We start from the raw sequence: 69,183 nt of genomic DNA, 5'->3' as shown, positions 1-69,183 counted from the left end.
CGTTCAGTTACGTATTGCTAAATCACAAACTCGAAGCAGAAGCGAAAAACAACGCCCAACGAGCTTGACGGGCATTAAGTCGTTTGGCAGAACGGATGTACTCAAGGTTCTTATGGTCTGTCCAAACGACAAAAGGAACGGTCGCCCCCTCCAACCACTGTCGCCATTCGCCTAGGGCTAAGCGGATGGCGAGCAGTTCACGGTTACCCACATCATAGTTGCGCTCAGATGGCGACAGGCGATGAGAAAAATAAGCGCAAGGATGAACCTTATCGTCAGACTGGAAGCGCTGGGATAGAATGGCTCCCACGCCTACCTCTGAAGCGTCAACCTCGACAATGAATTGTCTAGTGACGTCAGGAGTAACGAGGATAGGAGCGGACGTAAAACGTTCTTTTAGAAGATCAAAAGCTCCCTGGGCGGAACCGGACCACTTAAAACACGTCTTGACAGAAGTAAGAGCTGTGAGAGGGGCAGCAACTTGACCGAAATTACGAATGAAACGCCGATAGAAATTAGCGAAACCTAAAAAGCGCTGCAACTCGACACGTGACCTTGGAGCGGGCCAATCACTGACAGCTTGGACCTTAGCGGAATCCATCTGAATGCCTTCAGCGGAAATAACGGAACCGAGAAAAGTAACGGAGGAGACATGAAAAGAGCACTTCTCAGCCTTTACGTAGAGACAATTCTCTAAAAGGCGCTGTAGAACACGTCGAACGTGCTGAACATGAATCTCGAGTGACGGAGAAAAAATCAGGATATCGTCAAGATAGACAAAAACAAAAATGTTCAGCATGTCTCTCAGAACATCATTAACTAATGCCTGAAAAACAGCTGGCGCATTGGCGAGACCGAACGGCAGAACCCGGTACTCAAAATGCCCTAACGGAGTGTTAAACGCCGTTTTCCACTCGTCCCCCTCTCTGATGCGCACGAGATGGTAAGCGTTACGAAGGTCCAACTTAGTAAAGCACCTGGCTCCCTGCAGAATCTCGAAGGCTGATGACATAAGGGGAAGCGGATAACGATTCTTAACCGTTATGTCATTCAGCCCTCGATAATCCACGCAGGGGCGCAGAGTACCGTCCTTCTTCTTAACAAAAAGAACCCCGCCCCGGCCGGAGAAGAAGAAGGCACTATGGTACCGGCGTCAAGAGACACAGACAAATAATCCTCGAGAGCCTTACGTTCGGGAGCCGACAGAGAGTATAGTCTACCTCGAGGAGGAGTGGTCCCCGGAAGGAGATCAATACTACAATCATACGACCGGTGAGGAGGAAGGGAGTTGGCTCGGGACCGACTGAAGACCGTGCGCAGATCATGATATTCCTCCGGCACTCCTGTCAAATCGCCAGGTTCCTCCTGAGAAGTAGGGACAGAAGAAACGGGAGGGATGGCAGACATTAAACACTTCACATGACAAGAAACGTTCCAGGATAGGATAGAATTACTAGACCAATTAATAGAAGGATTATGACATACTAGCCAGGGATGACCCAAAACAACAGGTGTATGACGGTGAACGGAAAATCAAAAAAAGAAATAGTCTCACTGTGGTTACCAGATACTGTGAGGAGTTAAAGGTAGTGTCTCAAATCTGATACTGGGAAGATGACTACCATCTAAGGGCGAACATGGCGTAGGCTTCTCTAACTCTCTGAAAGGAATGTCATGTTTCGAGGAACCCATGCTTCGTCCATAAACAACCCTCAGCCCCAGAGTCTATCAAGGCACTACATGCCCAGCACCCGAACCGGTCCAGCGTAGGTGGACCGACAAAGTAGTACAGGACTTTGATGGAGAGACTTGAGTAGTTGCGCTCACCTGTAGCCCTCCGCTTACAGATGAGCTCTGGCTTTTACTGGACATGAATTAACAAAATGTCCAGCAACTCCGCAATAGAGGCACAGGCGGCTGGTGATCCTCCGTTCCCTCTCCTTATTCGAGATGCGAATCCCTCCCAGCTGCATGGGCTCAGACTCTGAGCCAGAGGAGGAGATGGTTGCGATGCGGAGCAGGGAAACACCGTTGATGCGAGCTCTCTTCCACGAGCCCGGTGACGAAGATCTACCCGTCGTTCTATGCGGATGGCGAGAGCAATCAAAGAGTCCACATCTGAAGGAACCTCCCGGGAGAGAATCTCATCCTTAACCACTGCGTGGAGTCCCTCCAGAAAACGAGCGAGCAGCGCCTCGGCTCGTTCCACTCACTAGAGGCAGCAAGAGTGCGAAACTCAATAGAATAATCCGTTATGGACCGTTCACCTTGGCATAAGGAAGCCAGGGCCCTAGAAGCCTCCCCCACCAAAAACTGAACGGTCAAAACCCGAATCATCTCCTCTTTAAAGTTCTGGAATTTGTTAGAGCAATCAGCCCTTGCCTCCCAGATAGCTGTGCCCCATTCTCGAGCCCGGCCAGTAAGGAGTGAAATGACGTAAGCAACCCGAGCTCTCTCTCTAGAGTATGTGTTGGGTTGAGAGAGAACACAATCTCACACTGCGTGAGAAAGGAGCGGCACTCAGTGGGCTGCCCGGAGTAGCAAGGTGGGTTATTAACCCTAGGTTCTGGAGGCTCGGCAGGCCAGGAAGTAACAGGTGGCACGAGACGTAGACTCTGGAACTGTCCAGAGAGGTCGGAAACCTGAGCGGCCAGGTTCTCCACGGCATGGCGAGCAGCAGACAATTCCTGCTCGTGTCTGCCGAGCATGGCTCCTTGGATCTCGACGGCAGTGTAACGAGCGTCTGAAGTCGCTGGGTCCATTCCTTGGTCGGTTCCTTCTGTCATGCAGGTGAAAGAGGACCCAAAAGCGACTTAACAGAAACAGAGTTTATTTAAGTCCAAACAGGGAATAACAGAAATCCTCTAGTCTGTAGAGGGAATAACTGAGAAGCGGCCACAGACTGCAGGTCGCTTCGGGTAGGCGCAGGCCGTAGTAGACAGAGACACCTGCTCACACGCAGCATCTGATGAAGGCAAAAAACACGACAGGACAGGGCGATACACAATCACAGCAAAAACACGACAGGACAGGGCGAAACGCAATCACAGCATGGTGAATACTAAACAAGGAACCGACGGGACAGGAACGGAACACAAAGGAATAAATAGGGACTCTAATCAGGGGAAAGGATCGGGAACAGGTGTGGGAAGACTAAATGATGATTAGGGGAATAGGAACAGCTGGGAGCAGGAACGGAACGATAGAGAGAAGAGAGAGCGAGAGAGTGAGAGGGGAGGGGGAGAGAGAGGGATAGAAAGAGGGAAAGAACCCAATAAGACCAGCAGAGGGAAACGAACAGAATGGGGAGCACAGGGACAAGACATGATAATAAATGACAAACATGACAGTTTAATGGCACAGGCAGGGAGCCCAGCCAACAGCGAGTTGCAGTAATCCAGACGGGAGATGACAAGTGCCTGGATTAGGACCTGCGCCGCTTCCTGTGTGAGGCAGGGTCGTACTCTGCGGATGTTGTAGAGCATGAACCTACAGGAACGGGCCACCGCCTTGATGTTGGTTGAGAACGACAGGGTGTTGTCCAGGATCACGCCAAGGTTCTTGGCGCTCTGGGAGGAGGACACAATGGAGTTGTCAACCGTGATGGCGAGATCATGGAACGGGCAGTCCTTCCCCGGGAGGAAGAGCAGCTCCGTCTTGCCGAGGTTCAGCTTGAGGTGGTGATCCGTCATCCACACTGATATGTCTGCCAGACATGCAGAGATGCGATTCGCCACCTGGTCATCAGAAGGGGGAAAGGAGAAGATTAATTGTGTGTCGTCTGCATAGCAATGATAAGAGAGACCATGTGAGGTTATGACAGAGCCAAGTGACTTGGTGTATAGCGAGAATAGGAGAGGGCCAAGAACAGAGCCCTGGGGGACACCAGTGGTGAGAGCGCGTGGTGAGGAGACAGATTCTCGCCACGCCACCTGGTAGGAGCGACCTGTCAGGTAGGACGCAATCCAAGCGTGGGCCGCGCCGGAGATGCCCAACTCGGAGAGGGTGGAGAGGAGGATCTGATGGTTCACAGTATCGAAGGCAGCCGATAGATCTAGAAGGATGAGAGCAGAGGAGAGAGAGTTAGCTTTAGCAGTGCGGAGCGCCTCCGTGATACAGAGGAGAGCAGTCTCAGTTGAATGACTAGTCTTGAAACCTGACTGATTTGGATCAAGAAGGTCATTCAGAGAGAGATAGCGGGAGAGCTGGCCAAGGACGGCACGTTCAAGAGTTTTGGAGAGAAAAGAAAGAAGGGATACTGGTCTGTAATTGTTGACATCGGAGGGATCGAGTGTAGGTTTTTCAGAAGGGGTGCAACTCTCGCTCTCTTGAAGACGGAAGGGACGTAGCCAGCGGTCAGGGATGAGTTGATGAGCGAGGTGAGGTAAGGGAGAAGGTCTCCGGAAATGGTCTGGAGAAGAGAGGAGGGGATAGGGTCAAGCGGGCAGGTTGTTGGGCGGCCGGCCGTCACAAGACGCGAGATTTCATCTGGAGAGAGAGGGGAGAAAGAGGTCAGAGCACAGGGTAGGGCAGTGTGAGCAGAACCAGCGGTGTCGTTTGACTTAGCAAACGAGGATCGGATGTCGTCGACCTTCTTTTCAAAATGGTTGACGAAGTCATCTGCAGAGAGGGAGGAGGGGGGGGCGGAGGATTCAGGAGGGAGGAGAAGGTGGCAAAGAGCTTCCTAGGGTTAGAGGCAGATGCTTGGAATTTAGCGTGGTAGAAAGTGGCTTAAACGAATAACCCTTGCATAACACCTAATCTATCCTCCTGCCAGGTGCATATTTGCATGGCCTAGTTTATTTGCACAAACCAAAACAATGGTCCTATTCTTTTTTTTAAATAGTCAAGAGTCTCCGTTTCTTTATTGTGATCAGGCTGCGCACCACTGTGTTACATATTTCAGCACCATGTTGGGTGGAAAGCACCAGTGTTGCCAGCACCATGACCACGTTCTCTGTTGTTATCACGTGGTTGGTGTGCTGGCTGAGATACAGACCTGACCCGGAACCCGGACATTCTTCCTCGTCCAATGTCCAATGCCAACCGGAGACATTTAAATGTTTTCTGAGATTACCTTTCAAATGTATTCACTTCAATGTATTAATGTATTGAGGGGTCAGTTTAAGTGTAGGCTATAGCCTATTATATATGCTTAGGTGTGTTATACACTCCTTTGGGTAGCCTGATTCACAGGCTAGTGATTCCACTTCATAATTGTACCAATTAAATAATATGTTGAATGTCTGCCCTATTTAGTATTGCATCACATTAGCTACGTTTACACAGGAAGCCAAAATCTGATCTTTTGCCCAATTATTGGCTTTTTAACCAATCATATCAGATATGTTGCCAATAATTGGGCAAAAGATCAGAACTGGGCTGCCTGTGTAAATGCAGGTATTGTGTTCCGCATCTGGTGGGCCTGTCATATCACTATGAATGTAGGCTAGGTCATCATGACTCATATTCAGATTGTGTGTTCTGGCTGTGTTTACACAGGCAGCCCAATTCTGATATGTTTTCCGCTAATTGGTCTTTTGATCAATCACATCAGATTTTTCACATCAGCTCTTTTTCAAAGCTGACCTGAGTGGTCAAATGACCAATTAGTGAAACAAATATCAGAATTGGGTTGCCTGTCTAAATGCAAATGTGTCACCCATATTTACATTAAACAAAGAATAATGTTTCCTCTGTCCTGACTGTTATGTACTACTTGATGACAGAAAGGTTTTAGAGCAGTTTCTCAATCAGCCAAACCCTGGAATGTAGCCCTTCAATCAATCAATCAGTCAATCAATCAATCATGTATTTTATAATGCCCTTTTTTTCTTTCTTTTTTACATCAGCAGTAGTCACAAAGTACTTTACAGAAATCCATCCTAAAACCCCAAAGAGCAAGCAATGCAGATGCACAGTGGCTAGGAAAAACTCCCTAGATGGTAGGAACCTAGGAAGTAATCTAGATAGGAACCAGGCTCCAGGGGGGTAGCCAGTCCCTGGCTGTACCGGCTGGAGATTTAAGAGTACATTTAGACATTCAGATGACACTGATTCCGTCAGAGCTCAAGTGTTATCGTTTTAATAAAAGTGATCCTTGAATCATGGCTTGCTAGTCCGTTCTCTCCTTTCTGATCTGGCATTATTGAATAAGGGAACGGGTATTTGTAGTTCATATTGATTGGTATGTCTACATTGTCACCCTCAATCTCAGGCTCACATAAGAATTAGGCTTACCACTGGCACCCTCCGGTGGCTCATACATTTACAACATTCGAAAATAAAACTACTGAATCCTGTCCAGCTCAGTGATGCTGCATGAATCCCCAATGTGCTTATCACACTGACAGAATGCATTGTTTTATGTTCTGGTCTTCTTTTTTTAATATAATTTTTTTTTAAATCCCTTTTTTTCCTCCCCAATTTCATGGTATCCAATTGGTACTGTAGTTACAGTCTTGTCTCAGCGCTGCAACTCCCGTACAGACTCAGGAGAGGCAAAGGTCAACCAAGCTGCACTGCTTCTTGACACAATGCCCACTTAACCTGGCTACACCAATGTGTCAGAGGAAACACCTGGCAACTGTGTCAGCAGCCCACCACAGGAGTCAATGGTGCACGATGGGACAAGGATATCACTGCCAGGAAAACCCTCCCCTAACCTGGACGACGTTGGGCCAGTTGTGCACCGCCTCATGGGTCTCCCGTTCGGCTGTAACAGAGCATGGACTCGAACCCCGAATCTCTAGTGGCACAGCTAGCACTGCGATGCAGTGCCTTAGACCACTGCACCACTCAGGAGGCCCCATGTTCTGGTCTTCTAAAGAGACCAATGCAGGCAGTGCAGCTGCTAAGGGGAGAACGACTCATAATAATGGCTGGAACGGAGTTAATGGAATGGCATGTTTGAGATGTATTTGATGCCATTCCACCCATTCCGTTCCAGCTATTACCACGACTCCGTTCTCCCCAATTAAGGTGCCACCAACCTCCTGTGAATGTAGGGTTTTCCACATCATCAAGCACATATTGTAGGCTACCCACATTGTTTACTTGATATCATGGTGGGAAATAAATTCCCTGTCAAAGTCAATATTGTCAACATTATAACACGTTTTCCATGGAGATCCCTAGGTGGAGAGGTGTAATAATGACATTATTCACAATCAGATCAGGGAGAGATATGGGGTTCAGTGTTGATGGGAGGAAATCTACTCCCACAATGGTGAAAGGTATGAGGTTACAGGTCAATGAGAGGCAGAACTGGTTAAATGGTGGGGCATTTCCAATTGCACTACAACACATAAGTATTTTTTGTACACACATGTGCACCCACAAATGAAGAAAACACAGGCACACACAGGGCCGGCTCCAGGAATAAGTGTCGTAAATGGTCACTTAGTGACCGGTGGCTCCAGACCCAAAGGAACTCAGTCGGAGACTCAACTTACTGTTGAGAGTGAGAATAGTAGATTTTGGTTGTGTTTCGGCAGTTTTTCTCTTGTTTTGTCAGTCACTGACAGTCACCCAGCTAACAATTTTTAGATTGGTAATTTAGTCTAGCCCATTATCTAAACTTGTAGTAACATTGGCCGAATACTGACCGGACATGCAGGGCACGTGCCCGGGGGCCCTGACCTCCAGGGGGGCCCCATTGATTTTGTTAGTCACTCTCACTCAGATATCATTAACAGGGCATAAGTCATGGCAAAATGTGTAGAATTTCACGAAATTTGCTTGAAAACTGCCCAAAAATCTCTCCACCCCATGGCAAAATTGATATTTGTATATTTTTGTAATCTTTATTTAACTAGGCAAGTCAGTTAAAAAAAATTCTTATTTATAATGACGGCCTAACCCGGCCAATGCTGGGCCAATTGTGCGCCTCCCAATCACAGCCGGATGTCATACAGCCTGGATTTGAAAGAGGGACTGTTGCGACACCTCTTTGTACTGAGATGCAGTGCCTTGGACCACTGTGCCACTCAGGAGACCAAAATAATGAGGCTGCAATATAATTGCATGAAGTTAGCTTTAAAACTACAAAAATGTATCTTTGTCCATTGACAACATGAGTAGAATTGCATAAAACTTGTTATAAAATTGCTAAACTTAGATTTTTCCTTCCACAATCAAGAGAGGGGCCACAGTAATGTTTTACCAGCTTGGTGGGCCCCCCAACCAAATCTCGCTTAGGGTCCTCAAAAGGCTAGAGCTGACCTTATCCACACACACGCACACACGTGCGCGCGCACGCACACACACTAGCCCATTTGCTGAATAAAATTGACATACAGCACGTGATTGGCCTACAGAATGCGATTCAGTATTACAGTAGTGTCACTAATCCAAAGTTAACCAGTTAACAATGACATTTGACATCAAGGTGCCAACATCAGAGAGAGAATGACTCAGGCTCCTACTGGGCTAAAGGTCACCTGAGGGCTTATGGTTTAGTTTAGGGTACAGGAGGAGGACCAAGGGGCTCACACAGTAGCCTGGGGGTAGGGATGGAGGGCTATGAATGGGGGATGTAGGTAGCCATATGAGTTCACCATAGGGACAATAAACTACAAACTCACCACTGTCGCCGGTCATCATCCTTAATCATCCCGCTGCATGGCCTGAGGGCTCTGGGTTAACAAATGCCCCTCAACCCATCTCCCTCTCTTCTTCTCTTTCTCCCACTCACTTAGTCCCACATACAGTGCCTTCAGAAAGTAGTTACTCCACAATACTAACCTAATTGACAGAGTGAAAAGAAGGATAGACTAAAACTATTAAAAAACATGCATCTTGTTCTAAAGTAATACTGCAAAAAATGTGGCAAATCAATTAACTTTTTGTCCTGAATACAAAGTATTATGTTTCAGTCGAATCCAATACAACACATTACTGAGTACCACTCTCCAAATATTCAAGCATAGTAGTGGCTTTATCATGTTATGGGTATGCTTGTAATCGTTAAGAACTGGGGAGTTTTTCAGGATAAATAATGAATGGAATCGAGCTAAGCACAGTAAAAATCGTAGTGGAAAACCTGGTTCAGTCTGCTTCCACTAGACACTGGGAGATGAATTCCCCTTTCAGCACCACAATAATATAAAAGACAAGGCCAAATCTACACTGGAACTGCTTACCAAGATGACATTGAATGTTCCTGAGTGGCCTAGTTAAAGTTGGGGCTTAAATTGTCTTTAAAGTATATGGCAAGACATGAAAATGGCTGTCTAGCAATGATCAACAGCCAACTTGACAGAGCTTGAAGAATTTAAAAAAGAACGTGTGCAAATATTGTACAATCCTGGTGTTCAACGTACCTAGAGACACCCAGAAAGACTTGCTGCCTAAGGTGATTCTAACATGTATTGACTTAGGGGTGTGAATAGATATTTATGTATTTTATAAAAGTGTTAAAACGTCTAAAAACATGTTGTCGCTTTGTCATTATGTGGTATTGTGTGTAGACAGGTGAGAAAAGCATACATTTAATCCATGTTTTAATTCAGCACAACAAAATGTGGAATAAGTCAAGGGGTATGAATACTTTCTGAAGGCACTGTAGGCTCACTGATGCAAAATATCCCCAGTTTGAGCTTCGATTGTAGAACCTCAGATTGCATATAATTGACCATTTCAAAGAACCAGAGATAAATTAGCCATTGTTGAATAAGCTTACAGGCTACATGGGCAACTAATTGACAAATGACCAAATGGTTCAAATACAGTGTAACCATAATACTATTTAATCCTTAGAAACTATTCTTTGTTTGCAATCTTTTTGAAAAGATCCCACGTCTGCATATATAGCTAACGTTCTGACTGGACTATGCTGGTAGGTCTATATGCTGTCGTTTTAATAGTCGGAGGGCAAACGAGTTGGTGTAGATAAGATAATGTTATTATTTCCTGTGGGAATTCCGTCCCCTGTCACAGTGGCAAACATGTCTCTGTGGGCTAATTAATCGGTTTTACACTCAAAGTAAATGGGAAATGGCTTTACAACCATTCCAGAGTTATTTGAATGACCTGAAAACAGTTTGTAAAGCAATCACAGCAACAAGTGCCCACTGTAAACGCAGGGCATTCAGTTGTCCTCTGTCATCGTAATGTGGGAATGACAAGGTTCCCACATTGTAAATACTGACTTAGGGGGGTCATCAAAAAGAAAAACTCCAAACCTCCAATAGCGACATCTTTCTGATTTATACTGATTTAATGTTGCTATAAAAGGGTAAAATTGCACTAGACCTTTGAACAATATAATATGTATATTAGGCTACAATTGGCCATGATGTCCACAAACGAGTCAGCATTCATAATTAAAAGAACAACTCGTCAAGAAATAAATTAATCAAAATACCATTGAGATGTGGACCTATCGAAAATGACAGAATGTTTAAACCAGAACCAGACCAAATCCCGTATTCTAATGATCTTCTTTACTCCCGGCCTATAAGTGACAGAGATAAGGCCTGCTCGTCCTTATTTTGCTCTCTGATACATCCTACGGTTATTTTGGTTCTGAGGACACTGAACGCGACTGCGTTTTCTTTTCTACACAGGCATTTTGGTCTTTATTTTTCGATGCATTTTGCTCACTGATCGAGCGAGTTTCTGACTTGGATTTTCCCCTTCACTAATTGATTTGACACGGATATCCAGTATCCCTTTCATGATAATCAAAATTCGTATCATAACTTTGTTTTTGCCCCATTCCCTCTTTTATGACGATATAGAGTTTCAGCAAGTCATTTATGTCCCGTGGACGTATTTTTGTAGGAGGAAAGGGGAATGTATCCCACCTCAAACCCTGTGAAGAAAAACATTATCAGGCTGCATGATGGGGTTGTTTCTGTAAAAAGTAGCCACACCATTTCTTAAATCTGCAGAGATACAGTTGTAGTTATCTCGCTGGATGTTTACGATTATAATTCTAGTTAGGTTGTTATTTTCTTTAACATTTGTTTTGATTTACAATGTATGCTTATTCTTATTATTAGGCATATTATTAGTATTATTAGGCCTATTATTAGGTATATCATTATCATTGTATCATCCTACTTCATTAACAGTCCAAATTGTTTTGGTAAAGCAATGTCAGAAGGTCACTTTTTACAACTTCTAATTGGCGGCCTATGCCAAAATATCAATAATGTATTATCAGATATTGTGACAATTCTATATAACTTCTACCATATTAGTACATTGTAGCCTACCAACAAATGCTCTAACAATCCTCATGATCACAAATAGCCTAACGCTCTCCATTGACCTATTTGGAATAGGCCCTATGCCTGAGCAGCATGTGTCTCTGACCATCAAACATGGCTAATTGTCACAGTTCAACAAGGCTACAGTCAAATGAACTCTCGTGTCTCTGTGTCAATAATCGACCATTTGCACGCATGTGTTACACCAACGTGTGGTTGAACCGCGGGTCATGCATGGTCCTAATGTTGAATTAGGCGAACATTAGGCGACCATGGAAGAAGTTCCGCATGTAGACTTATGTGTTGGAACTGAGAGAAAGAGAGCAATTCCTCCTTTTGCATGTGAAAGGACTCCCGTGTCCAAACCATATTTTCCTCCTGCGTTCCGTTGTCCGTGCGTTCCTGTAGAAAGAAAACATTTTGGAAGAGACTTTTCGGTTACCAAAAAGCGGAATGTCAATGCAGGCCTTCATTAACTGTGGGATACCACATTTCCATCTCTAGAATGTCGTTTGGCTTACCATAATTCTTCGTCTGATAGATGTATTAGATTTCAGGTGAGAAACACGACAGCCACATGGTTAAAGATATAAGTGAAAAACGAACTTTATTATGGTCCAAATATTGACCTAATGATTTTAACGTAGTAGAGGTAATGGTTATTCAATATTAATGTTAACGATTATTATTAAGACTACTAGTTTATCTCCGTTGTTATCATTGTGAGAATAAAGTTAATAATACAAATGGTTATTATTAAATAATAATAAGGAATACAATAATAATATTAATTATAAGTATAATAACAATAACAGCCACTTTATTTATACATATATAGAAATATGAATAAGAAACAATAAGTTGCTATTTTTGAACAACTCAAGGACATTGCTAAAAACGACGCAGGACTAAATTATTTCCATTAATAAAAAGGTGACACCATTATGCAAATAGGCTTATGATTGGCTTTAGGCATAGGGCCTTCTCATCAGAAGCATTTATTATTGTTCAGCTATTCCAGCAATGTCAATTAAAATCATAACTAATGACGCTCTCCCTTGTAGAGCTTCCAGTTTGCCCGGTGGTGTGGCGGCCCTAATCTGGTTACAGAGCACCTGGGACCGAAACGCTCCATAATCACCGGTTATTAAGGGTCGCGGCGCGCACGGGTGCGCACACATAGACGTGAAGATGGCAATGATGCCATACAATATTCCAAAGGAAAACCACTCTCGAACTTTTCTGTTGTTTATACATAGAAGTATTTTTGGCAACAAAATTAAACTGTGGTTAATGTCAACCACAGTAATGTTGTAGGGCTCAATCTGTTGGGATTGACTAAATTCCTATAGGCCTATAAAATCACACAGAATAGCCTATATTCATAGTTTATATCAACTGATATGCCTTGACATGTTGCCCTTTCATGCACTTCGCCATGTGATTATGAATTGTTGATCGGTTACTATATTCCAGGCCGTAAAACAGCCACGACCTATCACAAGTAAGTAGTTTATACCTCTCTTATAAGTATCCCAATACAAAACTGTATTTTCGGTCAGTTCACTGATTGGAAATGTGACCTTAACAGTCGGTGGGTAGGCTAATATTAGGGTAAGTATCAATGTGGAATTTGGAGGGGAAAAAATCGTTGTTTTGTTAGAACTCAATGGCTTCGCTTGGAATGATCTCCATACCTTTGATTGATTGGAGTGGTGAATGGGAGAAGCTTTTTGACTGACATGACTTGTTCAATGAGCCTCCACAAAAACTTCTGAATGGGGTACAAGTCCCAGCTAGCACACATAACGTTCTGAGAACCATATGTTTCTTAGAGCTTGGTGAGAACATGGTCATCCTATGGTTATTTTTGCCTTCCCACAACGTTCTGGGAACGGTGCAGGATAGTTGCTGGCATTCTCAGCACATTTAAGGAATTAAGGAACTTGACAAAAAAAAAAAAAAAAAAATTGGGTATTTCATTACCTCAACCACTAAAAGGCTAAGTCGGGGAGGGGGATTTCGTTTTTTGGACACATATTTAACCAATTTCTTTTGTTGCTTCAAAACTACATTCATACTTCCATTTAAATCGGTACCCGGGTTACCTTCAGATGAGTCCTGTGACACTTGTGGGGTCGTAGAGCAAAACGGAGTCCCCCGTTTCCATAGTGGGGGTCATATTAGTTTGTAGCCCAAACGGTTCAGACGCTACGAACCGGAAGTTGACACATCAACCGGTACCGACTTCAGATGAGTCCTGTGGGGCTTGTGGGGGTCGCTACAAATGTCCAATTTTAGGGATGTCTCCTGGTCTGACAAACAGCGCTGTAGCCCTGCCACTTTCCACCGCAGATGCTGAAGGTCAACATAGGCAGATGTGGTGGATTGGGACACAGACCATGTAACAAAAAAACAACGTATCTCCAGTTTAAACTGGCAGATTTTGAAGGGGATTTGTTGATCATGTTAATTAGATTGACTCACAGGTGTGTCAATAGAGTCCTATGGATTTTTACAGAACGTTTCCTAAAAGTTCAAATATGGTTACATTAAATTTAAATTTTGGTAATGTTCCAGGAACATTCACCAACTGGTTTAACATTGGGAATGTTCTCCAAGGGTTCAGAGAACATTCTTCTCAACAACATTCTTCTGTGGTAATATCAGTACTTCACCATACCATTTCCTACAGTTTTCCTCATGGTTCTATTTAAAGTCATGTTCTCAAATTGTTCCAAGAAAGTTTAGAAACAATGTTCTTTTATGGGAATTTCAGTAGGCTACTTCAGCATAATGTTTACTATCAGTTTTCTCATGGTTCTATTTAAAGTCATGTTCTCAAATTATTTCGGGAACGTTTAAAGCAAACTTTCCCCCCAAAAAACACAAGAAAACTTTAGTAATGTTCGGAGAACATTCTAAGAATGTTACTTAAAAACATACATTCCGTTCTCAGAACTTGAAGACAACGTTCCATAAAAACCACAAGAAAAGTTTTCAAAGAACGTTCTACGAATGTTATTTTAAAACATGTATATTCAGTCCTCAGCATCAACGAAACTCTCTCTATCCTCTATCTTGTTAAGTGTGTTCAGGTGTGTCGGTTGCGCCCACGAATTGGCCACACCTGATCTTAATAATGAGTGCTTGTTTCCTTTGAAATGGGTTCTGTTTGAATAGACAAAAATTAACAGCATTGTATGCTTAAAAGAACATTGCATGCTAGCTCCATCTTCATAGTGCAGTGGACTAATTCCATGGATAGCGAACATAAGATCATAGGTTTGAATCTCAGTGATTCCGTTTCACAATAAAAAAGATAAGTGCTTGCATGATTGATGCCTATGGAAATGAATTTCCATGTGTCCTATCTGTGCTTGGAGTTTCAAAAAAAAGTTCATCCAAAATAAGATAGCAGCGTTATTAAAAGTCGTATTGAAACATTCAGTGAAAGTATTAAGGAAGTTATTCAAAAACCGTTCTCAGAGCGTTAATAAAACCTCCCAGGAAAACGTTCTCAGAACCAGAGTAAAACGTTCTCAGAACCTCCCTGCAACCTAAAAATTTACTTACGCAGAACAGGCAACATTTTCACTTCTGTTCTCAGAATGTTTAAAAAACGTTCAGTTTTACCAGTTCCCACAACCAATGTAAAATCAAAACAGAAGTTCCCACAACTTTAAACAAAAAACCATATATGTTAGCTGGGGTGGCTGTGTGTATGTGTGTGCGTGCATGTGGAAGTGCGTCTGCGCGCGTGTGCGATAGAGAGAGAGAGAGTGATAAAAGAAGGGAGGGGGGGCATTTGACACTCATGAAGTTATAAATAATGTCTTCACACAATTGTACTTTCTTTCGCCACAGACAACTTTACTGCACTCCAGGCGTCACACCCTGCTGGGTCGCATAGCTCCTTCTATTCTAATTAGTGCACTACTGTCTAAATGCTACAATAAATCCCTGTTTGTAAAATCACTGTGCATAGCAAACAGTGTGAGTGTGTGTGTATGTTCGTGTGTGTGTTCTTTCACAGGCAGAAAATGGTGTATGTGCAATTCTGTTATGAAATAGTCACATCATAATGAAGCAATACATTGGTGACTGGTGACTTACAGGGGGTAGCGTAGCCTTCACTAAAAGGCGCATCTTCATCCATCAACATGGTTGGACCATATAGCCTTTAACGTTGATGACTGGAGGGCTGATCGTGGATCAGATTCTGTGAAAGCAAAAGCTCGGGAGCACCACAAGACTCAACGCCTTGAACCCGTGAGGTCACTACAGAAAACAGTCGGCCAATCAAAATGCACCCTCAGCGCCCCTGGGATTCGCCTTTCTAAGCCAATCAGAGGCCTGGAAGGACTGAGGAGAAAGGAGAGCAACAACTTATAAAATGTTTCACTTCCACCCATCTTCTCAATTCAGATAAAGTGTCAACAACAACTCCAACTAAGCGGCCTTTACTTTCAACAGAGGCAAACATTGCTTTGTCAATATTTTCACAGTCCACGTTGAATATCGACAAATGCACCATTCTCCAAGGATTTAACTTGTGTTTTTCCTTGCATGTTGTTATTTTGACGAAGCAACCCGTGGAGGCTGTCCTGTTGCTCCATCGAAGCCAACGTGTAGGCCTTTAAGCTATACGTTTTTGTGGATCCCAGAATATTTCAGAAGTTTACGGGTTGGTGTTGATTTGGTCGAGAGCAAGGCATCGTTGGCGGAGTTTTAGGAGACATGACAGCACTAGCGGGGGGCATACCGAGGATGATGCGCCCGAACCCACACCAAAACTACCCGCGGGGAGGCTACTCTCTGGAAGGTAGGCTATTGCAAATGGAACCAAGTGCACGTTTCTTGCGTATTGGAAGATTTTGTTTGTTTGTTCATGATTCAATCAGAAAGCAAGTGTTGATATTGTGTCAACTTTGAACAGCTGCAAAACTGTTTGTTCATATCTAAATAATTGTCTTGGTGTGGCCTTTTAACAGACAATTAACAGTAGGCCTACACATGAACTAACATTTTGACAAGTGAATCAAAGTTGATGTATTCCCTAAATGTGTAGGCTGCCTATTGGAAACTGTAACTAGCCTACACTAGCCTACTAATCCATAAACAGTTTGTAGCAATCCCTGGTTCAATTGAATTAACATAGTAGCAGTTGATATCAAAACATCAAAAATGCTCTTGTTATAAATGTTACATTGATTTACATTGTGCAGCATCCATTAAGTCTAACCTATGTAATAGCAAGAACAATTAAACATTTAGCAAAAGACCGAGATCAAATGGTATGTTATTAACATATTTTCTTGCAACAGGTCTCTCTTGAAAAATATAGCCCCTTTCACTGAGATAGGATAAATAAACGTTGAATAAATAAATATAGGCCTGATTGTTTAGGCTTTTTTTTTTGCTGCTGGGGTTTACTTTTGTTGTTGTTATTGAATGAAATGCGTTCCCTCCGTCCAGTCTCTACCCCGTTAGGCCAGGGCCGGGTGAACCAGCTCGGTGGGATGTTTATCAACGGCAGACCCCTGCCCAACCACATCCGCCACAAGATCGTGGAGATGGCCCACCACGGCATCCGACCCTGTGTCATCTCCCGCCAGCTCCGAGTCTCCCATGGATGCGTGTCCAAAATCTTGTGCCGGTACCAAGAGACAGGCTCCATCAGGCCCGGGTCCATCGGAGGCAGCAAACCCAAGGTGAGAGCCCTAGAACCGGACTGTATAGCAGCGATGTCTCTGTCAAGCCCAACTTAATGGGCTGCACCTCAACATGCCACTAACAGGATACATGTAATTGGGGATGACAGGCCGTTAAACTAAAAGGATATATAATAATTAACAGTTTTGTGTGGTATAATTTATTGTCATATGCTATTCATTATTCCGAATACATATTTAATTTATAAGACCTTATTTTATGCGCACTTTTAGCACCATATTAATACAGACTGTCAAAACATGGGTTTTGAAAACGATCAGGTAAACGATAAAACTCAACAGAACTGTATAGCCTATTAGGCACAGTGTAGCCTAATTTATTTTAAAATTAAAATAAATAAATGTGCAATAGCAATCATAGGCCTAATGAAATGTTTCCTGCATCCTTGCCACTTGAAGCAGACAACAACCCCAGATGTGGACAAGAAGATCGAGGAATACAAGAAAGGCAACCCGGGCATGTTCAGCTGGGAAATCAGGGATAAATTACTCAAAGACGGGATCTGCGACAGAAACAACATCCCCTCAGGTATTTACATTTTTTAAATAATAATTTATACTTTAAAGATCTACAAACCAAACATATATTAGAATTATCTTAACCAGAGCATAGTGTCCAATATGTAAATGTACACTACTTAACTAAAATCGTATAAGCCTACAATAATATTATGCGTTTGCATACATACGCCTAGTAAAAAGTGCAGGAGAAGATAGCCTATAGGTCTACTAAAGTCATAAAAGCAGATAAAAATGACACTCCTATTGCAACAACTGTAAACATTCTGAAAGTTTGAAAATATAAACAGATATAAATGGAATTTTGTGAAACATTATTGCGAGGTGAAAACCAATCAACAGGTGCTAAGACAATGTGCATTGGATGTTGGCACTTTCATCAATTCAAGCATGATTTTTTACTAATAATTGATCACTTATGTATTTACTTTGAAAGTGAGTTCAATCAGCCGTATCATGCGTTGTAAATTCGGGGGAGTTGGAGGAGAAGATGAGGAGGACGATGATGAAATCCAGAAAAGGGAATTGGAAGAGAACGAAAGACGAGCGAAACACAGCATCGACGGCATCCTCGGGGATAGATGTGAGTAATGGTTTTAATCAAAAGCAGTGCAAAGCTTTGGCGATGTTGACTGTAGGCCACGGTTTCCTTATTGGACAAGCGTGCAAATTTGGTTTAGAAAATTATTTTTATTTCAGAAGTATGGAATGCTTCTTTTCCTCTCAATTTTCTATATTTGATTGTGATACAATATGTGCTGAGATGTTGTTTAGAAGTTGTTAAAAAGTCGGTTAATTCGTTGGCCACTTGAGACAGTTGAAAATTGGGAGAAATGGGGAATATTAAAAATGTGTTGTTGTCTCTTGAAAATGCTGAATTAGCAAATAACCTGCATATTACACTAAATTCAGATGGGTACGGCCTACATAATGTGCAGAGAAAAAAATGCAGAATTGGATTAGAATACCCATATAATGCGATAAATTGAAATATAATCATGGACCATTACTATTTAATTAAATACCTAAATCGTTTACTAAATACATTTTTTTTGGACGCGTGACTCTGCGTTTAACTTTTTTTGTGGTTGGTTTGTCAAGCGGAATGATTGTTGTGCAGATATGAGATAGATATTGAAATTTTTTTAAACGAATATTTAAGCATTTGAAAATAACAACTATTTTGGTGGTTTTCTGCATTACAGGCCTAGCCTAACTTTATGAATATGGACTTTTGAGTTGCATGCCTGTGTTTATACTAAACGAAACTTTTGCTAAAGGCAAACGTTTCCATATGAAGTTGATCAAACATTTGCCCAACAGTTCCGTCCCCCATAAAAAAGACGGTTCCTCCGCACACAATCGGACACTTGAGGATGAACTTGCCGGACAAAGGCGAGAGAGTCTATTGAGACTCACACTTCGGTTTCAGGCGCACAAAGGCCTGCTATAGCAAGCGGCTCAGTGGTGTACAAAAAGACGCCAAAGCTTTTCAAAATGTGTAGAGAAAGGGAGAAAAAATGCGCTGACAAAAGGCTGGGAGAAGACATTATGGACCCGCAATGAGCGATGAATAATTCAGATAACACCAATGGGCAACTCCGGACGGTTTTATAGACTGCGCGCCGAGAGAAAATGGCCGTTTTCAACGACAAAAATGTTCATTTGGAGACTTTTTCAGCGTCAAGAGATGGGTTTGCTATTCAGACTCAGAGAGAACGAGTCAGCATCCTATCTCTCCCTATGACCTGGATTTTTCCCGAACACCTGTTGCTTGGTGACCTGTTGGTTTTTCAGGAATGTAGGCTATACTTTCAGAAACTGACTTTTTTAAACATACAATTTTAGAAATGTGAGCAAAGCCTATTCCAAGTTCACAATTAGATTTCGGAAGGGACACATTGCCTGTTTTACATATTATTATTTGTATTTTTTTTCTGGGGGGGGGGGTTAAATTCTTTTCACTTATAGCAAATACGTATCTGAAGAACTCAACCATTTTTTTTACACATTTTCCAAGCATCCTCAAATGATTAGGCCTTGCCTTTCTTATCGCTCTTTTACTCATGTGTTTAGACTCGTTGCGCAGGAGGCATGGTCTGCTTACTACTCCTTACATCAGTCGTCGCAGTGTAAACCCTTTCTAGTAGATTAAACTCAAACCTTTTATTTCATCCCACTTTCATCTAGGGACAAAGCCCGCCCGGTCCTCTTCGCCCGCGGCGCGCGCATTCATGCCATATGTATAGCCGCTTTCCTGCCCTTTTCCAGGCGAGACATCGCGAATACAGATCAGGATAGGCCATTTACTTTGTTAACCTTTTAAAATGTATTCTCTCAGTTTGGTTAATATTTTTCCTGCGGGGTTGTGACAAATTTGTCCACCACAATCTATAGCCCATTTATGGAGATGTGATAGTGCTCTTTTGATTATGGTTGTGTTTCGATATCTGATATTATTCCCCTCCATTTTCTCTGTTATCTATTCGTGCTGATGATGCCTTGTTTAGAGAGATTATACAGGCTTGCAGATATTGTGAGAGAGGTGTATGATTAGGATATAGATATTGTAAGTTTGGAACAGCCAGGCATGATAAAACGTTGCAACAAGTGTGCACAACAAGTGACATTAAATTGTTATTACGACCTATAGATGTATCACAGTATGATTTACAGCCAATTTATTTTAAAATATGCCAAACGTCTGAACGGACTAAAAGTTGTTGTTTTTATGTGTTATTTAGATTCAAGAAATATAGTTGAGTGTTTTGGGAAGAATTCGTCAACGTATTTTCCTTTAATTCTGTACCTCGAAACCTTGTTACATTGCCAGACTAATCATCTTAATCTTATCCACAATGACAACATTAACTCATTAGCTCAGAGCAAACTCAAGTGTTGATAATGGCATATCTGAAATGTTGTCTACTCAAATTATATTCCAATTCAAACACAGTCCAATGATTACTTTCCCTTTTCCCTCAGTCTGCAATGGCCATATGTAATTCTCTTATCCTCTTGTGTGTGCCTGTGGAAGTAGTTGATCTTGTTGTTTTCGTTTTCCTTTAAAGCTCTTCATTAGAATTTGAAAAGGCTGTCTTGGGTATGGAGAGGGTGTCTTTCTGGCCAAATATTGATTAAGTAGGTGTTTGTAGAGGCTATTGTTGCAGGAGAGAGAGGACTGTTTCTCTCTGCCTCTTTCGCCTCGGCCTCCATTGTTGGCTACCCTTAAGTGCAGAGATCAAAGCTGCTCTGTTTTGATTTATTTGTCTGGGAAAAGGCCACTGTTGAGTTCAGTGGGATAAAGTAGCTATACTGGGACCAGGTAGCTACTACTAGATCTGCATGACATTACAGGGCACCTAGAGCATTCTGGGAAAAGGATGCCCCCAAGCAAATGGCAAATGTCGCGCTTTTAATCAGGAAATGAATCTGATGTTAAACGATTGCAGTTCCTGTTTAAGAGGTATAGTTGAGTTCAGGGGAAACAAAATGTTAAATGTATAAATTCGATTATTTATGTATAATTAAGAATGTTATGGTGATTGACCATTTTTTTAACAGTAGTTAAAAAATATAAAAAAATCAACAAATTGGGGACATAGTAAATACTTTCTATTAGTATGAACCCATTCATTTGGTGCAAAAATTGTCTGCAGAAAGTGCTCAACCTTGTCAATCTTGCATGAGCAAATTACATAAATGATACCAGCATGGAAGTGGTCTCCTAAACTGAATGAATGGTTTCATGTTAATTAATCAATAAATACTGGCACATTAACTGCCTCCTAATGAATGACACCACCTTCCTCTGTTTATGACTATAACACCAACGGACACCCCTTTAGCCTCATTTAGCTAATTAAAATAACCAAAGTCATGAAAGAGGAGTAGCCTACTCTTGCAGATTCCATTTATGGGGGGGGGGGGGGGGAGAAAAGCTCAGAAATACAAACAGTCAAAGGGATAACTTATCTTGAAAGGGAATCCCGCGGTGCCAAATTGAATAAGCCCAGTTCTTTCAAATCTGCCATGGTGAACGCAGTCAACATGTAATAATTGGTTTCATTGAGGCACATTCACAAAATCTGCTCCCATTCTCCTGGCTCCATTGTCCTGGGGCAGGCAAATAGCCAGGGGGACAGGAGGAATCAAGTGCTGACAAAACATGAAAGATTTAGCTGCTTTTGTCAAAGAAACTGAGTAGGACTTTGTTTGTGTAAATAAAGTGGGAAAACTGGCTCCCCACTACTTTGGCATGGACTGAGAGAGTTTGGAGAGAGAGGAGAGAGAGGAGAGAGAGGGGGGGAGAGTAGAGGGAAAGAGAGAGAACAGAGAAACAGAAAAAAGTGAGAGACATTTTTAAACGTGGCATGCATAGACCGTAATATGCAAACTGCAATCATTCGGTTGAAGCTAGATCTATAGGGAATCATATCAATGGCCGCTATGATTAGTGTATTTCCACAAACCCTATAAACCAATTAGAATGTTTCATAATGTCTTTTCTCCCAGGGCATTCAGAAATTTCAATAAACGCATGTCTCTCACTCACTCAGTAATAGCCGACCATGTCAGGAACACCCCCCCCCCAAAAAAAAAAAAAAAAACTCAGACACAACAGCGGAAACCTTTAGGGAAGTTAGGCATTGATTTTCTATAACGTTGTATATTTGTCAGCGGTCCGTGCGTTTCTACGCCGTCTTAGTGAAGCAGAGGGATTGAGAGATGGAGAGAGAGACTATCTCCAGTCATAACAAACAACAGTGCCTCATTGCGACCAGTGGAATGTTTTCTACCAACTACTTTCCATCTCTGCTTCCAGGCAGAGCAGTGGAGAAATCCAGGCACTGGGATAGAGAAGAGAAATAGCTGGGTCTTGACTCTGTGTGCGATCACTGGCTGTCTCCCTGCCTGGGTTATTACTACTTATATAAACCCAATTTAACTGTACTGTGACGGTATGCCACACCAGAAATCCAAATTCTCAATACTCGGAGTATAGCAACTCTTTCTTGGAGATTGATGTTGGATGGAGGGATCAGAATTCATTCAGGGCTGAGAGTTTTTATTAACACCAATAGATGAATAAATGATGTATCCCAGATCATTTGGTGTTTGGTGTCATTACAAGTAGTCAAACATAGAGGCAGTTTAGTGTCATACACATTTTTGATGAACTTATGTGTTTGGTCTTAACCTTTTCCACTTGGATTTCTCCTGGTGTTTTTTTTGGATCAAGTTCAAATGAAAGTTCAATTTTTCGAAGTTGTACCTTATTTTTGACTTCTGTAGTGTGTTGTCGTTTCCTGCGAACCATTTGATAAAATCATAAGCTCAGCTATTAAGTAAGAGACGTCCAGATTCTCCTGGCTTGCATACTTAGAGAATGTACACTACCGTTGAACAGTTTGGGGTCACTTAGAAATGACCTTGTTTTTGAAAGAAAAGCAACAATTTTTTCCCATTAAAATAACATAAAATTGATCAGAAATACAGTGTAGACATTGTTAATGTTGTAAATGACTATTGTAGCTGGAAACGGCTGATTTGTAATGGAATATCTACATTGATGTACAGAGGCCCATTATCAGCAACCATCACTCCTGTGTTTCAATGGCACGTTGTTTTAAGCTAATCCAAGTTTATCGTTTTAAAAGGCTAATTGATCATTAGAAAACTATTTTGCAATTATGTTAGCACAGCTGAAAACTGTTGTACTGATTAAAGAAGCAATAAAACTGGCCTTCGTTAGACTTGTTGAGTATCTGGAGCATCATATGACTTTTTCTTTGCAACTCTGCCTAGAAGGCCAGCATCCCGGAGTCACCTCTTCACTGTTGACGTTGAGACTGGTGTTTTGCGGGTACTATTTCATGAAGCTGCTAGTTGAGGACTCGTGAAGCGTCTGTTTCTCAAACTAGACACTCTAATGTACTTGTCCTCTTGCTCAGTTTTGCACCGGGGCATCCCACTCCTCTTTCTATTCTGGCTAGAGCCAGTTTGCGCTGTTCTGTGAAGGGAGAAGTACACAAGATCTTCAGTTTCTTGGCAATTTCTTGCAAGGAATAACCTTCATTTCTCAGAACAAGAATAGAATGACGAGTTTCAGAAGAAAGTTCTTTGTTTCTGGCCATTTTGAGCCTGTAATCGAACCCACAAATGCTGATGTTCCAGATACTCAACAAGTCTAACGAAGGCCAGTTTTATTGCTTCTTTAATCAGTACAACAGTTTTCAGCTGTGCTAACATAATTGCAAAATAGTTTTCTAATGATCAATTAGCCTTTTAAAATGCTATACTTGGATTAGCTAACACAATGTGTCGTTGGAACACAGGAGTGATGGTTGCTGATAATGGGTCTCTGTACGCCAATGTAGATATTCCAGCTACAATAGTCATTTACAACATTAACAATGTCTACACTGTATTTCTGATCAATTTTATGTTATTTTAATGGACAAAATATTTGCTTTTCTTTCAAAAACAAGGACATTTCTAAGTGGCCCCAAACATTTGAATGGTAGTGTATAAATACAAAAGTATGTGGACACCCCTTAAAAAAATAATATAATATAATAATAATAATATTATATGCCATTTAGCAGACGCTTTTATCCAAAGCGACTTACAGTCATGTGTGCATACATTCTACGTATGGGTGGTCCCGGGGATCGAACCCACTACCCTGGCGTTACAAGCGCCATGCTCTACCAACTGAGCTACAGAAGGACCAAAATGAGTGGATTCAGTAATTTCAGCAACACCCGTTGCTGACAGGTGTATACAAGTAGCACACAGCCATGCAATTTCTATAGAGAAACGTTGGCAGTAGAATGGCTTTACTGAAGAGCTCAGTGACTTTCAACAGGGCACTGTCATAGGATGCTACCTTTCAAACAAGTCCGTTTGTCAAATGTCTGCCCTGCTGCAGCTGCCCCGGTCAACTGTAAGTGCTGTTAAGTGGAAACTGCTGAGCAACAATGGCTCAGCTGCGAAGTGGTAGGCCACACAAGCTCACAAAACGGGACCGCTGAGTGCTGAAGCCCATAGCACGTAAAAATTGTCTGTCCTCAGTTGCAACACTCACTACTGAGTTCCAATCTGCCTCTGGAAGCAACATGAGCACTGTAACTGTTCGTCTGGAGCTTCATGAAATGGGGTTCCATGGCAGAGCAGCCGCACACAAGTCTAAGATCACCATGCCAAGCGTCGGCTGGAGTGGTGTAAAGCTCGCCGCCATTGGATTCTGGAGCAGTGGAAACACATTTTTTGGAGTGATGAATCATGCTTCACCATCTGGCAGTCCGACAGACAAATCTGGATTTGGTGGATGCAAGGAGGATGCTACCTGCCCCAATGCACAGTGCAAACTGTAAAGTTTGGTGGAGGAGGAATAATGGTTCGTGGTTCGGGCTAGACCACTTAGTTCCAGTGAAGGCAAATCTTAACGCTGCAGCATACAATGACATTCTAGACTATTATGTGCTTCCAACTTTGTGGCAACAGTTTGGGGAAGGCCCTTTCTTGTTTCAGCATGACAATGCCCCTGTGCACAAAGTGAGGTCCCATACAGAAAGGCTTTGTCGAGATTGGTGTGGAACAACTTAACTGGCCTGCACAGAACCCTGACCTCAACCCCACCGAACATCTTTGGGATGAATTGGAACACCGACAGCGAGTCAGGCCTTATCGCCCAACATCAGTGCCCGACCTCATTAATGCTCTTGTAGCAGAATGGAATCAAGTCCCCATAGCAATGCTCCAACATCTAGTGGAAAGCCTTCCCAGAAGAGTGGAGGCTGTGATGGCAGCAAAGGGGAGACCAACTCCATGTTAATGCCCATGATTTTGGAATGAGATGTTCAACGAGCAGGTGTCCACATACTTTTGCTCATGTTGTGTATGTTAGCGGTGCATTGAAAAGCATCCCCCTCCCTATTCACTCCCTTATTTATCTCCTCTCACCCTGGCTATACACACCACATTTACTTCAGCCTATGTCAAAGCATCACTCTCAAGACTCTCTCTCAAGAAAATCCACACTGGTTTATCTGCAAGTGAATACAGACTCTATGCTTCATTAAATCCTCTTTCTGTGCTGGCACCCGCATTGTGAGGACTGTGATATTAATTCAAAGGACAATTAATGAATGCAGGCCAACTTTGAAGTGAGGGAGTGGGGTCCTGCCCTGGGCCTGCCCCTCGTCGCTGATGGACTCCCGTCACATTCTCCCCACTGCCCAGAGAGACAGTTTGAAGTGGCTGAAAGAGAAAGAGAGAAGAAGAGAGAAAGAGAAGAGTGACCAATAGAAGGTCAAGGAGAACGCTCTATTTCCTTGGAAGTATTAGCTAAGCAAAACTCTGTGATGGTGGAGGATAAAGGAGTTCGGAGAGAATGAGGTCGGGGGGGGGGGAGTTCTGGCAAAAAAAGGTTTCGATACAATGAGATAGTTAATTGAGTAAAGCCAGACAGCGTTGTCAATCACTTAACTTGGTTTAGCCTTGCTTCTATTATTTTTTTAAGAGCGGTTTAGTTCGGCGCAGAATGGAATGGACACGGCAGAGTCATTTCATAGCTCTTTTTAGTCGTGTTTTCTCACGGAAAAGAGCAACAACAACAAAAAAGTCTGCTTTTGTTTTCGCGTCTTGGTGCATCTCGATTAGACGCGAACATTATCCAAGCACGATGAGATATGCCTAAAAAATTTCAAATAAATATCCGAACTTTAAGATAAAGAAACCAGGACAGACTGACTAACCAGTAAAAGGAGAAACAGAAAGAAAGACACGTCACAGCCTAGAGAATGTGTTATGGAAAAGAAGAGAAACTGAGGAATGCCACGGTGGTTGAACTCTGGCCGTTCACTGCCTATGAAGTTTTTTGTGGAGGGGTTATGTTGGCCTGTAAAGGGGTCAGCAGCCCACCTCCACTCCTCTCCTGCCCCCTCCCCTTTATGACAGTACATGGGGGTGTAGTTTGGCAGGGTCAGAGGGCGACTTAGGGTCACTGCCTGTTAAAACTATCTCCACGTCAGGAAGAGAAGGTTAAAATAATGTTTAGTTCACCATGACAGCTAATGGACTCCCGCTCTATTTCTCTGGGCTATAGAACATATTACATAGTCATCCAATATTATAGGAATCTTGTAGGTTTTTCTGATATTATTGGATGTGTAAAGCTAAAGGGAATTGGAATGATGCTGGTGGTTGCTTGGTGTGAGACTATGAGAGTAGGCCCACTAGGCCCATTATGCACCTGGGGAGCGGGTGGCTTGGGCGGCTGGGCCAGGGTGGGTCGGTGCTGGGGGGGGAGCGTGTGGCAGACTGGCCTGTTCATGTGGCCCTGCATGGGTACTGTGCCACTGCTTTGTCCCTTCTTTGGAGGTGGCAATGCCACCGTGAAACTGTCACCTCACTCCACCCCACTGGAACTAAATAATAAGATGCCCCACACTGGGTCCACATAATGCCCTGCACAGGGCCGTTTGGGGCTTTTTGCCACTTCAGCTACACCAGAGAGTGATACATCTTTTTAACGTCATACAGCTGACTCTCTTTGTGTGTGATCTCCGCAGCCCGCTCTCCAATCTCTCTCTCTCTCTCTCTTGCTCTCTCGCCCTCCATCCCTGCTCCATCCCTCCTCCTTCGTCCCTTCCTCCCTCATTCCCAGGCAGCTGCAACAGACTCCTGGGGGCTCCTTAGCAAGTCAAGTGAGAGCCAGGCCCCACTCCCCTCTTCCTCCCCATCCTCCCCTCTTTCTCCTCCTTTTCTCACCACACTGTTAACTCCAGCTGGGGCCATAAGCTGTCAGTTAACCATTATACCCTGTGTGCATCTGCTGGGTCTAGCCCTAGCTTTTCCTTGTCACGCCTCCATGGCGATGATGTACTGTTTTATTCAGTGAGTCGGCCATCCAGTCCTGCTCTCTGAAAGGGCCAGATCTACTTCCCTGTGCAAATAACTAGTTAATTTGTCTCTTCTGCCTTTTGTTTTGGGTGCAGGGAAACACATGTCAGCATCTCAATTACGCTCTCTATTAAGAGCCCCTAGAGGAAGGGCCTACGACCAGCCCCGTCATAAACAGCCCCATATGGCCCTCTCTCTAAACCCTTTCTCTCTATTTATACCTACTGTATCTCTCTTTCTCTGTTGCTTTCTGTCTCTTTCTGGATTCTCTCTCTCCTTCTATCCGGCTCAGTCCTTCTGGCTCTTTCTGGATTCTCTCTCTCCTTCTATCCGGCTCAGTCCTTCCGTCTCTTTCTGGATTCTCTCTCTCCTTCTATCCGGCTCAGTCCTTCTGGCTCTCCTTCTATCCGGCTCAGTCCTTCTGGCTCTTTCTGGATTCTCTCTCTCCTTCTATCCGGCTCAGTCCTTCCGTCTCTTTCTGGATTCTCTCTCTCCTTCTATCCGGCTCAGTCCTTCTGGCTCTTTCTGGATTCTCTCTCTCCTTCTATCCGGCTCAGTCCTTCTGTCTCTTTCTGGATTCTCTTTCTGGATTCTCTTCTATCCGGCTCAGTCCTTCTGGCTCTTTCTGGATTCTCTCTCTCCTTCTATCCGGCTCAGTCCTTCTGTCTCTTTCTGGATTCTCTCTCTCCTTCTATCCGGCTCAGTCCTTCTGGCTCTTTCTGGATTCTCTCTCTCCTTCTATCCGGCTCAGTCCTTCTGGCTCTTTCTGGCTCTTTCTCTCTCTCCTTCTATCCGGCTCAGTCCTTCTGGCTCTTTCTCTAATCTCTTTCTCCATCAGTCTCCTTCAATCTGCCTCTTTTTCTTCCTCTCTCCCTCTCTTTCTACATCTTTATTCTGAGATTGCAAAATCAGAGCGTGTGTATTGGTGACTGTGTGTGTGTGTGTGTATTGGCAACTCTTTGTACCGGTGTGTCTGTGTTTGTTGTGTTTGTTTGTGTGTGTGTGTGTGTATTGGCGAGTCGTGACTCTGTGTGTGTGTATGTGTGTGTCAGCCACTATGTGTGTGTAATATGTGTCTCCTCGTGTTAACATCTCAGAGTAGGGTGAAGAGGGAATGCTTGCCAGGGTGTGTCTTGGCCACTGGACTCGACACAGTCAACAAGCCCAGTCAGTCCCTATTTGAGGTCTGGTCTGTGTGGAGGTTTTTCTCTACTGTTAAATACTGTTCTGCTAGAGGTGATTGTAATGGACAGCGACAGTCTGACGGTTCGCATCTCTGTGTGTGTGCCATGCCTGTCTGCTTCCTGGATCCATAAACCATTTAGTTTAGTTAAGGTTTGTGTGTGTGCTTTTGGCAATGTCAGTCCTCTGTAAATCGTTGTGGGCGTGTCTGCATGTGTTAGCGCGGGTTTCTGTGTAAACGGCATATACATTTTTATACGACTTTTTAAAAACCTTTATTTAAGAAGAGAGTCATGCTGAGACCACGGTATCTTTCACAGATGAGCCCTGTATACACATCAATACACAATTACACTATACATACAGTTGAAGTCTGAAGTTTATATACACCTTAGCCAAATACATTTAAACTCTGTTTTTCACAATTCCTGACATTTAATCCTAGTAAATATTCCCTGTCTTAGGTCAGTTAGGATCACCACTTTATTTTAAGAATGTGAAATGTCAGGATAATAGTAGGCATAATGATTTATTTCAGCTTTCAGAAGTTTACATACACTCAATTAGTATTTGGTAGCATTGCCTTTAAATTGTTTAACTTGGATCAAACATTTCGGGTAGCCTTCCACCAGCTTCCCACAATAAGTTGGGTGCATTTTGGCCCATTCCTCCTGACAGAGCTGAGGTCAGGCTTTGTGATGGCCACTCCAATACCTTAACTTTGTTGTCCTTAAGCCATTTTGCCAACTTGGCAACAAGCCAACTTGGAAGTATGTTTGTGGTCATTGTTCATTTGGAAGACCCATTTGCGACCAAGCTTTAACTTTCTGACTGATGTCGAGATGTTGCTTCAATATATCCACATAATTTCCCGTCTTTATGAAGCCATCTATTTTGTGAAGTGCACCAGTCCCTCTTGCAGAAAAGCACCCCCACAACATGATGCTGCCACCCCCGTGCTTCACGGTTGGGATGGTGTTCTTTGGCTTGCAAGCCTCCCCCTTTTACCTCCAAACATAAGGATGGTCATTATGGCCAAACAGATCTATTTTTGTTTCATCAGACCAGAGGACATTTCTCCAAAAAGTACAATCTTTGTCCCCATGTGCAGTTGCAAACCGTAGTCTGGCTTTTATATGGCGGTTTTGGAGCAGTGGCTCCTTCCTTGCTGAGCTGCCTTTCAGGTTATGTCGATATTGGACTCATTTTACTGTGGATATAGATACTTTTGTACCTGTTTCCTCCAGCATCTTCACAAGGTCCTTTGCTGTTGTTCTGGGATTGATTTGCACTTTTCACACCAAAGTATGTTCATCTCTATGAGACAGAATGCGTCTCCTTCCTGAGTGGTATGATGGCCCATGGTGTTTATACTTGCGCACTATTGTTTGTACAGATGAATGATGTACCTTCAGGTGTTTGGAAATTGCTCCCAGGATGAACCAGACTTGTGGAGGTCTACAATTTTTTGGAGGTCTTGGCTGATTTCTTTTGATTTTCCCATGATGTCAAGCAAAGAGGCACCGAGTTTGAAGGTAGGCCTTGAAATACATCCACAGGTACACCTCTAATTGACTCAAATTATGTCAATTAGCCTATCAGAAGTTTCAGAAGCCATGACATCATTTTCTGGAATTTTCCAAGCTGTTTAAAGGCACAGTCAACTTAGTGTATGTAAACTTCTGACCCACTGGAATTGTGATACAGTGAATTATAAGTGAAATAACATGTCTGTAAACAATTGTTGGAAAAATGACTTGTGTTAAGCACAAAGTAGATGTCCTAACCAACTTTCCAAAACTATAGTTTGTTAACAATACATTTGTGGAGTGGTTGAAAAACAAGTTTTAATGACTCCAACATAAGTGTATGCAAACTTCCGACTTCAACTGTATCTACATACGCATTCATTGCACAATACACGAAAAGCAAACACAAAGCTCGAAAAGCAAAACACAATGATATGAAACAAACATATTCTTCAGTAAAAAGGACCTCTGACATCCGCCTGAATTGCCCGCATAAAGGCACCAACTCCACCAACTTGAAGGATTTTTGGAGAGGATTCCTCATGAGAGGTGGGAAATAAAAAGCCCTGAGTCCAGGTCTGGTAACTTATACGTCTGAAGGTTAACAATTCAGTAAGGTACGGTGGAAGATTATGCAAGGGGGCTTTATAACCAAAAAGAGCTCAATGCATCAATCTAAGACACTGTAATTATTTCAAATCTCAGACACACCGGTAGGATTGTCAAACGTTTGCCTGCCGACAGCACTCAGCACCTCTGAACACTGTCGGCAGTCAATCCCTTTTGTGTTCACACAGCAAAGACCTAGAAGTCGTCAGCCACTCAGCCTTGTTAAAACACTCCAATCCAGAATGTGGCAGTACCGTTGTTTGGCAATGCATGTCCGTATGTGTTGCTTAGTTCATGGTCTAGATTCCAATGTTAACAAGCTAGATAGCTTTGCTAATGTTGCTATTTTGTAGAAAGCACTTGACGGCCACAGGTAGATAACTACCTAGCAAGATGACGAAGAAACAATTGAATACATAATCCCATACTGCCAGTGCCAGACCATAGACACTTGTTGAAATATCTAGCTAATGTTAGCATATTCGCTAGCTGGCACAACCTAGCTAGTTCGCTAAGGACACTGCGCTAACTCGGCAGCTAACACAGGCATTTTTTCATGGAAACGAATCCATTGTGATTTAATGATAATGTAAATATTAGCTACAGTGGTTAGATAGTTTGGAGGAAGTATTTAGTGTTGTGTGCATTGCATCTGTACACTTAGCTAGCTCCCATCCCATAGCCTAAATTGCATATTAATTGTGACTGGCTCATGCCCCCCCTATTTTTTTTTTTTGTTGTCACTCCTGTTGGCTCCCCCCACGTGGGGATTCGTGCTCTCTGATTGGCTCAAAGTCAAGTTGTTGGCTACTGACGTGCATTGCGATTCTAAAAGTAGAAATGTCAGGTTCGTCGCCACTGGTTTGGCACCCAGCAGTTACCGCTTTTGTTCTAGCAAAAGAAGGAATGGCCTCCCACTGTGATAAGTATCTATTGGCAGTGAGATTCTCGGTGTGTTTCGTGCTCGAGAGGGAAGCACTGTCTAACACAAACTATGTACCTGTTGAAATCTACATATCCATCTATCCTTACTGTGTCGCTCTGTCAACCCTATTCAATGTATCCTTTATCTACTGGCCTTACACGTCCTGGTCCTGCTTTGTTTAAATGTCTATTTTAGTGGATAATTCAGCAGCAAAACCAATTTCCTCCTCAGGGAAAATAATCAATTTTTGCGTTAATTTAGATTACTGTCAGAGGCACAGCCAAACTGTGGAGTATTTTGTATTTTCAGCATCCTAGCTCCAGGGTAAAATTTGATTTGAGTGTTGAAGTGAGGAGGTCCCCTTGTGTGTTCAGTATCCTCTTCTCCTGTTTGTTGATGGGAATGTGTGGGAACCCTGTTGCTCTAGGTTCCTGCGTTTGCGTCAATGTCGCCCTTTCGTTGTGATCCTTCACGGGCATCGGAACGTGGTTGGTATTCTCAAACTCAAACGTGGGCGGTTGTGGCGGGAGGAAGAGGGAAGTGGAGTAATGGAAATGGACGTGGTGGAAGGGACAGTTTTAACAATGAGCGGAGCAGAATAGAGAGCAACCCCACTTGTACTTCTTATTCTTCTCTCTCTCTCTCTCTCTCTCTCTCTCTCTCTCTCTCTCTCTCTCTCTCTCTCTCTCTCTCTCTCTCTCTCTCTCTCTCTCTCTCTCTCTCTCTCTCGTTCCCTCCGTAGCACCCCTTCACCTCTGTCTATCTTCTCCAGGTGCATTCAGCTCCCATCAGTTACCCCCACCCCCTCATCTTCTCAACTCCACAACCCCCATGCCCCCACCAACCCCCATGCCCCTCTGGCTATAGATGGAAGGTGGGAGGGATTGGGGTGGGGGGGGGGGGGGGTGCTCCCCTGCTGTGCCCCTCTACAGCCCCAGTGGCCCCTCTCTGGCCCTCTTTGTGCCCCCACAACCCCCCTTGCCTCGCTCACCCATCCAGACCCCCATTCCCTCACTCCCCTGCTGGGCAGGTGACAGGGCCCTGAATGCGGGCCGGGGCAGCCCTGATGGATTCTACAGATGGAGCGTGGAAATCAGCCCAATAGAGCCCTGCCACAGGCCTTTCCCCTCCGCCATACAAAGGAACCCGGGCCATAACACTCCCAAAGAGAGAGATTGAGAGAAAGAGATGGAGAGAAAGAGACGGAGAGAAAGAGATGGAGAGAACGAGACGGAGAGAAAGAGAGAGAAAGAGGGCCAAAAGGATGACAAAAGTAACACTGTCATTTTTCATTAAAGTAGAGGCCGTGATGGAGTGTTTTCGCGGTAGTTACTAATGAGAGAGAGAGAGAGAGAGAGAGAGAGAGAGAGAGAGAGAGAGAGAGAGAGAGAGAGAGAGAGAGAGAGAGAGAGAGAGAGAGAGAGAGAGAGAGAGAGAGAGGAGTGCACCCCCACCCTGCAGTTAACATGATACAGTGCTGCTGGGGAGCTTTTCTCTCTTCTTAGCTAATTTTCAGCTTTCTTTTGGTCTTCTTCTTTTCTCTTCGCTCTTCTCAGCTTGTTTTCAGCTCTCTTTCTGTCACATTTTCTCTCTTTCTTCGATCCTTTAAATGGCAATGACCATGATGTGTGTATTTGTGTATTGGTTTGCCTGGTTTTTATCTTGTTTATCGCTTAATGAATCCGTTTCTTGTTTTGTGAATGTTTTGAGTAACAAGTATAGTTGCTTTTGGGGCAGAATAATTTGGGGGCAGAATTTGAGACTATTTGATAGTTTAGGACATAATAGCATCCCAATAGAATTCATGTAAAATTCACTGCAGAAAAAAATGATTTACTATACTTGATCAGTTTTTTCAGTTAGGGTTGATGCTGTGTACATACCTCTCCTCAACATTGCTGTCAAAGTAACACAAACATCCCAGCCAGACCAGTATTCCAAATCATGGCTCAAAACTTTCTGCCCTGATGGATATTTACTCTTCACGTCCAACAAATCTCCCATGAGTCTCTCTGCTCTCAATGCTCTGTCCGGTGCCCCTGGTCTGAATCTAATAAAGAGCTCTTCCCTGCGTTGGAATCTTGTTTCGGCGCTCCAGAGCCACAGCAGAATTCCCAGAGCTCAAATCCCTGTGTAATGCCTGGATGGGCTCTCACTGGCAACCAGCACAAGCATTTCCTGTTCGGCTCCAGAGAATGGCACTGAGGAGACGGGAGAGACGGGAGCCCCGCTCCCCTGCCTGCCTGGCTCTCTACTTTTAATTAAACCTAAATCTGGAGAGGAGAGGAGAGAGCGAGGAGAGAGGGAGAGCTGAAGAGAGGGAGGAGAAAGAGAGAGCTGAAGAGAGGAGAAGCGTAGAGGAGAGGTTACCTCCATTAACCATGCATCCACACCATATTCTCTCTCTTTCTCTCCAGCTCTTTCCTCCTCTCTGATGCCTCACAGAGAGACATGAGGTGGTCTTGGTATGGGTAATACTATTATTACAATATAACTGGATTTGCCTCTGCTTTTAGGTGGATGTTTGGGTCTATGAGACATACGAGCACAGACTCAGACAGACCCCTATTTAAAGCTCTGTCCCACCTTCTGTCAGACTTCATGATTAGAAGGTCCCTCAGGCAAAGAGCTCAAGGGAATGGAATTTAACCCTTTCTGTCTGTAGCCATCTGCGTTGGAAACATTGTTATAGAGAAAAAGCAACGCGTGAAATCAGAGGTTCTAGACACAGCAGACAGATGCGTGTGTGTGTGTGTATACGTTTATGTGTGTGTGTGTGTGTGTGACGAGTGCATTGCAGACACGTAATGGTGGACAATGGGTGGCTGTCACGCTAGTTTGAGGACCCTAATCATTATTTAATAGACAGCTAGCCTCCCCCATACGCTGCTTTAGTCCTTCAGTCTCCCAGCCTCAAGCCTTCATTCACCACTCTTCTGCTGAATTAGGCCTTAAAAGCCCTCTACGTCTCTCTGTCTGTCTGCCTCTATATCCCTCTGTCCCTCTGTCTGTCTGCCTCTATATCCCTCTGTCTGTCTGTTTCTATATCCCTCTATCTGTCTGTCTGCCTCTATATCCCTCTATCTGTCTGTCTGTCTCTATATCCCTCTATCTGTCTGTCTGTTTCTATATCCCTCTATCTGTCTGTCTGTCTCTATATCCCTTTGTCCCTCTGTCTGTCTGTTTCTATATCCCTCCATCTGTCTGTCTGTCTGTCTGTCTGTCTGTCTGTCTGTCTGTCTGTCTGTCTGTCTGTCTGTCTGTCTGTCTGTCTGTCTGTCTGTCTGTCTGTCTGTCTGTCTGTCTGTCTGTCTGTCTGTCTGTCTGTCTGTCTGTCTGTCTGTCTGTCTGTCTGTCTGTCTGTCTGTCTGTCTGTCTGTCTGTCTGTCTGTCCCTCTGTCCGTCCGTCTGTCTCTATATTCTCCTGTCCCTCTGTCCCTCTGTCTCTCTGTCCATCTGTCTTTCTCTATATTCTTCTGTCCTTCTGTCTCTTCTGTCTCTCTGTCCTTCTGTCTCTTTGTCCATCTTTCTTTGTCTATATTCTCCTGTCCCTCTGTCCCTCTGTCTCTCTGTCCATCTGTCTTTCTCTATATTCTTCTGTCCCTCTGTCCCTCTGTCTCTCTGTCCATATGTCTTTCTCTATATTCTGCTGTCCTTCTGTCCCTTCTGTCTCTCTGTCCCGCTGTCCAGCAGCCCTCAACTGAGCAAACAGATGAAAGACACAGTCTGGAATTAAATTTTCAGACAAAATGGTGATATCCTACTCTGCCCAACAGGTATACGACTCCTTTAATCCATGTTTAAACGAACTACTGGTCTCTCTGGGCTCTCTTTTGATCACCTTAGGATCCACTGGGGCCTGTGTGGAGTTTAGAAGGGGGTGTTGAGGATCAATTTAAAGTGATCCCACCCTGTGAAAGCCCTAAGGTCACATCATAGTGGGCGAGAACTAGATATATTATTCCCTGACCGCAGGAGCTACCCAGGTCATACTATGGGCCCTAGTCATTACATTACAGGATTTATCCCAAGTCTTTGACACCTGTTGCTTCTGTGTGTCTCTCTAATAAAGGTCAAGGGTTTACTTTACATTCCAAGTCTAAGAAATACATTTTGTTGCTCCCCTCCTCCATTCAAAATAACAGCTTTCCTGTTTAGTTTTTCTAACCGGCCAATCAGAATAACCATTATCTGTTATGTGTTTGCAGCCAGCCACTCAGACGAGGGTTCGGACGTGGACTCAGAGCCGGGCCTGCCACTAAAGAGGAAACAGCGTCGCAGTAGGACCACCTTCTCAGCCGAGCAGCTGGAGGAGCTGGAGAGAGCCTTTGAACGAACACACTACCCTGATATATACACCAGAGAAGAGTTAGCTCAGAGGGCCAAACTCACAGAAGCCAGAGTTCAGGTTAGTGAAGACCAATACACACACAGACAAGAATGCAGACATACACACAGAAGTACACAAACATTGGCAAGCACATACACACACATGGCAGGCAGGCATGCATGCTTAGATGCACACACACACACACGCACACACACACACACACACACACACACACACACACACACACACACACACACACACACACACACACACACACACACACACACACACACACACACACACACACACACACACACACACACACACACACACACACACACACACACACACACACACACACACACACACCAGTTGTATTGGGATGTCTTTAACCCCTGCCGCCCCATACACACACACATTCTGGAGGTCTTTGTCCACAGTCCCAGGGGCCCAATCTGGTCTGCGACTGCTCTGTGATCTGCTGGGCTGGAGATTCCTGGGGATATGTGCAATATGGGTGTTAAACTGGCCTGGCATGGTGCCATTCACCCCCTCCAGACATCAGTCACATGTCAGCTGTACACACACACACACACACACACACACACACACACACACACACACACACACACACACACACACACACACACACACACACACACACACACACACACACACACACACACACACACACACACACACACACACACACACACACACACACAGGCCTCACTGTATTCTCAGATATAAGTTTCCTTTTTTGACATCTTTTGTAAAAAGATATCTATTAAAAGCAACTAAAAAAGATGCCAGAATTAGAGATTCTTTATTAAGCCATTAAAGTGATTTCATTGGTTTATGGGTTTGTCAGGATTCCCCAACAGGCGACCCATGGGCTGGAGATTTTAATTAGGCCCCCAAGTGTTCAAAACAAAAAAATACAAAGAATATATTTACATTTGTATATCATTTTCAGTGTTGGACATAAAAGACTGTAAAATCCCCAGGAAATCAGCTCAAAGTGATTATAATTGGAGTCTGTTCCCCAATATCCCCACGCATAAATAGAGAGGCATACTGTATGTCATCGTATCCAAGTGGGATCCAGATTTGAAATGATTTTGTTTTTGTCAAAAACTGTTTGGGATTCTAGACGTCAATTTGCAGTGTTCAAATCATTTCTAAGTACAGTTGAAGTTTAAAACTTGTTTTTCAACCACTCCACAAATGTATTGTTAACAAACTATAGTTTTGGCAAGTCGTTTAGGACATCTACTTTGTGCATGACACAAAGTGCATTGTCTTCATGGATTAAGCCATGTACAGGCTGTACTTACAGTTGAAGTCGGAAGTTTACATACACTTAGGTTGGAGTCATTGAAACTCGTTTTTAAACCACTCCACAAATTTCTTGTTAACAAACTATAGTTTTGGCAAATCTACTTTGTGCATAACACAAGTCATTTTTCCAACAATTGTTTACAGACATATTATTTCATTTACAATTCATTGTATGACAATTCCAGTGGGTCAGAAGTTTACATACACTAAGTTGACTGTGCCTTTAAACAGCTTGGAAAATTCTTGAAAATTATGTCATGGCATAAGAAGCTTCTGATAGGCTAATTGACTTCATTTGAGTCAATAGGAGGTGTACCTGTGGATGTATTTCAAGGCCTACCTTCAAACTCAGTGCCTCTTTGCTTGACACCATGGGAAATTAAAAATAAATCAGCCAAGACCTCAGAAAAAATTGCAGACCTCCACAAGTCTGTTTCATCCTTGGGAGCAATTTCCAAATGCCTGAAGGTACCACGTTCATCTGTGCAAACAATAGTACGCATGTATAAATACCTTGGGACGACGCAGCCGTCATACCCCTCAGGAAGGAGACGCCTTCTGTCTCCTAGAGATGAACTTACTTTGGTGCGAAAGGTGCAAATCAATCCCAGAACAACAGCAAAGGACTTTGTGAAGATGCTGGAGGAAACAGGTACAAAAGTATCTATATCCACAGTAAAACGAGTCCTATATCGACATAGCCTGAAAGGCCGCTCAGCAAGGAAGAAGCCCGTGCTCCAAAACCGCCATTAAAAAGCCAGACTACGGTTTGCAACTGCACATGGGGACAAAGATGGTACTTTTTGGAGAAATGTCCTCTGGTCTGATGAAACAAAAATAGAACTGTTTGGACATAATGACCATCCTTATGTTTGGAGGTAAAAGGGGCTTGCTTGCAAGCCTAAGAACACCATCCCAGCCGTGAAGCACGGGGGTAGTGGCACCATCATGTTGTGGGGGTGCTTTGCTGTAGGAGGGACTGTTGCACTTCACAAAATAGATGGCATCATGAGGATGTCAAATTATGTGGATATACTGAAGCAACATCTCAAGACATCAGTCAGGAAGTTAAAGCTTGGTCGCAAATGGGTCTTCCAAATAGACAATGACCCCAAGCATACTTCCAAAGTTGTGGCAAAATGGCTTAGGGGGCTAGGCGTCCCCGCTGGCGGGACAACTTCCGGTGAAACTGTAGGATGCGGAATTCAAAAAAATAATCATACAAATTATGGATATTAAACATTTAGCTACATACAAGTGTCTCTAACTGCACTGTCCGATTTACAGTAGGCTTTACAGCGAAAGCATTCCATGTGATTGTTTGAGGACGGCGCCCCACAAAATATTTTTCCACCGGCACAGGTTGAATAAATTCACAAATAGCGATTAAATAGTCACTTACTTTTTGAAAATCGTCCTTTGATTTGTCATCTAAAGGGTCCCAGCTATAAAACTTAGTGTCGTTTTGTTAGATAAATCCTTCTTTATAACCCAAAAAGTCTGTTTAGTTTGGCGCCATCGAATTGAGTAATCCACTCGTTCAGTATGCAGAGAAAGGAATACGAAAATCTACACCTAAACTTTGTTTCAACAAGTCAAAATATGTTTCTATTTACTCATCAGATACCCTAAAATGTAATCAAACTATAATATTTCTTACAGAAAGAAGTATGTTCAATAGGAAACCGATTTTAGCCCGTGTGTCTTGTCTTCATGGCGTGGGCAAACAAGACTGTATCCCTGTACAAAAACTGATAATTGTTATTAGTTTTGTAATTTACAAGTCTGAAACTTTGAACATACACTGCAGACACCATGTGGAAGCCATATCAATTGCATCCTGGGATCTAAAATTGAGTATGTCCTTAAACTTGCCATTGTAAGCGCATGGTCTCTCTTAAAAGAAAAATGCGGGTTTGTTTTTCTTTGGATTTTCTCCTACCATATCTATTGTGTTATATTCTCCTACCATATCTATTGTGTTATATTCTCCTACCATATCTATTGTGTTATATTCTCCTACCATATCTATTGTGTTATATTCTCCTACCATATCTATTGTGTTATATTCTCCTACCATATCTATTGTGTTATATTCTCCTACCATATCTATTGTGTTATATTCTCCTACCATATCTATTGTGTTATATTCTCCTACCATATCTATTGTGTTATATTCTCCTACCATATCTATTGTGTTATATTCTCCTACCATATCTATTGTGTTATATTCTCCTACCATATCTATTGTGTTATATTCTCCTACCATATCTATTGTGTTATATTCTCCTACCATATCTATTGTGTTATATTCTCCTACCATATCTATTGTGTTATATTCTCCTACCATATCTATTGTGTTATATTCTCCTACCATATCTATTGTGTTATATTCTCCTACCATATCTATTGTGTTATATTCTCCTACCATATCTATTGTGTTATATTCTCCTACATGATTTAAACATTTCTACAAACTTCAAAGTGTTTTATTTCCAATGGTACCAATTATATGCATATCCTGGCTTCAGGGCCTGAGCAGCAGGCAGTTTACTTTGGGCACGTAATTCAGGCGGCATTTGTGGAAAAAAAGCGGCTTAGCCCTAAGAAGATTTATTAAAGACATGGAACTTTTTAAAGATTAAATGTCAGGAATTGTGAAAAACTAAGTTTAAATGTATTTGGCTAAGGTGTATGTAAACTTCCGACTTCAACTGTATATTCCGCCACCCCCTCCCCCCCGACCATCCACTCAAGGACAAATCGTCCCACGGCTGAATGTAATTGGGGACCTCTGTCAATGTAAACCCTGTGACTGAGTTAGACAAAGACGTAATGTCACTGTGGTTTCAAAGTGCACCAGATGTTCAGATCTCTATCTGTCTGTTCTGCTTGAGGCTACAGCACAGATACACACATACACATACTGTTAGCGGGCACACACACATTGAATACTCTCACACACTTTAGGCATGTCTATTGCACACACACACACACACACACACACACACACACACACACACACACACACACACACACACACACACACACACACACACACACACACACACACACACACACACACACACACACACACACACACACACACACACACACACACACACACACACACACACACACACACACACACACACACACACACACTGTATGTACTATTTTTCACAAGAATAGATTCTCACGTCTTCCATTTTATCTTATTAGGTGTGGTTCAGCAACAGGAGAGCAAGGTGGAGGAAACAGGCAGGAGCCAATCAGCTAATGGCATTTAATCACCTGATCCCCGGCGGTTTCCCACCTTCGGCCATGTCGAGCTTGCAGCCATATCAGCTGTCAGACACCCCCTACCCTCCCACCTCCATCTCACAAAGTGAGTACACCTTCACCTTCCACTTCTCTCTGTGATCTCATTCTATATCAACAGAGGTCATCTACAGATGTGATGTATTTGACTCAAGATCAATAGCCTAGTCCTAATCCATTCTCTCTCTCTCTCTCTCTCTCTCTCTCTCTCTCTCTCTCTCTCTCTCTCTCTCTCTCTCTCTCTCTCTCTCTCTCTCTCTCTCTCTCTCTCTCTCTCTCTCTCTCTCTCTCTCTCTCTCTCTCAGCAGTGTCAGAGCAGCACAGTACGGTCCACAGGCCTCAGCCTCTCCCCCCCACCTCGGTGCACCAGGGTGGGCTTGGCTCCTCAGTGGGGACCCAGGACGGGAGTTCGGCCTACTGCCTGTCCTCCGGACGCCACGGCTTCTCAGGCTACTCAGACAGCTTTGTGCCCCCCCCTGGCCACTCCAACCCAGTCAACCCCAGCATTAGCAACGGCCTCTCACCGCAGGTCAGTCATTCAATGTCATGACTGTAGCTAGCAGCACAAACAGTAGTGTTTTGCTATGCAACATGTCGATTCCATAGTTTCAATTTTATACCATCGGAATGCTAAACCCTGTTTAGGGAGTTTGTTCTTGATAACTTTCGGTAGATGTATTAGCTCGGTGACTGAGTGGATTTGACAACCATTTGTCAGATGCATTCAATAGGGATGACTTGTGCTATGCAAATGTTTCATGAAGAGAGAGGAGACAGTAGAAGATGGAGGGAGTGTGAGAGTGGACGATAGTAAGAGGAAGAGTGGCAGATGGAAGATGACACAAATGAAAACGGAAAATACAATTATGGCCGATTACACAGTCATTAGAGGCCATAGCGGGTTCCGTACGCCGTGAGGGGGCCGTCCTAACAGGCGGAAAACGAGCTTTTAACCGCCACAAATGGTGGCCAGGCCCCACGCAATGCACGCTGGGTCCTCGCCCCATGAGAGAGAGCACTTCTTCCTATTTCTGTGACAAGGGGAACCCTGAGGGCGTGTGTGTGTGTGTCTGCTTGTCATTTTCATCAGCAAATGACAGCAGGACAACACAACCTGGTGATCCGTGAAACCATTTGGGAAATGGACAATAATTGACTGCTTAAACTGAGAACAGCAGTAAAACACATTGGTTCCTTCACAAGCTGGTGCTGACTAGCCACAAGCCACCACTTGAGTAGAGTCGACTTAACGCACGCAAACGGTCAGCCTTCTTCTCTCCTAAGAGGACAAATCCATTCGATTGCTTTTACTCTGCTTGGAGGCCAAAGGTGCTTCTCTCTCATAGCTGTTTTTCACCATCAGCCTCCCTGAGAGGGTCTTTCCCTTTAGAGAGTGGCTATCTTAGCTTGCATATGGAAGCATACATGCACTCGTGCACATGCACGATCAAACGCACACGTCTGGAATGTATGCGTCCGTCCTGAATTGCAATTATGAAATGTTCCAGTGTGCTAATTGATTGGAATGAAGGAATCTATCCCTTAGTAATGTGGTGTGTAATTTATGCAAATGACTCACTTTGTTGACTAATTTGTTTTAATTCATGTATTCATCTGCAGTTTTTTTTAATGCATATTGGAATATGCTCATTTGCATTTCAGACTGGATGGAACTTTGAAATAATAAAAGAGATGAAATACGAATTAATACATTTTAGGACATTTATAGTGAGTGGATAAAAACCTTTAAAACTTTACAATTAGACATACCAAATAAACGCACACACAAAGCTATATAAACTCTGTAATGTCTACACAGAGAATCCTCAATACTGTGGATTCCCACTGAGCACAGACGTCAGTTCAACGTCTAGTTTTGGATTTACATTTGGTTGGGTTGTCAACTAATGTCAATTCAACGGGAAATCAACCAAATAATTGGTTGGGTAAAAAAACAAACATTACGTTTCCTTTACGTTGATTATATTTTTCAAATCAAATCCGTTTTCCACGTTGATTCAACGTAATGACAGAATTTTTGGTTTGAAATTACGTGGAAACCTAGTTGATTGAACCAGTTTTTGCCCAGTGAGTTGTTACAGTATATCGTTCTTTTGGGCTGTCTGATCGTTAAACAGTGCTGAATGACACTTCTTGGTGCGTTTAGAAGTTATTTGAGGTTTTAGTCCATGAAAAAACAATTAATGTTTTTTTTTGTAGCTCTGTGAATGGTTACCCTTTGGTTATATGGTGTAGGAATACATCATCACTCCGAGTTAGCCCTATTTTATGAGTAGTTCGGCCTATGCTCTTAGTGGTAGTGCTTCGGTTGGTAGTAAAACATGAAGGTTTAGGGGACCAGTCTAGCCTGGCCCAGTGCACTGTGGGATATCTCCCTGGGGTGTGGGGTCTCAGACGTCTGGCTAGCTGATCCGGGGCATACCAGAGGAATCTGTTCTCACCAGTGCAGCAAGCGGCCAGGCTTTGCACCCCGATGAGGCTTAATCCCCGGAACCACCGAGAAACAGAGACACCCCCAGGAACCGCCATGGGCTCCAATCACAGAGGAGAAAGGCTGGAGGAATACACACGCTGGCTTAGACACACATACAGTGAAGCTCCAAAAGTAATGGGACAATGACACGTGTTGTTGTTTTGCCTCTGTCCTCCAGCACTTTGGATTTGAAAAGATACAATGACTGCGAGGTGAAAAGGTAGACTGTCGGCTTTAATTTGAAGGTATTTTCAGCCATATCGGGTGAACACTTCTACATGAATGCGGATGCTACCACGATTAAGGATGACGAATGGACCATGAATGAATCGTGAATGATGACGGGTGAGAAAGTTACAGATGCGCAAATATCATGATGTTTATGCCACTAACTTTCTCACTCACCTTTATTCCCGATTCATTCAGGATTACCCGTTATCGTGGTAGCATCCACATTAATGTAGACGTGTTTAGAAACATATTCTATTCTTATTTACGATAATAGTGACTCCAAAATGACACAGTACATGATTTACCATTCATCTATATTGGGCACAAAATAATCTGAAACACAACCAAAACAAACAGCAAATGCATCCAACAAGTTTGTAGAGTTACAAGCTTGATGTAGCTCATTGCGGCTATGAATACGGGACCAAATACTTAACTTTTTACTACTATAATACACATATAAGTGAATTTATCCTATTGCTTTTGGTCCCCTAAAATGGGGGGGCTACAGTGGGGCAAAAAAGTATTTAGTCAGCCACCAATTGTGCAAGTTCTCCCACTTAAAAAGATGAGAGAAGCCTGTAGGAACACTTCAACTATGACAGACAAAATAAGAAAAAAAAATCCATAAAATCACATTGTAGGATTTTTTATGAATTTATTTGCAAATGATGGTGGAAAATAAGTATTTGGTCAATAACAAAAGTTTATCTCAATACTTTGTTATATACCCTTTGTTGGCAATGACAGAGGTCAAACGTTTTCTGTAAGTCTTCACAAGGTGGTGCAGGTCTACACACTTGCTGGTATTTTGGCCCATTCCTCCATGCAGATCTCCTCTAGAGCAGTGATGTTTTGGGGCTGTTGCTGGGCAACACAGACTTTCAACTCCCTCTAAAGATTTTCTATGGGGTTGAGATCTGTAGACTGGCTAGAGCACTCCAAGACCTCGAAATGCTTCTTATGAAGCCACTCCATCGTTGCCCGGGCGGTGTGCTTGGGATCATTGTTATGCTGAAAGACCCAGCCACGTTTCACCTTCAATGCCCTTGCTGATGGAAGGAGGTTTTCACTCAAAATCGATACATGGCCCCATTCATTCTTTCCTTTACACGGATCAGTCGTCCTGGTCCCTTTGCAGAAAAACAGCCCCAATGTTGTTTCCACCCCCATGCTTCACAGTAGGTATGGTGTTCTTTGGATGCAACTCAGCATTCTTTGTCCTCCAAACACGACGAGTTGAGTTTTTACCAAAAAGTTATATTTTGGTTTCATCTGACCATATGACATTCTCCCAATCTTCTTCTGGATCATCCAAATGCTCTCTAGCAAACTTCAGACAGGCCTGGACATGTACTGGCTTAAGCAGGGGGACACGTCTGGCACTGCAGGATTTGAGTCCCTGGCGGCGTAGTGTGTTACTGATGGTAGGCTTTGTTACTTTGGTCCCAGCTCTCTGCAGGTCATTCACTAGGTTCGCCCCGTGTGGTTCTGGGATTTTTGCTCACCGTTCTTGTGATCATTTTGACCCACGGGGTGAGATCTTGCGTGGAGCCCCAGATCGAGGTCGATTATCAGTGGTCTTGTATGTCTTCCATTTCCTAATAATTGCTCCCACAGTTGATTTCTTCAAACCAAGCTGCTTACCTATTTCAGATTCAGTCTTCCCAGCCTGGTGCAGGTCTACAATTTTGTTTCTGGTGTCCTTTGACATCTCTTTGGCCTTGGCCATAATGGAGTTTGGAGTGTGACTGTTTGAGGTTGTGGACAGGTGTCTTTTATACTGATAACAAGTTCAAACAGGTGCCATTAATACAGGTAACGAGTGGAGGACAGAGGAGCCTCTTAAATACGAAGTTACAGGTCTGTGAGAGCCAGAAATCTTGCTTGTTTGTAGGTGACCAAATACTTATTTTCCACCATAATTTGCTAATACATTCATAAAAAATCCTACAATGTGATTTTCTGGATTTTTTTTCTAATTTTGTCTGTCATAGTTGAAGTGTACCTATGATGAAAATGACAGGCCTCTCTCATCTTTTTAAGTGGGAGAACTTGCACAATTGGTGGCTGACTAAATACTTTTTTCCCACTGTATGTACAAAAAGTGCTGCAATTTCTAAATGGTTAACCCGATATGGATGAAGATACCCTCAAATTAGAGTTGACAGTCTGCACTTTAACCTCAAAGTCATTTTTAAAGTGCTGGAGTACAGAGCCAAAACAACAAAATGTTTCACTGTCCAAATACTTATGGAGCTCGTGAACGTGAACGTACAAGCAAACATAGGCTGAGACACATTAGGACTTTCCCTAACAAAAAATATCTTAGCCACCCGATTTGACAAAAAAAAATGTATGTGTGTGTATTTTTCCATATATGTTTGAGTAAAATCAACTATATGCAGACCTCTGAGCTGGTCTGATGCTTTAAGCACTGCAATTAAAAATGAAGACACACAAATTACTAAAGAGGGAGGCAGAGATCAATATAGCCTAACCGGGAAAAAAAAACTGCTCCCGACCCCCATCCTGAAGCTGACCTTTGCAATACCAAGAGTGTGCAAAGCTGTCATCAAGGCAAAGGGCGGCTTCTTTGAAGAATCTCAATTGTAAAATATATTTTGATTCGTTTAATACTTTTTTGGCTACCACATGATTCTGTATGTGTTATTTCATAATTTTGACGATGTCTTCACTATTATTCTACAATGTAGAGAATAGTATAAATAAAGAAAAACCCTTGAAGGAGTTGGTGTGTCCAAACTTTTGATTGGTCATGTATATTTAAATTGCCGTTGCCAAAATGTAAAAATACAAATAAAAACATTGATAAAAATAAATATCCTATGAATCACATTGGCTATGCATGGCCTGTCTGCAAGGAACTTGAAACGTATCAACTACTATCTCTCTCTCTCTCTCTCTCTCTCTCTCTCTCTCTCTCTCTCTCTCTCTCTCTCTCTCTCTCTCTCTCTCTCTCTCTCTCTCTCTCTCTCTCTCTCTCTCTCCCTCTGTCAATATGTAATTCTTTCATTCTCTTCTGTCTCCCTTTGTCACTCTCATGCCTGTTTATCTCTACTTTCTCTCTCTCTCCCCCTCTCTCGATCTGTCTATTTCTCCACTTTCTTTTCTCTACCTCTGTTTCACTCCCACTCTTTCTCTCCTACTTTGAGAAGCTCCACAGTGATGGTGAGTTAAGCCAATCAGAAATAGTATCAGATCCCCAAATGGGCACATTTATAGGCCTACATTTGCGTGCAGGCCAGGTAGCCTAGGCCTACTTCTGTGCGTAATCAACTTGCGTGTCCTTACTCAGCATTGACGGGAGTGCTCCAAACAAAAGACAATGAATAAATTGACAACTCGTAAATGGAATGAAATGAACCCAAACTTGTAGCCTAAGTTGTGCGCTCTTGCAAACAACGTGTCCACTTCTACAATGACATCGGGTAAGACTGTAATAATAATATATTGAATGCATTAACAGAAAGGACCGTAACAAACAAACATTGTAGATGAGAAATGATGGTAATTATTGGTAAATGTACGACTGGTGTTACTGGAGTGCCATCCCCGCGGCCTCCCCAATGGATTAGTCCCCTCAGACAGGAGTGCCATCCCCGCGGCCTCCCCAATGGATTAGTCCCCTCAGACAGGAGTGCCATCCCCGCGGCCTCCCCAATGGATTAGTCCCCTCAGACAGGAGTGCCATCCCCGCGGCCTCCCCAATGGATTAGTCCCCTCAGACAGGAGTGCCATCCCCGCGGCCTCCCCAATGGATTAGTCCCCTCAGACAGGAGTGCCATCCCCGCGGCCTCCCCAATGGATTAGTTCCCTCAGACAGGAGTGCCATCCCCGCGGCCTCCCCAATGGATTAGTCCCCTCAGACAGGAGTGCCATCCCCGCGGCCTCCCCAATGGATTAGTCCCCTCAGACAGGAGTGCCATCCCCGCGGCCTCCCCAATGGATTAGTCCCCTCAGACAGGAGTGCCATCCCCGCGGCCTCCCCAATGGATTAGTCCCCTCAGACAGGAGTGCCATCCCCGCGGCCTCCCCAATGGATTAGTCCCCTCAGACAGGAGTGCCATCCCCGCGGCCTCCCCAATGGATTAGTCCCCTCAGACAGGAGTGCCATCCCCGCGGCCTCCCCAATGGATTAGTCCCCTCAGACAGGAGTGCCATCCCCACGGCCTCCCCAATGGATTAGTCCCCTCAGACAGGAGTGCCATCCCCACGGCCTCCCCAATGGATTAGTCCCCTCAGACAGGAGTGCCATCCCCGCGGCCTCCCCAATGGATTAGTCCCCTCAGACAGGAGTGCCATCCCCGCGGCCTCCCCAATGGATGAGTCCCCTCAGACAGGAGTGCCATCCCCGCGGCCTCCCCAATGGATTAGTCCCCTCAGACAGGAGTGCCATCCCCGCGGCCTCCCAATGGATTAGTCCCCTCAGACAGGAGTGCCATCCCCGCGGCCTCCCCAATGGATTAGTCCCCTCAGACAGGAGTGCCATCCCCGCGGCCTCCCCAATGGATTAGTCCCCTCAGACAGGAGTGCCATCCCCGCGGCCTCCCCAATGGATTAGTCCCCTCAGACAGGAGTGCCATCCCCGCGGCCTCCCCAATGGATTAGTCCCCTCAGACAGGAGTGAATCAAACAGGTGTCTCCTGTGCCGTAATTGTTTTAATATATCATTTGCCACTGCTTGACTAAAAAAAATATTGGTTGAAAAACAGCCTATCGACCAAACAATCGACCAGTCGACTAAACGGGGTCGGCCCTAGTGCGCATGCGCAAACAGTCTCAGACACACACAGGCATGCATGTAAACACACACAGGCATGCATGTAAACACACACAGGCATGCATGTAAACACACACAGGCATGCATGTAAACACACACAGGCATGCATGTAAACACACACATGCACACAGGTTTTTTTTTTGATCAGATAACCGTATCAATTGGATTGTATACAGTTATCTCTCCTCTAATCCCGTATCTGACCTCAAATCGGAGGAAATATGGGTTAAATGCTCTCGCCATGACGGCAGTACAATGTCCACATATAATAAGGATCTATACGTATTGTTATCTACACTTTTCCCTGTGAACATGGTTTTCCATTCAGAAAAAATAATTTCCATATATTTCCCCATCCTCAACCCACACATATACTCAAACATACACAGATGCACGGGCATGCACAGGCAAACACACGCACGCACGCACGCACGCACGCACGCACGCACGCACGCACGCACGCACGCACGCACGCACGCACGCACGCACGCACGCACACACACACACACACACACACACACACACACACACACACACACACACACACACACACACACACACACACACACACACACACACACACACACAGTAAGATGAATGGGATGTGTTGACCTCCATGTGTTTCCCATTTGTAGTCAGTCACACATCAGCATGTTCCTGAGACGCGTAAGGTTAGATTCCTCTGACAGAGCTCCTGTAAATTACATACTCTCAGACAGATATTGTGTGTGTGTGTGTGTGTGTGTGGCTGTCCGGGCATATATGTGTGTGTGTGTGTATGTGTGCGTGCGGCTGCCAGGTGGGGAAGCAACACGATTATCCTTCAATTATTCACCATTAGTTCAGCATTCTGCCATTTACTCTGCCTCTTTTTAAAGTGTCTCTTTCAGTTTAGTTCTCACAGTATTGTCTCGCTTTCGCTCTCTCTCTCTCTATATATGTCACTCTTTCATGATATTGTCTACCTTTGTCACTCTCGTGCCTGTTTATATCTATTTTCTCTCTCTCCCCCCCTCTCTGTCTATCTCTCCCTCTTTCTCCCTCTCTCTCTTGCTGTATGTTTTTAACGGTCACTAACTCCACCTATTTTCCCCTCCGTTTTGGCGATATCTCGTCACACACAAACTCTCATGCAGCTGTTCACGATGTATCACCAAGGAGACCTCTTAACCCCTAACAGAAAGTGCTTCACACACACACACACACACACACACACACACACACACACACACACACACACACACACACACACACACACACACACACACACACACACACACACACACACACACACACACACACACACACACACACACACACACACACACACACACACACACACACACACACACACACACACACATACTTATTGGAAATGTGTTAAAGAATCATACTCCTTGTTCCCACGTACCCTGTGGCCTTTCCATGTAGGCCCCATAAGGACACAGTGAATTTGGGCATCAAATGAGAAAGCAGGAGAGAGAGAAAGGAAGGAGGGAGAAGACGGAGTGGGTGGGGGTGGAAGGGAGAGAGGGAGAGGGAGAAAAAGAAGGATTCACGTCTGTTTTTCTCCTTTAGTATACTGTCCAAACACATAAATGGTCATTCATACATTTTCTCATGTTAAACACACCATCTGCTTTATCTAGTAGACTCTGACGATGAAATAAATGAACAAGTTATTTACCATAGGTTTTTGTATTGTGAATGTCTTTTTACTATGTTTATAAAATATAACATGTTTCATGGAAATGTTTAATTTAGCATAGTAAATAACCTCCATGAACAACCTTTTCGATTCCATTCCATAGGATATACAGTAAAAACTCCACAGAGTAATTCTGAAAATGCTATTTAGCGGTGTAGTGGACCAGAACTGTGCGGTCCCGAACCGATGCGGGCTCCCCCCGTCCGTCTGTCACTTAGGAAATGATGTAACAGGAACCATGTGTCTGGGTGAACACAGTATAATGTGTCTCATATGGTCACAACCAGGAGAGGAGAGGAAAGGAAAGAAGGAGAGGAGAGGAGAGGAGAGGAGAGGAGAGGAGAGGAGAGGAGAGGAGAGGAGAGGAGAGGAGAGGAGAGGAGAGGAGAGGAGAGGAGAGGAGAGGAGAGGAGAGGAGAGGAGAGGAGTAAGGAAGGAGAAGATAGGAAAGGAAAGAAGGATAGGAGAGGAGAGGAGAGGAGTAAGGAAGGAGAAGATAGGAAAGGAAAGAAGGATAGGAGAGGTTATTCTAGAAACTATGTATAATATAACAGAACCCAGTTACATCATGGTCAGTAAGAATCAACAGGGTTGCAGTTGTCTGTCAATGAAGAGAAGGCATTCATGTAAAGTTGAAGACTCATAAAGACGTTGCGTGATTTTTGTATGGATTATTTTATTTTTTATGGGTAGTCGGATGTACCGTTTGTTACAGGACCCTAAGGTATTTTCTAACAGCCTTCAAAGAATGTCAGAAATTCAATGTGTCCTCACAAATATATATATTCCTGGAAAATCCATCTAATGTTTCCCGAGTTGAAAGACGTTTTCTCTGATGCGAACTGACATCTTTTTTTTAAGGCCCGGTGAGGATTAGTAACACAACCTTACTGCTGTAATAGGTTCACCAGTCAATCCCTGTTGTTCTTCCTCCATCTCGTCCTCTCGTCCTCTTTGACACAGTCAGCATTCCTAATATGGACTGTGTGACTCTGTACATACTCCAACTCGTGATACGATCGCTCAAATTGAACTTTCATGCATATGTCCTTTTGACATCAATGCATGAGCTATACAAAAGTATGCTATGTGTGAAAAATAATGTTGCATGAGCAAAAGCATGTGTTACGTGTGCAAAAGATACAGTGCTATTTGTATGTTTGTCTTCATGGATTAAGCCATGTAAGGGCTGTACTTACAGTTGAAGTCAGAAGTTTACATACACTTAGGTTGGAGTCATTGAAACTCGTTTTTCAACCACTCCACAAGTTTCTTGTTAACAAACTATACTATGTGCATAACACAAGTCATTTTTCCAACAATTGTTTACAGACAGATTATTTCACTTATAATTCACTGTATCACAATTCCAGTGGGTCAGAAGTTTACATACACTAAGTTGACTGTGCCTTTAAGCAGCTTGGAAAATTCCAGAAAATGATGTCATGGCTTCAGATGCTTCTGATAGGCTAATTGACATCATTTGAGTGAATTGGAGATGTACCTGTGGATGTATTTCAAGGCCTACCTTCAAACTCAGTGCATCTTTGCTTGACATCATGGGAAAATGTAAAAAAATCAGCCAAGACCTCAGAAAAAAATTGCAGACCTCCACAAGTCTGGTTCATCCTTCGGAGCCATTTCCAAATGCCTGAAGGCACCACGTTCATCTGTACAAACAATAGTATGCAAGTATAAACACCATGGGACCACGCAGCCGTCATACTGCTCAGGAAGGAGACGTGTTCTGTCTCCTAGAGATGCACAAACTTTGGTGTGAAAAGTGCAAATCAATTCCAGAACAACCTTGTGAAGATGCTGGAGGAAACCGGTACAAAAGTATCTATATCCACAGTAAAACGAGTCCTATGTCGACATAACCTGAAAGGCCGCTCAGCAAGGAAGAAGCCACTGCTCCAATTCTCTCTACAATTATTTTGACATTTCACATTCTTAAAATAAAGTGGTGATCCTAACTGACCCAAGACAGGGAATTTTTACCAAGGTTAAATGTTGGCAATTGTGAAGAACTGAGTTTAAATGTATTTGGCTAAGGTGTATGTGAACTTCCAACTTCAACTGTATCTATTCATTTGTTTGTGAACAAATTAAACTTGCGTAACCTGTATGAGAAAAAGTATTCTGTTAAATGTTATCCTTCTCTATTCTTCATGTCTACCACATTCTACGATACTCTACTTTATTCCACTGTATCCCACCACAATCCATTCCATTCTAACCTCTCTCCTCGGTCTCTCCAGGTGATGGGGCTGTTGAACCCGGGAGGAGTGCCCCACCAGCCTAGCCACCAGAGTGACTTTGCCCTCTCTCCCCTGACTGGTGGGATGGAGCCCGGGGGTGGTATGGCGGCCAGCTGCCACGGCTCCCAGCGGGGCCTGGAGGGTCTGCCAGGCCTGACCAGCATGCCCACCCTGCCCAACTCCCAGTCCTACTGCCCTCCCACCTACAGTTCTCCAGCCTACGCTATGGACCACCATCCCTCATACCAGTACGGACAGTATGGACAGAGCAAGGTGGGTCATGGGAGTTTTATGTGCAATGATATTCTAGTCATGTGGTTGTTGGTAATGTTTTTTTAAAGGTATTTGTGTATTAGTTATTTGTATCCCTTTTTTTATTTGAATGCAATTGATTGTAAGTTATTCTGAAAAGAAAATTCTGCTTGAATGCCTGTATAAAAGACACATTAGATTAGCATTAGAGGTATACTAACTCCATTCATTTCTATATACCGGTATATAGTCTCCTATGATTAAAGCCCATGCTCAAGGTTTAGGTTTTCAGAATCATAACCCACGTTAATTGCAAAGGCCAACATGATGAGTGAGCCTCTTGAATCACGCTCTCAAATCAGGCTGTGACATTACATGTATGTCAGAGGCACGGCTAGTAGTCCAGAGGGCACTTCGGTTTACATTACTATTACCTTCAAGCACTTACCCCACGCCATACATCCACGTGGCCCGATACAGAGGTATGTCAATGGGGCCTCCCCCATAAACCATCAGCCTGTGACCTTCCACGACCCGTGTGATGAGCTGGACCACCAAACCCTCCGCTCACTCACCTAGCCATGTAATGACCCCTGGGTAACAAAGATACCTCCCCAAATCAAGTGGGCGGCTTCCCCAAAACATGTTTGACAGGCGGCGGGGGGGGGGGTAGTAGAGTTAGTGTGGTGGGGGTGAGGTACACTGCCACATGTTGAGTAGTGTATACTGGCCCATCAGTGGCGGCATCTTGATGTCATTAATTTGGCTCGGGACCTGTGTGCAGGCAGCTCGCAGGGGTAGGGGGTTGGTAAGAGAGGGTTGGGTGGAAGGTGGGTTTGAGAGGGGGCCTTTTTAACGGGGAGCGAAATGGCCTCTGGCAGGCGGGGATTAGAACCATGTGTTTCTGTGCAGGTCAGATGCAGTCTGAGTTGTTGTTGATCACTGGAGCAGAGCCACAGCCAGGACCAACGCAGCAAGGGGCAGGCAGTACAGTACAGTACAGCCCAGCCACAGGGAAAAGCCCCAGATCTGCCTCACACTCCTTGCCTCTCTTTAACTCCCGCAACCCCTCCCTTCTCTCCACCTCTCACAGCTCTCATCCCTCTCACCCACTATTTACCTCCTTACTCATCAGGCATGATGTTTCCCCGACACAGGAGGTAGAGTGACATGAAACCCAATGGAGAACAGTTCCAACCCTTCCCCTCTCTCTCTCTCTCCTTTTCTCTCAGGTGCCTTTCATTATCTGAAGCCCCACCATGGCCAGGAGTGGATGAGATCTCTGGTCAACCCGACAGTCAACTCTGGAGCACTCCCCTTTCCTCTCTTCTTCCCCCCTCTGCCTTCTCCCCACCCAGCCCCCGAGGAGAAGGGACAACCCAGAGAGATGGAGGGAAGGGGGTTGTTTTGGGGATTCGGGGATGTGAGGGGGAGGGTTGACTCAATGGGATAATCAGGACCAAAGGGGAAGCCCTCTCTAGTTACCTGGCACTCGCCCGCTCGCGCTTCACTTCATGCTCCGAAAACCAAGCACGCCTCGCTCTCCATGCTTGACGAGAAAAATAAATGGAGAGAAGGAGAAGAAGAGGATAAAAAAAGGAGTGAATTAAACCCCAACAAAGAAACACATTCACTCATTCAACACTCTGCCTTTGATTTGTAATAAGTGGCAGAGAGTGGGAGAGGACTGGGTAAACAGTTTTCCTTCCACGGATGTGCTTTCAGGGTATATTGTGATGAAGGGAGGAAAATAAGGTTTTAGGGCACAATCCCGAGGCATAAGGATGATGTATGGACCTGCAATAGGCACACAGCTCACTCAGCCACAATGCTCTATGTAAAGGCACTCACAATGTCTTAGGGAAATACTGCGTGCTGAGACTTTGTATTATTTGATATGATTTGGGGAAATTAAATGTGTTCTATCAGGAGAAAAACTGCCATCAATTTGATTTGTAAAAATGACTCTAAGCATATGTGCTGTAGGTCTGGACAGTGAAGGTCTGGACAGTCTTTCACCCAACTAGGATGATAGAGAGAGAAATATACTGTAGTAGATGGAAGCTGCTGCAACCCAAAGAAGTGCAATACATTCAAACCTCAGATGAAATGAATTGACACATCCCTGTATAACAATCTCCTCAATTAACTGACTACATCCTTTTTGTAATCCATATTGTTTTGAGCAAAAACAATGGTAGCTGGGTTGCACGGATCACGTTGAAGCGAGAATCATCCTAACACAAGATCTGTGCACGTACAGGTAGCTTGGACTTTTGCATAAACCTTGCATTGATTTCAATGGGAGATTTGAGAAGAAATCGGAGTAGGACCAGGGCCTATATTCAGAAAGTATCTCAGAGTAGGAGTACTGATCTAGGATCAGGTCCCTCCTGTCCATATAATGATATTAGTTATGATCAAAATGGCAAAACCGCATTCCTACTCCGATACAATTTGTGAATACAGGCCCAGGCTACCAGTCACAGTCCAATCAAGTGTAAATTGGACGTGGTAAAACATACCACTCTCATTAATTTAGTATTTATTCAGACCACCTCTTCTCTGTTCGTAGTAAATCAAACCTTTCTTTTTCTGCCTTGTTTCTTTTGTATACATATATCATTTTCATTTATGACTCATAAGATGATTTGTGTTTTAATGTGTCTCGTGTCAAATGCAGCACTATTTACTATTTATAATAAAATATATCAAAATGTGTACAGGCTGAAGTGTTTATTTCAAACCAATGTGTGTCTGTCTTTACCATACCGTCTATGGGCGTTACAATGTTGATTATGTCCTGAAAAATGTCATTACAGATATTAGCTAACTACGAGTTATGACAAGATATGTACTAGTTCTGGATTTGGGTACGTGTCATTGATGAGATTACTGAGAACAGATTACTTGCCCATTCAGGACCTCTACATTTAGGTACATCTGATTTAGATACCCTGCGGCGTTCTTCAATCCTGGTCCCAGGGACCCAAAGTGGTTGACATTTCTGTTTTTGCCCTCGCACTACACACCTGATTCAAATCATCAAGGCTTGATGATGAGTTGATCATTTCAATCAGCCCTTTAGGTCCCCAGGACCAAGGTTAAGAAACACTGAGATGCTGTAACTGTATGAAACAAAGGGAACTCAAGCCAACGGAGCAATGACTCAGACAAGACAAGATGGCAATGTCCCAAGTCACCATCCACTGCCTTTCTTTACCGAAATTCAGAATTGAGTTTTTCATTCAGGACTTCCACTCTTTCATTCATATTTCAAGTATCCATATTGGAAACTACAGTTTTTCCTGCAATAAGATATGTTTAGTTTTCCAAGAAAAATAAGTGGAACAATCTGCCACCCACCCACTCACCACACACACACACACACACACACACACACACACACACACACACACACACACACACACACACACACACACACACACACACACACACACACACACACACACACACACACACACACACACACACACACACACACACACACAAAAAAAGCAAATTGAGCATAGAACATGTTTTTATTGTGGTCTAAGAACAAGCATTCTCTATGACTGATGACGGACAGTCGGTCGGTGCCTCTCATCCACTCATGTTCTCTCTCCCTGCAGCACAGTGGCTCCCTAACACTTTAAAGGCACATTGACTCATTCATAATTATATTCCCTTTCATAAACACCGCTTTCGGACAAATTCCTCCTCCCCGGGGGACCCTTCACACCCGTAATGAGTAAAACAGAGCACCCTGTAAACGATCTAAACACAACACCACAGACACACAGGGACATTAGTCACTGCCACTGTCTCTCTAGGATTCAGACTGGGGTTCAGACTGCGTTCACGTCCCAAATGGCACCCTATTCCCTAGATTGTGCACTAAAAGAGGCTCTGGTCAAAAGTAGTGTACTATCTAGGACATAGGGCACCATTTGGGGCACACATGGGGTTCAGAGGGCACAACGTTCCGATCCTAGCGCCCTGGCAGAAAGAAAAACACTCAGCCAGTTGTCTGACACTTCACAAGTTATGGATATCGGTGTTTTTATCACTCTCTCATTCCTCTCATCTTCTTTCGTTCTTTCTTTCTCTCTCTCTGACGGGGGGATCCAGGGATCAGGTGTATGCAGCTGGCAGTGTCACTCATTTTATATGGTGTGTGAGTGTGTGTGTCCATGTATAAGTTCATACATCTTCCTGTGTGTGTGCATGTTTTCCTACATTGTGTGTGTTTATTTTCAATAGTGTGTATGGTTGCGTGTTAATGTTTACTTGTGTGTCCAAGCTCGAACGTTAACGTTGAGAGATCAAGGCAAGATACCATTCCACTGTTTTCTTAGTCCTTCTGCAAACTCTTTTTACAAGTGCTTAACTTGTTGAACACAATGGAAGTAGGAGCCAAAGGCCTCCTCTGAAGCAGAGTGTCACTCAAGCAGCCACACACTGGAGACAACTTAACCCCTGACCCCAACACTCTTTGAAATGTGTAGAGTACTTGACCGGAGCTGACAACAACGCCAGTCTCCTGCAGCCTCCCGGCCCTCCAATAGAAAGTGAAGGAAGGGGAGGAGGTGTTTCAGAAGAGTGGGAGGGAGATAGAAAGGGAGGGAGGAGTGAATAATCGTTGATTTTAGAGAAAGATAGAGCGGGAAGAGGGAGAAAGAGAAAAATAAGCTTTGATCAATGTTTTGGGTAAAGCAAAGTTATGATTGAAGGCAAAAAGTTAAAAAGGATACATTGATCTGGCATGACTTTTCTGCATGGTGTGTGTATGCTATTTTAGCCTAGTGACATTTATCAGTATGACATTTCAACCATGTTTATATCATAATTGATAGACTGAACTCTCTCTGATATTTTGCCCGGAGGAACGAACTTTGCCCTGTAGCTGCCGTGGTCTTTTACTGGTAAGGGTGGTAAGTGGAATTAATCTCAGCAATGCCTCTTAGTCCAGTGTCAGAGAGCTGCCAGGTTAAGAACAACATTCCTTTCCCAATGCAGCTGTGTCGTCACTTCACCCTCTATCTCTCCATTTACCCCTTCTCTTAGTTTCCCTCTGCACGTCTTTCTCCACAGTCTTCCTCTCTCTAGGACTCTTTCTTCATTGTCTCTCATTCCACCATTGGATACTTTTGATACCATTTTTATTTTATCCTCTCCCTACATCTCTATTTCCCTACATCTCTATTTCCCTACATCTCTATTTCCCTACATCTCTATTTCCCTACATCTCTATTTCCCTACATCTCTATTTCCCTACATCTCTATTTCCCTCTCATCTCTAATTCCCTCTCATCTCTATTTCCCTCTCATCTCTATTTCCCTACATCTCTATTTCCCTCTCATCTCTATTTCCCTACATCTCTATTTCCCTCTCATCTCTAATTCCATCTCATCTCTATTTCCCTCTCATCTCTATTTCCCTACATCTCTATTTCCCTCTCATCTCTAATTCCCTCTCATCTCTATTTCCCTCTCATCTCTATGTCCCTCTCATCTCTATTTCCCTACATCTCTATTTCCCTCTCATCTCTAATTCCCTCTCATCTCTATTTCCCTCTCATCTCTAATTCCCTCTCATCTCTATTTCCCTCTCATCTCTATGTCCCTCTCATCTCTATTTCCCTACATCTCTATTTCCCTCTCATCTCTAATTCCCTCTCATCTCTATTTCCCTCTCATCTCTATGTCCCTCTCATCTCTATTTCCCTACATCTCTATTTCCCTCTCATCTCTATGTCCCTCTCATCTCTATTTCCCTACATCTCTATTTCCCTCTCATCTCTATGTCCCTCTCATCTCTATTTCCCTACATCTCTATTTCCCTCTCATCTCTAATTCCCTCTCATCTCTATTTCCCTCTCATCTCTATTTCCCTCTCATCTCTATTTCCCTCTCATCTCTATTTCCCTACATCTCTATTTCCCTACATCTCTATTTCCCTCTCATATCTATTTCCCTGCTTCTTGCACCACTCTCACAAAGCAGGAAGATCATCCTAGAAGAACTGGAATCCAATGGTTGTAACTATGTGTCCACCGCAATCTCAACACCACCACCACCCCATCATTCTCCCTCCCCATGCCCATCACAACCCCAACCCCGATGGCTGAGGACCCCAGGACGTCCTGCGACAACGCTTACTTCTATATCCGCTTTGTCATTGGTTTCTACTCCTTCCTGGCTATGCCCCTGTTCAAGGGCTTTGTCATTGGTTTCTACTCCTTCCTGGCTATGCCCCTGTTCAAGGGCTTTGTCATTGGTTTCTACTCCTTCCTGGCTATGCCCCTGTTCAAGGGCTTTGTCAACAGTGCACAAAAGGAGGACCCTTACATAGAGTTCATGGGCGAAGGAGGAGGAGGGAAGGAGAAATTGAACACAGACGATTTGGACTTGAATTTGAACGACAAAGAGTAGATTTAACTTTGAAGAGTAGAGTAAAGGAGAGGAAACTCTGAGCCCTGGGGTTGGGTTGTCTGGCGGGCTGGCTGGCCGTGAGGCAATGCTGCAGAGAGATGTTTTGACAGTCGGAAAATCCAGGAAAACTTCAATATGGACCTTTCGCGGACCTGCTAGTGATTTTGTGAAACCTTCAGCTACAATTTCTTTAATTTTGTTCCCCCTCCTCAACATTTTAAAATGAGACACTGGAAGCAGGAGGGGATCAGGGGTGGGGGATGCAGAAGAGGGCTGCCTGTGATGGGGGGGGGGACATCTCAAAGTGTGGGTCATCGGAAGGCCGGAATCTCCTCCTGTGAGGTCCAATCAGGATCAATTCCAGAAGGGCCTTATACATGACACACGCCACATGCCACAGAATGTAAGAGACACTTAAAAGGCCCGGTGGAATGGATAGTGTGTGTGTTTGTGTCTTTGGTAACATGTGTGCATGTAGAAAGAGACAAATCATTACATTTGACATATAAACTTAACAATTATGAAAACATGCGTGGGCAGAGAACCTGTTCTGAGTGGGGTGTTTGTTTGTGTTATTGCACAATAATGAGCAATAAAGTTGTAAAAAGATGTTCTGAGTTTTTGACGCAACGATCAACTGTACTAGTTGTTCAGAGGCTCTGATCTCATCCCATCTTGATTAATGTCCGGTAACATGGTCAGGTGCCACAAAGAAGAGCAAAGCTGCAGCTGGCTAAAAACAAAGCAGCACACCTTGGACCTGAACCACACACACAGAACTAACATCATAAACATGCACGATAGTCTTTCGTGGTTTACGTTTATGGACAAATGGACTACTTCTCTTCTAGCCTTTTTAAGAAACAGTTGTGTGTTGAAAAATGCCTAAGCACTTGTGTAATCTATTTGCATACACTCCCAAACGAACATACGCACCCCACCAGACACGCCACCACGGGTTCTCTTAACGGTACCCAAACCAAAAACAGATTCAATGCTTCAATGCGTTGCTCAGTTATGTATAGAGCCATGTCATTGTAGAATGCTCTGCCTCCTAAGGGTTCTATTTTCGGCTGGCGTTAAGGCAGCGTCAGTGTCAAACCCACGTTAGTTTGCCATTTCCTCTTGCCAAAACTGCCGCACTAGCATTTCCAGACCTAACACCAGGTTCGGCAATTTACCTGTTTTATATCAGCTTGATTTTGGTCAGAAGGGCGGGTTGGAGATATTTGAGGTGTGCCATTAAAAACATGATCTAAAGTGCTAATTTCAGGCAGCGCTGATAGGGGTATTTAAGACGAACTAAAAGCTAGTTTTAGCAGTGTCACAGTTGATTATATGGCATGAACTTTGACAGCGGAAACGCAGCCCATCCAGCTGTGACGCAGACCGCCCATATGCGCGTGGAACAAGGGTAGCCTAATGTGCCTATAAATTTCGTATTGAGAAACATAAAAACATGTGTTTTTTCCCCTTTTCCTTTTATTTGATTAATAACCAAGCGTAGCGCCCCCTCCTCTCAAAAAAAGGCTTTTTTTGTCTGCCCAATGCAATCGTGAAGTAGTCAATACAGCCGATAAAGGGTTTGGCTCCTGAGATGGCTTGGAAATGAATCTTAATCACTATATTAAAATATTACGTTTGAGAGGAGTAAAACAGTGAGCCGACATTCCCTTTTAACCTTTGCATTGTAGGCAGGCCCACATTATTTTGGCCATGCAAATTCAGATTTGGACCTGCGTAAACCCCTCCCCCCCCCCTCCTCATACCCCCTCCACGATGTTGGCTACGTTGGCGAATACCTGTGAATCTCGTATGTAGAAGTTATCTGTAACCTGTAAAAATGGCTTGTTTTCCGTTTAATTGTTAGAATTATTCGTTCTCATTTTAGGCCTTATCAATAATTCATTGAATCTTGCTTATTGACAATGTTTTGCATGTACATGCTCAGCCATAATGCAATTTACAGTAGGCCTAGCCCCTATATCAGTGTGAATGCTATTGAAGTCAAGCAACTATTTGGACCAATGTGGACAGCAAATGGGTTCACGTTAACGTGTTTAGCAAAGATAGGTCTACATTTTGGAATTTAATTTCTGTAAGCCATTTAACAAACTAAAACGGACTAACATTGGCATTGGAATTAATTCCAAGGCAGTACTTAAAAGACTGTAAATACACAACTTGAAGCAACCACATATTTCACCATGGAGCACGTTCTGATTGGCCAATGTGGGGCCAAGCCTCCACACAACTTGTTAATTCATCAAAACCTAGCCTTTTCGTGCCAACACCAGCAAGTGCGCCAATAATTGGGATAGTGAAAATAGCAAAGATATTTCTGAAACACTGCTGAACCTATAGCGCTACCGACTGCGCTTAGATTTATGTTACCGACTGCACTTAGTGTTACGTTTGCTAAAATAGAGCCCTAGAGGTTTTAAAGAAAATTAATATTTTAAACACAGATACAAAAATATATTGTATCACAGTGCCTTTCCTTTTTCTAAAGATCTAATTCAACTTTACTGTATATACAAATATGAAAGAATGAGCACACAGCCATGCAATCTCCATAGACAAACATTGTCAGTAGAAGGGCCTTACTGAAGAGCTCAGTGACTTTCATTCAATGTGGCACCGTCATAGGATGCCACCTTTCCAACAAGTCACTTAGTCAGATTTGTGCCCTGCTAGAGCTGCCCCGTCAACTGTAAGTGCTGTTGTTGTAAAGAGGAAATGTCTAGGAGCAACAACGGCTCAGCTGCGAAGTGGTAGGCCACACAAGCTCACAGAACGGTACCGCTGAGTGCTGAAGCATGTAAAAATGGTCTGTCCCCTGTTGCAACACTCACTACTGAGTTCCAATGCCTCTGGAAGCAACGTTAGCAGAATAACTGTTCGAAAGGAGCTTCATAAAAAGGGTTTCCATGGCCGAGCAGCTGCACAGAAGCCTAAGATCACCATGCACAATGCCAAGCATCGGCTGGAGTGGTGTAAAACTTGCCGCCATTGGACTCTGGAGCAGTGGAAACGAGTCCTCTGGAGTGATGAATCACACTTCCTGAATCCCGCTTCCTAGGAGGACGCTACCTGCCACGACAGCATAGTGCCAACTGTAATGTTTGGTGGAGGATAAATAATGGTCTGGAGTTGTTCTTCATGTTTCAGGCTAGGCCCCTTAGTTCCAGTGAAGGAAAATCTTAATGCCACAGCATACAATGACATTCTAGACGATTCTGTGCTTCCAACTTTGTGGCAAAAGTTTGGGGAAGGCCCTTTCCTGTTTCAGCATGACAATGCCACCATTCACAAAGCGAGGTCCATACAGAAATGGTTTGTCAAGATCGGTGTGGAAGAACATGACTGGCCTGCACAGAGCCCTAACCTCAACCCCATCAAACACCTTTTGAATGAGTTGGAATGCAGACTGCGAGCCAGGCCTAATCACCCAACATCAGTGCTCTACCTCACTAATGCTCTTGTGGCTGAATGAAAGTCCCCGCAGCAATGTTCCAACATCTAGTGGAAAGCTTTCCCAGAAGAGTGTAGGCTGTTATAGCAGCAAAGGGGGGACCAACTCCACATAAATGCCCATTAATTTTGGAATGAGATGTTCGAACAAGAAGGTATCTACATACTTCTGGTCATGTAGTGTATGTCATAGGCTTGTCATAGCATTGACTCAAAAACAGTCCAACCCCTGCTCAGTTCACTTTTCCCGTTCCCACTATTGCACAGCGTTATCATCATACTGCTACAGATTTCCAGGGGCATTGTCATTAATCATCTTGTGACCATCATATTTTGGTTCTCACAGAGACTTGGGTGAATGGCTTGATTCCTGGATAAGGACATTGACATTGCTCATTACAATATCTTCAAGTGTGACAGAGTGAAAAAAGGGGGAATGGTGGCTAAATACAGTATGCGAAATCAACCCTTGTGGCATCATGTTCTCTAAATATCACTATCACCCCAAAATGTTGCTTTTGGTTATGGATCTGGCCATAAGCCAAAATACTGTACACATTTATCCATTGTAGGGATTTTTTTGTTTTCTTTGAAAGAAATTGTGGTTTAACTGACCCGTTCTCCCAGCCTATAGTTGGCTCAATGGAAGTTCCGTCAACATCAGTGAAACATTTTTTAATTTCAACAACTTTCTTCTTGTCATGTGCTAGATGTCTTGTCCAAGATCCACTTTGACTGATTTGCTTGGTCCTTTCTTGCTGCAGCTTGATCCTCCTCGGATTGCAGAATCTTGAACACAAATGTTTACCTTACAATTATTTCTGGTACCATCCCCAGGGTCTGGAAGGCGGCCAATATACTCCCCCTTTACAAAGGTGGTGACCCTTGTGGCCCAAATAACTATCACCCCATTTCCTAACTCTCTTGCCAACAAAACTCCTAGAATCCTTGGTAAATACTCAACTTAGATACTTTTAACTACTAAATGTATTCTAAATGTACACCAGTCAGGTTTCAGAACAGGTCATAGTACTATCTCTGCTACTTAAAAAAAAGTTCTTAATTGTTTGGATAAAAATAAACATTGTGCTGACCTATTTACTGACCTGTCTAAAGCCTTCGACACTGTGGATCCCTCATTACTAATTTAGAGGCTTTCATCAATTGGCCTGGACCAGGCTGCATGCAGCTGATTTGAAAATGATTTAAAGGACAGAACACTGTGTGTATTTACCGATGGCGTTAAATCAGGTTTTCTGGACATAACAAAGGGTGTCCCACAGGGATCAATTCTTGGTCTGGTTCTTTTTACTATTTACATTAACAATATTGGTTTATCTGTAAAAAATCAAAAATAGAATCACCTGTATGCAGATGACACTGTGGTGTGCTATTGCCCCCACAGCTGACCAGGCTCTGTCAGAGCTTCAATCTGCCAAGCATTTGTTGAACTGAAATTGGAACTTAATACAGTTAAAAACAAGTGTATATTAATTTCCACATCACATATCTAATGATTTATGCATATGTACTTTGGACGGTGCCCCTGTAAATATAATCTGGATTGTTGAAAAGCTATCTTTCAAAAAAGCATGTTGATTAATTAGTTAATAAATGAATAATTAAAATAGGCTTCTTCTATAGAAACTGGTTCTGTCTGTCGTTAAAGAGCAGAAAACGATGAATTCAGTCAACATTCATTCTGCTTATTGAATATGGCGATATCATCTATATGAATGCAGAAGGGACTGTATTGAAGTCATTGGGTGGAGTTTATCATAGCGCATTGCACTTTAGTACGTGAGATAGTTTCAGTGCACATCATTGCTTTTTGTATCAAGATGTGGGCTGGCCCTCTTGTAGATCGATGCATTGCACTCGTTTGTCTATAAAACCATCTTGCATAAACTCTCGCCATACCTTACCTTATAACCTACGGCAAGGCCTACTGGACCAGGGCTCAGGGATGACTAACTCTGGAGATCTGTTTGATCTCCACTAAGTTGGGTAGATCTGCTTCTTCTTTTTTGCACTTTATGTGTTGAATGATCTACAATGCACTTTAAAAATGGAGGAATTGGTGCCTCTAGGGCATATCAGATGATTGTTAGGGGACCTTTTCACTGAAGAATGCGTCTGTTTTTTTACGATTGTGTTTTGCTTTACGTGTATTGTTGTGTATGATAACGTATATTTTAATATGTATTCAAATGTGTAGTTTAATGTGCTTATTCTATTTGAATGTGTATTGCGGTGCTACACAGGGCTCATCTGGAAAAGAGACCTTGGTCTAAGCATTGGCTGGTCTACATTTAAATACAAGTTAACCATAATCAAGCCCAAAGTTATATGCTCCTACTCAGAGCCATGGTCTGAGTGGCATTCCTATGCCATCGCCTTGGGAAGTTGTCCCTTGTGAGCAGCAAGCTAATACTGTATGTTCAGAGCTAAAGGGTTGGTCTGATTTCAACCCCTCAGTGACCCTATATGAGCTGAGTTTACAAACCGAGATGGCGAAAGGCGAACCCTTAGAATTGATCAGTCAAGAGAACTAACATAAATGACATCTAGCAGGATTGTGGAGATGTGCGCAATGAGAACATACGCGTAACATTTGCACCACGCACTGCTACAGCGATGCTTTGAAATAAACAACCGGGATTGAGAGGGACGACTACGACGAAGAAACAACGCATTGTTCTGTTCTACTTTTAACACCCCTCCCGAATCCGTGCCACGAGACGAGGCTCATATCACCGTGGCGTTTGAGGCAAATCAAACGCGCGCGCTCTGCCCGCTTGTGATAGTGGCCGCGCATCCAGCCATCGCGTCAAAGTAACGGACTGGAAAGGTCCACAATCCCTAAATGCGCTCGTGCAGATTCCACTTCCACTCGTATTATTTTCTCCCCATTAAGCATGGTCAGATATTTGGCATGCATTGGTACACAGAGAAAGTAAACAAATTCCAGTTTATGAAGACGCAAATGTAAGCTATGTGTTTTTACAATTAATCAGCAGAGTGTTTGTAGCCTAGTTCGGTGTCTTCAGTGGGGTAACCAAGGCTATTGTGGCTGAGAATAGCTGGGTATACCTAACCCATGACTGTCGATACCTTTTAACAGCTTGGTCAAAGGCGGTGAGAGTAGGCCTTGAGGACAACCGAATTTCCCGGGTCAGAGGGAGCAGCATCCTGGGTCAGATCGAGCCTGCACTGCCCTAATTGGATAGAGCGGGTGTAGCTATAAAAGACAACGCGGTCCCTGGGGCGGTGGAATCTCCTTCCTCTTCTCTCATAATTAGATTTTTGCGCTGTGTTCCTACTGCTCATGCTTTCTCACATCAGCGCCTGTTGTCCTATCTGAAGTTTGGAACACGTGTAAAAGCTTAAAAAATGTGGGCTACGCCTCAGAGAAAATGATGTGCTGCGGAAGGATAATATCACGCTGCTCTGGCTGATGTTCTTTCTTTCTGCGTATACAAATAGGAATTCGTTAAAAACTGCACAAATTGTTTAACCTAAAAATGAAAACATTATGTGTGTACTTTTAAATAATGCATTTGTTGCACAAATTGCACTAAATAACTTTGTTTGGTAGCCACTCATGAAACAGTGTTGAAACAAAAGAGGAAAGCTTATTTTACTGTGCTTCTGTTGGAAAGAAGAAAAGGTTCTACTGCCTCCTTGTGACAAATGCCCAAACATCATCATACGCTGACAATCGCATATGTCTGACCAACCTGGTCAAATAACATAAAATACAAATATTTAAAATGAATAGGCCATATATTTAATTAGTCTGAAAAAGATATAGCCGGAACCAAAATTAAAATGGCTTAAAAGTGTGACCTGGCATTGTGGATATTCAGAGGTAGGTATATCTGTGGGGCCCAGGCTACACTCTTAGAAAAAGGTGCTATCTAGAACCTAAAAGTGTTCTTCGGCTGTCCCCATAGGAGAACCATTTGAAGAACGATTTTTGGTTCCAGGTAGAACCTATTTGATTACAGGTAGAGCTCTTTTGGGTTCCATGTAGAACACTTTCCACAGAGGGAACCCAAAGGAGTTCTACCTGGAACCAAAAAGGGTTCTACCTGGAACCTATGGGGACAGCTAAAGAACCCTCCTGGAACCCTAGTGTATATTAGGTTTATACGACGAGGGATAGTGCCATGGACCTCATAAGATTGTTTGGGTTAATGGTTTGGATCAAATGTTGGTTTCACGTCCATCTGATGTTTCTGATCCTGAGTGTGCAGTCTTTACAGTACTCCCTCTGTAGAAAGGCTCGGACCTGGGCTGCAAGCTAGGAGGAGAGGAAGACAAGTAAAGCCTCTCCTTCCTGGTGTCTCAGCAGGTTGATTTAATATAGCCTATTTATGGTTCATGCTGGTTATGTAGGGATTTCTAACGTTTTATTGAATAATGAAGCCTTGTCAGAGTTGATGATTGTAAGCTTATTTTACATTGTGCAACGCCTCAATGATCTCTTCCTCACTTCTCTCCCCAGCTGAAACAATAGAGACCCTCAAAATGGGCGATCAGAGTTTTGGTATCTGTGAGAGAAAAAAATCACAATTTCATATGATCAGTTTTAAGATGATGATCCTACTCATACTGTAAAGTATGGCCTTTACAAAATCAATCATTTCCTTCTTGAGCAACTTGGCAGTGGGGACTGTAGCCTGCCTTTGTAAGAGGTTATGATGTTCTTATGGTCTATCTCAGTTGTGTCCTTCGAGACAATGGTTGTGGTGTGCATATTGTAGAACAGGGTTATGACTGGTGGTGTTGTGTCCGTTGCGTGATCAAAATGACTTGACTGCTGGACTGGTAATGGTATGTACCTGGTTAGACACAGCAGGGGTGGTATGTGTTGCTTGAAGAGTCCATGTTGATCCAAGTTCAGAAATAATCCATGTATATGATAAACAATTTGTAATTTGCTGCATTCATTCTTGGTCCATACAACTAGGGGATAGGTGTGATTAGAGGTGTGATTGACAGTTCAGATACTGGTACACCCAGAGTAGTGGAGGCTGTGACTTTTGCGACTGTGCTGTCCTCTAGCGGTGAAGGTGTAGTATTGCTTCCTCCTGTGTTTGACTTGTCTGTTTTAAAAAGAAAAGTGTAAAGGGATATTAATAAGTGAGCACTATTTACTGACGTGCCATTCTTTGTCGAAACAGGTGCTTATCCTGGATGAAATGGTAAACTACACTGAACAAAAATATAAATGCAACATGAGATACCTTCAAAAAGAAGTTTGGGCGTGGATCAGAAAACCAGTCAGTATGTTGTGTGACCACCGTTTGTCTCACGAGGACAACGAGCAGGCAAACAAGCTTCCCTGAGACGGTTTCTGACAGTTGGTGCAGAAATTCTTTGGTTGTGCAAACCCACAGTTTCATCAGCTGGTAGCTGGTCTTAGACGATCCCGCAGGTGAAGAAGCTGGATGTGGAGGTCCTGGGCTGGTATGGCAACACATGGTCTGCGGTTGTGAGGCCGGTTGGACGTACTGCCAAGTTCTCTAAAACGACATTGGAGGTGGCTTATGGTAGAGAAATTAACATTCAGTTCTCCAGCAATAGTTCTGGTGGACATTCCTGCAGTCAACATGCCAATTGCATGCTGCCTCAAAACTTGAGACATCTGTGGCATGGTGTTGTGTGACAAGACTTCACATTTTAAAGTGGCCTTTTATTGCCCCCAACACAAGGTGCACCTGTGTAATAATCGTGCTGTTTAATCCTATTTTTTATATGCCAGTGGAGTATTGCTGTCTACTGTTTTAGATTCTGAAGGTTTAGCAGTCCTGCCTGCTGTGTTAGATGGTACAGGTGCAGTTCTGCTGTTTACTGTATTAGATGGTGAATGTGTAATACTGCTGTCTACTGTATTAGATGGTGAAACTGTAGTACTATTGTCTACTGATGGTGAATGTGTAATACTGCTGTCTACTGTATTAGATGGTGAAACTGTAGTACTATTGTCTACTGATGGTGAAGGTGTAATACTGCTGTCTACTGTATTAGATGGTGAAACTGTAGTACTATTGTCTACTGATGGTGAAGGTGTAATACTGCTGTCTACTGTATTAGATGGTGAAACTGTAGTACTATTGTCTACTGATGATGAAGGTGTAATACTGCTGTCTACTGTATTAGATGGTGAAACTGTAGTACTATTGTCTACTGTTGGTGAATGTGTAATACTGCTGTCTACTGTATTAGATGGTGAAACTGTAGTACTATTGTCTACTGTTGGTGAATGTGTATTACTGCTGTCTACTGTAGTAGATGGTGAAGGTGTAGTAATGCTTTCTCCTGTGGTTGGCTCTTGTGTGACCGGCTTTGGAGGGGTGAACACTTCAGAAAACAAGGAATAATGGCAGCAGTTAAACGTCACGATTCAAACAACAGACTGTTGACAAAACAGGTCATATGTTATGAAATAAGAATGATGTCAACGCATTGCTTTTGTATGTAGACTCTCAGAAATAAAGGTTGACATTTTTTTGAAAGAGGAACAACTGCTTGTGTTACCCTGTAAGGTCATCCATTCTTCCTTGAGTTATAGGTACAGCACATTCGTAAAGTATTCATACCTTTTTACTTTTTTCCGCATTTTGTTACGTTACAGCCTTATTCTGAAATGGATTGAATCAATCATTTTCCTCATCAATCGTCACACAATACCCCATAATGGAAAAGCAAAAACAGGGTTTTTAGAAATGTTTGCAAATGTATTAAAAACAGGAAACAGTAATACATTATTTACATAAGTATTCAGACCCTTTGCTATGAGATGCGAAATTGTGCTCCGGTACTTTCTGTTTTCATTGATCATCCTTGAGATGTTTCTACAACTTGATTGGAGTCCACCTGTGGTAATATATATATATATA

General features: G+C 43.4%; 1 protein-coding gene across 3 annotated transcripts; it reads left to right on the top strand.

Annotated features, from left to right (window-relative positions):
• Positions 1–15,657: 15,657 nt before the first annotated feature.
• Positions 15,658–55,044, top strand: LOC124009608 (paired box protein Pax-3-like). 3 transcript variants are annotated; one of them, XM_046321554.1, is made up of 9 exons: positions 15,658–16,041; positions 16,695–16,930; positions 17,354–17,480; positions 17,907–18,053; positions 35,833–36,032; positions 40,518–40,683; positions 40,922–41,145; positions 52,115–52,387; positions 53,599–55,044. In XM_046321554.1, the coding sequence occupies exons 1-9, from the start codon at positions 15,957–15,959 to the stop codon at positions 53,614–53,616; spliced, it is 1,476 nt and encodes a 491-aa protein (XP_046177510.1). In that variant the 5' UTR covers positions 15,658–15,956; the 3' UTR covers positions 53,617–55,044. The 3 variants fall into 3 exon arrangements, with proteins under 3 accessions (XP_046177510.1, XP_046177509.1, XP_046177508.1); XM_046321553.1 differs by having other exon boundaries at positions 17,351–17,480; positions 40,925–41,145; XM_046321552.1 differs by having other exon boundaries at positions 17,351–17,480.
• Positions 55,045–69,183: the final 14,139 nt, after the last annotated feature.

The sequence above is a fragment of the Oncorhynchus gorbuscha genome, linkage group LG22 (assembly GCF_021184085.1).
Source record: "Oncorhynchus gorbuscha isolate QuinsamMale2020 ecotype Even-year linkage group LG22, OgorEven_v1.0, whole genome shotgun sequence".
NCBI classification, from domain to species: Eukaryota; Metazoa; Chordata; class Actinopteri; order Salmoniformes; family Salmonidae; genus Oncorhynchus; species Oncorhynchus gorbuscha.
The sequence above is the reverse complement of the archived record's forward strand: the minus strand, read 5'-3'. Positions and strand labels throughout refer to the sequence as shown.

What these genes read in the sequence shown, in the direction of transcription:
- LOC124009608 (XM_046321552.1), top strand. Translation starts at nt 15,957, where the DNA reads ATGACAGCACTAGCGGGGGGCATACCGAGGATGATGCGCCCGAACCCA. An exon ending in GGGAGGCTACTCTCTGGAAG is followed by an intron (nt 16,042 to 16,694) that starts GTAGGCTATTGC and finishes CCCTCCGTCCAG; the next exon opens with TCTCTACCCCGTTAGGCCAG. An exon ending in CGGCATCCTCGGGGATAGAT is followed by an intron (nt 18,054 to 35,832) that starts GTGAGTAATGGT and finishes ATGTGTTTGCAG; the next exon opens with CCAGCCACTCAGACGAGGGT.